Source organism: Coregonus lavaretus (assembly GCF_964263955.1).
Source record: "Coregonus lavaretus genome assembly, chromosome: 21".
Classification (NCBI taxonomy): Eukaryota; Metazoa; Chordata; class Actinopteri; order Salmoniformes; family Salmonidae; genus Coregonus; species Coregonus lavaretus.
This window is the reverse complement of record NC_140008.1, coordinates 17134514-17206602: the sequence shown is the minus strand read 5'-3', so window position 1 is coordinate 17206602 and position 72089 is coordinate 17134514. Positions and strand designations below refer to the sequence as shown.

The following is a 72089-nucleotide window of genomic DNA, read 5'->3' as shown; positions in this document are numbered from 1 at the left end:
GTATGAATACATTCATCAAAATAATGTTTTTAATGAAAATATGTCAATCATTATTTGAATACCTTGGTAACCTGTTGTATAAAAGTGATAATGCCCTCGAAGCCGGTGTCAATATATCCTCCAAACACTGGCTTCTCTGGCATTATCACTTAAGTGTGCCATCTGGCCTGGAGGTGAGAAGGTTAAAGGCAAACAAAAGGCACAATGCAAATAATGTAAATAGCCTTCTTATTGCCTTCTCTGTGACACAAGTCACTGTTTATGATCTGCCTCAGAATTATGCATGTATGTTAATGAGCAGCCATGTGGATATGTATTGTAGGTCACATCAACCTATTTTTCACAAGCCCCACACCCCCACACCCCCTCCTCTACACAACACACGTGTGCGCACACACTAGCACGCACACACTTGTGCACACACACATATACACATGCACACACTTACACAGTCAGAGGCAAACCCTTAAAACCTCTCCGTATTCCCTTGCTTCCTCTGATACCCATTTCTTTCATTTTTTTGGGGGGGGTAGATCAGCTTAATATTGCAGATAGATTGTAACTTCCATCAATGTAATTGTCTGCATCACTTCCAATCCCCCATGTTTATATATATATATATATACAGTGGGGAGAACAAGTATTTGATACACTGCCGATTTTGCAGGTTTTCCTACTTACAAAGCATGTAGAGGTCTGTCATTTTTATCATAGGTACACTTCAACTGTGAGAGACGGAATCTAAAACAAAAATCCAGAAAATCACATTGTATGATTTTTAAGTAATTAATTTGCATTTTATTGCATGACATAAGTATTTGATCACCTACCAACCAGTAAGAATTCCGGCTCTCACAGACCTGTTAGTTTTTCTTTAAGAAGCCCTCCTGTTCTCCACTCATTACCTGTATTAACTGCACCTGTTTGAACTCGTTACCTGTATAAAAGACACCTGTCCACACACTCAATCAAACAGACTCCAACCTCTCCACAATGGCCAAGACCAGAGAGCTGTGTAAGGACATCAGGGATAAAATTGTAGACCTGCACAAGGCTGGGATGGGCTACAGGACAATAGGCAAGCAGCTTGGTGAGAAGGCAACAACTGTTGGCGCAATTATTAGAAAATGGAAGAAGTTCAAGATGACGGTCAATCACCCTCGGTCTGGGGCTCCATGCAAGATCTCACCTCGTGGGGCATCAATGATCATGAGGAAGGTGAGGGATCAGCCCAGAACTACACGGCAGGACCTGGTCAATGACCTGAAGAGAGCTGGGACCACAGTCTCAAAGAAAACCATTAGTAACACACTACGCCGTCATGGATTAAAATCCTGCAGCGCACGCAAGGTCCCCCTGCTCAAGCCAGCGCATGTTTATTTTTATTTTTTATTTTTCATGTCCAGGCCCGTCTGAAGTTTGCCAATGACCATCTGGATGATCCAGAGGAGGAATGGGAGAAGGTCATGTGGTCTGATGAGACAAAAATAGAGCTTTTTGGTCTAAACTCCACTCACCGTGTTTGGAGGAAGAAGAAGGATGAGTACAACCCCAAGAACACCATCCCAACCGTGAAGCATGGAGATGGAAACATCATTCTTTGGGGATGCTTTTCTGCAAAGGGGACAGGACGACTGCACCGTATTGAGGGGAGGATGGATGGGGCCATGTATCGCGAGATCTTGGCCAACAACCTCCTTCCCTCAGTAAGAGCATTGAAGATGGGTCGTGGCTGGGTCTTCCAGCATGACAACGAGTGGCCTAGCCAGTCTCCAGACCTGAACCCAATAGAAAATCTTTGGAGGGAGCTGAAAGTCTGTATTGCCCAGCGACAGCCCCGAAACCTGAAGGATCTGGAGAAGGTCTGTATGGAGGAGTGGGCCAAAATCCCTGCTGCAGTGTGTGCAAACCTGGTCAAGACCTACAGGAAACGTATGATCTCTGTAATTGCAAACTAAGGTTTCTGTACCAAATATTAAGTTCCGCTTTTCTGATGTATCAAATACTTATGTCATGCAATAAAAATGCAAATTAATTACTTAAAAATCATACAATGTGATTTTCTGGATTTTTGTTTTAGATTCCATCTCTCACAGTTGAAGTGTACCTATGATAAAAATTACAGACCTCTACATGCTTTGTAAGTAGGAAAACCTGCAAAATCGGCAGTGTATCAAATACTTGTTCTCCCCACTGTAGATCTGAATGAATGAAATAATCTTATTAAATACTTTTTTCTTTACATAGTTGAATGTGCTGACAAAAAAATCACACAAAAATTATCAATGGAAATCAAATGTATCAACCCATGGAGGTCTGGATTTGGAGTCACCCTCAAAATTAAAGTGGAAAACCACTACAGGCTGATCCAACTTTGATGTAATGTCCTTAAAACAAGTCAAAATGAGGCTCAGTAGTGTGTGTGGCCTCCACGTGCCTGTATGACCTCCCTACAACGCCTGGGCATGCTCCTGATGAGGTGGCGGATGGTCTCCTGAGGGATCTCCTCCCAGACCTGGACTAAAGCATCCGCCAACTCCTGGACAGTCTGTGGTGCAAAGTGGCGTTGGTGGATGGAGCGAGACATGATGTCCCAGATGTGCTCAATTGGATTCAGGTCTGGGGAACGGGCGGGCCAGTCCATAGCATCAATGCCTTCCTCTTGCAGGAACTGCTGACACACTCCAGCCACATGAGGTCTAGCATTGTATTGCATTAGGAGGAACCCAGGGCCAACCGCACCAGCATATGGTCTCACAAGGGGTCTGAGGATCTCATCTCGGTACCTAATGGCAGTCAGGCTACCTCTGGCGAGCACATGGAGGGCTGTGCGGCCCCCCAAAGAAATGCCACCCCACACCATGACTGACCCACCGCCAAACATATATATACACATACATACATATACATATATATATACACATACACATACACATACATACATACATACATACATACATACATACATACATACATACATACACATACATATCCTTTAAAAATATATATATATTCCCCTTTATTACTTTCCAACCCCGCCACCCTTTCCCCACTTGGAGTAAACTAGTGAACAACAACGCCTAGGCCTCTACTTCCAGCCCATACCCACTATCTACATTTTATGGACACAGTCAATTTTACAATAATTACATTTTGTTTGTTCTTTCTCCTGAACTTCTTCTACTCTCAACCTCTCCGATCATTTTCATGATGTCCATCCGGTTTGCTTCTATATGCCATATCTTTCTAACTGTGCTCCTTCACAAAAGCTCCCAACCTACAACCCATACACTTATTATGGACACAGCGTGCCTACATTATTAGTTATCTTGTTATTGTTTGTTGTTAGATACCCATTTTTAGTTTGTGCCAGTTCCACTGATGCTGGAGCAGTGACTACCTTTCTGGCACACACCAGGATGTGTTCATGCACAGAGCAAAAAAAACACAGTAAAGCATCTTGTGAAGCCTCCAAGCCAGCATGGGGCCCAGTGCTGCTGGTCCCCAGGCTTCCCATGGTGTTATCTCAGCTTTCATTTTTTACTTTTCACATCCACACAATGAGAAAAGAGCTTATTCCTGTACCCCTACTTTTACCTCCCTGATTTATATGTTATTAATGTGAGTGTGAGAGGAATAGATTCATATGAGAGGTTGTTTCCTACAGAGTAACTAGTGTAGATACAGAAGCTGTTTTTGTCATTGGAGCACCGAGCACAGATACAGTATATCCATGCAAGATGCTAGTCTTATCCTTGAATTCTATTTTTGGACTTTATTGTATTCTTTTTTAACACACTCCACAGTCTCCACAGTCTGGATCACAATGCTCAACCGTTATCCAGTGTCTAGGTGTTTGTAAATAACTGTTGTTTACGTTAAAGAGCATTAGTCATATCACAGCTCAGACTGGATCACAGTGTTGCTTGTTTCCCTCCCAGCCTTTTATACTGTTCCTTTGTTGACCCCCGCTTTGCATAACACACTCTTTAGTCAAGTTACTCCAGTACAAGAAGCTGACAACTTCTGTACACCAAACAGCAGCTGAGAACACCCTTACAGAAAAACCAATGATTTCACATGTGAAAACATGTGTTTTTGGAACACTTCACGTGATCACTTTTTCACATGTGTAGTTTCATGTTATCACGTTGCTTACATGTTGTCAAGTTATCACATTAACTTCACATAAGATCACTTGATCACGTGAAATTCATGTGGTTTTTCTGTAAGGGCACATCCATCTTCCTCCATTGTCGTCACTACTGTTTTCATACACAAACATGTATTTTCTAAAGATTTTTCCTCAATGTCTGCTATGTGTTTATGTGTAAAAATATAGGCTACCATTCAAAAGTTTCCAAAAAATCCACCCAATAGTAGCCAAGCTTCCCCAAAATCCATACACTGTGTTTTACACATTTATTACAGTACACATACTGTACCATGAATATAATATCATAAGGCCTTGATTGGAGATGACCCCTGACTGTTTGTATGAGATGGATGTGTTACAGTATATACTGGTGAGCAGTGAGGATAAATGGTAGAGGCAGAATGACAATACAATACCAGTGCTCACTATAGGACAGTAAAGGCGTCCGCATACTTCCCATCAGCAACTGTTACGAACATTTCGTGCATATATTATGATGACATTTTGTGACGTTTTTGTTCGTTTTGGTCTTCTGCAAGGTTTTTTTTGGCTGTTGGTGCACACACATTTTTTTCCTCAAGGCAAGCCGAAGTTCGGGTACCGATCAACATTGGTCAATTAAGTGTTTGTTGTCATTCAACAATAGACGACTTGTTTTCATGCACATTTTTTTACTTGAGAAATACTGCACCAAACATCTTAGTTAGATGTAAAATTGAAGAATCCCTATTGACCAATCACTGATGAAAGGGCGTAGACTTCGGCTACCGACTTCAGCTTGCCTCAAAAAAATATTGTGTGTGCACGAACAGCTGAAAAAACCCTTGCCGAAGACCAAAACTAACAAAAACATCACAACATTTCCTTATTATATATGCACAAACTGTTTCGAACTGTTTCGGATGGGAAGCATGCGGACGCCTTAACAGACAAGAGTCTATCCTTCACTCCGTGGTGTGACAACCCCCATTACCCGTCTGGTAAAATCCAGAATCCCTTCCCCCCTCACACTCACACACACACACACACACACACACACACACACACACACACACACACACACACACACACACACACACACACACACACACACACACACACACACACACATCCCCCTCCGGGCACTCGGAGGTCATAGCACTCTACACTGGAAGCAGTGTACAGGGCGTGTGGTAGAACAGTAGAGACAGCCGTGGTGGTGGGGAAAGTATGCACCCGTTTGTGTGGGCACGCATGCTGGAAAGTGTGTTCATGTGCATGTTTTGGAAGAGAGAGGGGCAGAAACAGAGAAAGAGGTAGGGAGGGATGGAGAAGAGGGGGGTGCAGAGAGAGAAAGAATGAGGAAACTTGGCACCATTCACATCTTGTGGGATCTACAGAGGCATTTTGTATGCTGGTTGCCTTTATGCCAACGATGCAATTCACCATGCCTCTGTGCCTGCCATGCTACATGTTTTACCAGCGCTCTTTATCAAGCTCTGACTGCGGTATGGCATGGTCGTTCAGATCCGGCTTACATGCGCCTGCGCATCTCGGCAGCACAAAGCTTCTTAAAGGAACAGGCAGAGCCACAAACGCTGCCACATTCAGAGCTGCTATAGTGGTCTGCTTTCTGTGAGCATTGGGGGAACAGCCTGGAATACAGTCTAATGGTTAATGGCTTTAGAGCACGCATTGGATCACATGTGCTGTTTGTGGCCCCCATCTAACACAGGGGCAGGAAGCCACAATGGAAAACACTGGAAATTCTTTCTTCCAGATATCACAGAAAATAACAGGGGTATTTTGGCATCATTACTGCAATGTTTTTTAAGAGCAGCCAGAGTTGCTGTCCATCTGGTGCCATTCTCTCTCTCTCCAACAAACAAACCAAACTATTTCTCCCAAACCCCATCTCTCCTTTCCTCTCCTCTCCTTTTCCAGTCTCCTATAGTGAACTGATTGGAAAACAGCAGTGGAATATAGTCATCAACAACGTGAACCTCCTTCCTCTGGCTGTGAGAGGAGAGAGCCTAACACACACAGTGTGTGTGTGTGTGTGTGCATGTGCATGCCTGTGTGTGTGTGCATGTGTGTGTATGTCTGTGTGCATGCGTGCCTGCTTGTGTGTATGTCTTTGTACATGCGTGTATGCAAGTGTGTGTGTGTGCTGTGGTGGGGCTGTGGCACTTCCCACAGAAGGAGGACACATGAGAACATTACCACTGCTGCAGCTGCCTCTCTGTCCCTCTCCCCTGCCCGGCTCGCCTCTTAAAGGAACAGGCAGCCGCTTGGCGAGCGAGTGGAGGAGCTACCGTGACACCCAGCACTCTGCACCACAGTACACAGTGTGCCAAGCTGCTCCCAGGCTTCCTGTTCTAGACACCACACTGCCAATGGCTTTCACATGGAAGCGGGCGGATGGACGGAGTGATGTTTAGAGTGAAGTGCCACAACTCAATATTAGGAAGGTGTTCTTAATGTATGGTATACTCAGTGTATACTGTAGACATCTGTGGTGAAATCACCTGATAACGTTGTGAAAGGGATCTTCTGACTTCCTAATCCATTCAGCAAGAGAATGTCAATTCAGTGATAATTCAGCCCAATCTGGGTCCTACTGTACTGTGTCTGCGGTGTGAATCCACAATTGATTGATTTTTACAGTCAGTCATCATATGTAGCAAACATCAACAGTACATTCAAAACAGCATGATAATCAATACTTTTTTACATGCACTGTTTTATTTGTTTTTTGCAATGTTGCCTCAATGAACCCTGGGAGTCTTGAATATGTCACCACAGATGCGCACAAATCTTTTAAAAGTATAGTCTACAGTGGCTTCAGAAAGTATTCACACCCCTTGACTTTTTCCACATTATGTTGCGTTACAACCTGAATTTAAAATGGATTACATTTTAAAAAATTGGTCACTGGCCTACACACAATACCCCATAATGTCAAAGTGTAATTATGTTTTTCAAAATATTTACAAATTAATTAAAAACGAAAAGCTGAAATGTCTTGAGCCAATAAGTATTCCACCCCTTTGTTATGGCAAGCCTAAATAAATTCAGGAGTAAAAATGTGCTTAACAAGTCACATAATAAGTTGCACGGACTGACTCTGTTTGCAGTAATAGTGTTTAACGTGATTTTTGAATGATTACCTCACCTCTGTACCCCACACAGTTATCTGTAAGGTCCCTCAGTCGAGCAGTGAATTTCAAAGACAGATTCAACCACAAAGATCAGGGAGGTTTCACAATTCCTCGCAAAGAAGGGCACCTATTGGTAGATGGGTCTGAATAAAAAAGCAGACATTGAATATCCCTTTGAGCATGGTGAAGTTACTAATTACACTTTGGATGGTGTATCAATACACCCAGTCACTACAAAGACACAGGGGTCCTTCCTGACTCAGTTGCCGGAGAGGAAGAAAACCACTCAGGGATTTCACCATGAGGCCAATAGTGACTTTAAAACAGTTACAGAGTTGAATGGCTGTGATGGGAGAAAACTGAGGATGGATCAACAACATTGCAGTTACTCCAAAATACTAACCTAATTGACAGAGTGAATAGAAGGAAGCCTGTACAGAATACAAATATTCCAAAACATGCATCCTGTTTGCAACAAGGCACTAAAGTAATACTGCAAAAAATGTGGCAAAGCAATTAACTTTTTGTCCTAAATACAAAGTGTTATGTTTGGGGCAAATCCAATACAACATATTACTGAGTACCACTCTCCATATTTTCAAGCATAGTGGTGGCTGCATCATGTTATGGGTATGCTTGTAATTGTTAAGGACTGGGGAGTTTTTCAGGATAAAAAATAAACAGAATGGAGCTAAGCACAGGCAAAATCCTGAAAATGGTTGTCTAGCAAGGATCAACAACCAATTTGACAGAACTTGAAGAATTTTGAAAAGAATAATGGACAAATGTTGCACAATCCAGGTGTGGAAAGCTCTTAGAGACTTACCCAGAAAGACTCACAGCAGTAATCGCTACCAAAGGTGCTTCTACTAAGTATTGACTCAGGGGTGTGAATACTTATGTAAATGAGATATTTCTGTATTTAATTTTCAATACATTTGCAAGCATTTCGAAAAACATGTTTTCACTTTGTCATTATGAGGTATTTTAATCATTTTTGAATTCAGGCTGTAACACAACAAAATATTGAATATGTTAAGAGGCTTGAATACTTTCTGAAGGCACTGTACATAACCATGAGCATGTCTGACAGTATGCCTAAATATGCTGTTTAAGGTCTCAGGTTTGTAGTTTTACAAGCACAAAAAGGAGTCTGAGTCTCCAAAGTGAAAGAGAGAGAAGGATCAGGGGGCCATTTATGAGTCAGTGGTGAGCCAGAGAGGAGGTTTCAGTACTGCCTTGTGTTTAGTTGTTTTGGGATCGATTTTTATTTTATTTAACCTTTATTTTATCAGGGAGTCATACTGAGACCAAGGTCTCTTTTACAGATGAGCCCTGAATTACAGAAATTACAGAAAATACACACATCAAAATAAATACAAATTGCAAGCAGAAAGAAAAACACAGTCATAAAAAACAAACACATTAATCAGTAAAAAGGTCCTCAATCAACTTTCTGAATTGGTCTAGAGACACCAAAACATCAAATTTAAGAACATTTAGAAAATTGTTCCACAAATAAGGTTTACTCAGTAGAGGCCAAAGGAATTTCCAGAGTTAGCCATCCCTGAGACTGGGTGTGGTAACTTGTATGTCTAAAGTTTAGTAATGATGTTAGGTACAGTGGGACTTTTTGTAAAAGGGCTTTAAAAATGAAAACATAGCAATGTATCAACCTAAGTGACATCAAAGATGGCCAACCAACTTTCTGGTAGAGAATGCAGTGATGAGTACTAAAATTGTTGCCCATAATGAAACACAGTGTGCTATGATAAACTGCATCTAACGGCTTTAATGAAGTGGTAGCTGCGTTCATATAGATGATCTACTACAAAACCATGGTGCTTGCCTACGGAGCTGTGAGGGGAATGGCACCTCCTTACCTTCAGGCTCTGATCAGACCCTACACCCAAACGAGGGCACTACGTTCATCCACCTCTGGCCTGCTAGCCCCCCTACCTCTACGGAAGCACAGTTCCCGCTCAGCCCAATCAAAACTATTCGCTGCTCTGGCACCCCAATGGTGGAACAAGCTCCCCCACGACGCCAGGACAGCGGAGTCACTGACCACCTTCCGGAGACACTTGAAACCCTACCTCTTTAAGGAATACCTGGAATAGTATAAAAGTAATCCTTCTACCCCCCCCCCCCCCCCCCCCCCCACCACCAAAAACAAAAGTTGAATGCACCAATTTGTAAGTCGCTCTGGATAAGAGCGTCTGCTAAATGACGTAAATGTAAAATGATGTCGCCATAGTCTAGGACCGACAGGAACGTCGACTGAATAATCTGCTTTCTACTATTTAGCGAGAGGCAGGACCTATTTCTATAGAAGAATACAATTTTTTTCCAGCTTTTCATCTATCCAGATGTCCAGATATTTGTAAGCACGGACACGATCAATATGGACACCATCCAAAGTACATATGCTTAAATCATCAGAGTTATTTTTATGCGCTCTAGAGAACAACATACACCACATGACAATAAGTATGTGGACACCTGCTCGTCGAATATCTCATTCCAAAATCATGGGAATTAATATGGAGTTGGTTTCCCCTTTGCTTCTATAACAGCTTCCACTCTTCTGGGAAGGCGTTCCACTAGATGTTGGAACATTGCTGCGGGGACTTGCTTCCATTCAGCCACAAGAGCATTAGTGAGGTCGGGCACTGATGTTGGGCAATTAGGCCTGGCTCGCAGTCTGCGTTCCAATAAATCCCAAAGGTGTTCAATGAGGTTGAGGTCAGGGCTCTGTGCAGGCCAGTCAAGCTCTTCCACACCGATCTCGACAAACCATTTCTATATGGACCTCGCTTTGTGCACGGGGACATTGTCATGCTGAAACAGGAAAGGGCCTTCCCCAAACTGTTGCCACAAAGTTGGAAGGACAGACTCGTCTAGAATGTCAAAGGTATGCTGTAGCGTTAAGATTTCCCTTCACTGGAACTAAGGGGCCTAGCACGAACCATGAAAAACCGACCCAGACCATTGTTCCTCCTCCACCAAACTTCACAGTTGGCACTATGCATTGGGGCAGGTAGCGTTGTCCTGGCATACGCCAAACCCAGATTTGTCCGTCGGACTGCCAGATGAGGAAGCGTGATTCATCACTCCAGAGAACGCGTTTCCACTGCTCCAGAGTCCAATGGCGGCAAGCTTTACACCACTCCAGCTGACACTTGGCATTGTGCATAGTGATCTTAGCCTTGTGTGCGGCCATGGAAACCCATTTCATGGAGCTCCCGACAAACGGTTCTTGTGCTGACGTTGCTTGACGTGAGTGTTGCAACCGAGGACAGACGATTTTTACGCGCTACGCGCTTCAGCACTCGGTGGTCCCGCTCTGTGAGCTTGTGTTGCCTACCACTTCACGGCTGAGCCGTTGTTGCTCCTAGACCACTTCACAATAATAGCACTTACAGTTGACCGGGGAAGCAAGGCAGAAATTTGACGATTTGACTTGTTTGAAAGGTGGCATCCTATGACGGTGCCACTTTGAAAGTCGCTGAGCTCGTCAGTAAGGCCATTCTACTGCCAATGTTGGTCAATGGAGATTGCATGGCTGTGTGCTCGATTGTATACACCTGTCAGAAACGGGTGTGGCTGAAATAGCCGGATCCACTAATTTGAAGGGGTGTCCACATACTTTTCTATATGTATTGTGTATACTTTGTTTTGCCTTCAATAAAGTTTTTCTATAATACAATGACGGCAGACTGCAGTTGGGATAGAGCCTGGTCAACCATGCGGCCAATAGCATACACAACAGTATCATCGACATACAAGTGCAGGTTTACATTTTTTACAGACAAGTCAATATTGTTAATGTAAACAGTAAAAAGTACAGGAACCAGAATCAACAACTGCGGGACACCTTTTGTAATATCCAGGAAACCTGATTTAACACCATCAGTAAATACACATTGAGTTCTATCTGTCAAGTAATTTTTTAAACAGTTACATGCAGCTAGGTCTAGGCCAATTGAGGAAAGTTTCTGAATTAGCAGTGAGTGATCAACAGTATTGAAAGCCTTTGACAGGTCAATGAAGTGGGCAGCACAATGTTGCCTTTTATCCATACAGTTAACCACATCATTTATAACTAGGGATGCAGCAGAGATAGTGCTATGACCTGGTCTAAAAGACGACTGATGTCAATTTAGAATACATTTCAAAGATAAGAAAGATCTTAGCTGAGAATAAATCAAGGATTCTAATATTTTAGCTAGGCAAGAAAGTTTAGAAATAAGGCGATAATAATTTAGGTCACAAGGGTCACCACCTTTGTGAAGGGGGAATACATGGACTGCCTTCCAAACCTTGGAGTTGGTTCCACATATAATCATCAGGTAAAACATATGGGTTAATGATTCAGCAATTAGGGGGGCAGAGAGCTGCAGCAAAAATGGATCAAGCATATCAGCTCCAGTGGATTTTTTACATCAATATTAAGCAAGGCATCTAGCACATCAAATCAAATCAAATCAAATTGTATTTGCCACATGCGCCAAATACAACAGGTGTAGACATTACAGTGAAATGCTTACTTACAAGCCCTTAACCAACAATGCAGTTTTAAAAAATAACAAATAAAAGTGTTAAGTAAAAAACAGTGCAAATAGTCTGGGTAGCCATGATTAGCTGTTCAGGAGTCTTATGGCTTGGGGGTAGAAGCTGTTAAGAAGCCTTTTGAACCTAGACTTGGCACTCCGGTACCGCTTGCCGTGCGTTAGCAGGTGAGAACAGTCTATGACTAGGGTGGCTGGAGTCTTTGACCATTTTTAGGGCCTCCCTCTGACACCGCCTGGTATAGAGATCCTGGATGGCAGGAAGCTTGGCCCCAGTGATGTACTGGGCCGTACGCACTACCCTCTGTAGTGCCTTGCGGTTGGAGGCTGAGCAGTTGCCATACCAGGCGGTGATGCAACCAGTCAGGATGCTCTCGATGGTGCAGCTGTATAACTTTTTGAGGACCTGAGGACCCATGCCAAATCTTTTCAGTCTCCTGAGGGGGAATAGGCTTTGTCGTGTCCTCTTCACGACTGTCTTGGTGTGTTTGGACCATGATAGTTTGTTGGTGATGTGGACACCAAGGAACTTGAAGCTCTGAACCTGTTCCACTACAGCCCAGTCGATGAGAATGGGGGCGTGCTCAGTCCTCTTTCTTTTCCTGTAGCCCACAATCATCTCCTTTGTCTTGATCACGTTGAGGGAGAGGTTGTTATCCTGGCACCATACGGCCAGGTCTCTGACCTCCTCCCTATAGGCTGTCTCATCGTTGTCGGTGATCAGGCCTACCACTGTCGTCGGCAAACTTAATGATGGTGTTGGAGTCATGGGTGAACAGGGAGTACAGGAGGGCACTGAGCATGCACCCCTGAGGGGCCTCCGTGTTGAGGATCAGCATGGCAGATGTGTTGTTACCTACCCTTACCACCTGGGCGCGGCCCGTCAGGAAGTCCAGGATCCAGTTGCAGAGGGAGGTTTTTAGTCCCAGGGTCCTTAGCTTAGTGATGAGCTTTGAGGGCACTATGGTGTTGAACGCTGAGCTGTAGTCAATGAATAGCATTCTCACGTAGGTGTTCCTCTTGTCCAGGTGGGAAAGGGCAGTGTGGAGTGCAATAGAGATTGCATCATCTGTGGATCTGTTGGGGCGGTATTCAAATTGGAGTGGGTCTAGGGTTTCTGGGATAATGGTGTTGATGTGAGCCATTACCAGCCTTTCAAAGCACTTCATGGCTACAGACGTCAGTGCTACAGGTCGGTAGTCATTTAGGCAGGTTATCTTAGTGTCCTTGTGCACAGGGACTATGGTGGTCTGCTTGAAACATGTTGGTATTACAGACAGGCTTGTATGTGTTTAGCCTGAGGACTTCACGTTACGTTGTTTATTGTATGTTTATTTGAGTTAAATAAACCTGTTCGCATACCACGCTGCACCTTGGTCTGACCCGTCTCTCAACGATCGTGACAGAAGATCCCACCACCAATGGACCAAGCAGCGTGCCCAGGAGGAGCAAACACCCTGGACACAGGTGGGGAAGATGTGGTCTTGGGAGGAGATATTTGCGGGTAAAGGACCATGGGCGAAGGTAGAGGCCCAGGCAGGAGAGGGACACCAACGGCGCCGGCCGAGGAGGAAGCCCGAGAGGCAGCCCCAATAAAACATTTTGGGGGGGGCTAAAGGGGTGGTCGGGGAGCGAGAGAGAAGAGCCCCGACCACTGCACCCGGTGGGTTTCCAGTTTGAGTCCCTACGACCATGGGAACAGGAATGGGAACAATTTTATACTGAGGAGTCGGAGGATGACGACGACGATGAGTTTCTGTTCCCTAACTCGTGGGGGCTCCCGGAGGAGTCCTCACTGGAGGAGGATTGGGCGCGGAGAGTAAAGGACTGGTACAGTCGTAGACCTACAGCGCCGGTTCCCAGTCCGGAACGCCTCGTGCCTGCTTCTCGCACCAAGCCAGTGGTGCGCGCTCCCAGTCCGGTAAGATCCGTGCCTGCTCCTCACACCAAGCCAGTGGTGCGTGTCCCCAGTCCGGCTCGGCCCGTTCCTGCTTCTCACACCAGACCTGTTGTGCGTGTCCCCAGTCCGGTATGGCCCGTGCCTGCTCCTCGCACCAGACCAGTGGTGCGTGTTCCCAGTCCGGCCCGGCCAGCTCCACCGGTGCCTGATCCAGCTCCGGTCAGCTGCTCCACTCCGGAGCCAGAGCCTTGAGAGGCCAGTCATCTTTAGTTGGTTTGGTCAGGGAGTGAGAATCTATGCTAGAAATTCTATGTTTATGTTCTAGGTATTTTATTTATATGTTTGGCCGGGTGTGATTCCCAATCAGAGACAGCTGTCGCTCGTTGTCTCTGATTGGGGATCATACTTAAGTAGCCTGTTTGCCTACCTTAGTTGTGGGATCTTGTTCCGTGTTAGGCTTGTATGTTTAGCCTGAGGACTTCACGTTACGTTGTTTATTGTTTTGTTGTATGTTTATTTGAGTTAAATAAACATGTTCGCATACCACGCTGCACCTTGGTCTGACCCGTCTCTCAACGATCATGACACTGGTAGAGGGAAGTGTAGTTGCTTGACTGACCATGGTCAATTAAATCACCATTTCTCTCAAATTAAAAGCTTGCCGAGATAAAATTATCATTAAAAGCATCACTTATCCCATTCGTCTCAGTTATGATGCCTGAGTCAGACAGAACTTGCTTAAGCAGGGAAGAAGAGGAATTTGTACGCTTTAGTGCATTTACTGTTTTCTAAAATGTTGAATCATCCCCAGCAGAGTCAGAGATTGAGTTTAAAAAATAGCTTAATTGAGATCGTATATCTGTTTCTCAATTGTCTGAAAGATTGCCAGTCCACTACAGAGCCAGTTTTCCTTGCTTTGGCCCAGGCCTGATTTCTCATCTGAATGAGCTCAGATAGCTCAGAAGAAAACCAAGGGTTAGGTCTATCTTCGACTCTGAATTGTTTAAAAGGGGGCGTGTTTATCTGCCAGAGGAATAAATATGGTGGATACATTTTCTAGAGCCAACTCAGGGTCAGGAATACAGGAGACAGTGGCTAAATCAGAGTAGAACACGTCAAAACCCTTGGAACTTTTTTAAATGTATCTTCTTAATTAAACGAGGATTAGTATTTTGCTGTTTCGTATCTCTAATACATACTATGGGACAATGATCATATGCAAATTCTCCACTAGACAAATATTGATAGGGGTTATTAGCAAGAATTAAATCAATCAATGAGGAGTTAACAGGGTTTTTCATGTCGTGTGGGTTTTGAAATCAGTTGAGTCAGAGTAAAATCAATGCATATACTCTTAAATTGATTTGATGTCGGGGATAGCCAATCCAGATTCAAATCGCCAAAAATGAGGACAGAAAAGGTGTTAAACACTCAGATATAGCACCAATAGCATCCGCCATGGCAGCAGAGGGGCGGTAAATCCCAGCAACAATACATGTGTATTCTGGTTTATGGACACATCTACAACCACATTTCTTGGGAACAGAAATATTTAAAGATTGGGATGCCATGAAATTTGATTTGACATATATGGCCACTCCTCCCCCTTTCTGTAATCTGTTACATCTAAATACATAATAATAATTTACTTCAATGTCTTTATCAGAGACAGAACCATTTAACCATGTTTGAATGTCAGGACACAATTCCTGTAGCCAAATGTCAATTCTTTCCATTTTTTTAATCATACTTCGCACATTTAGGTGCATTAGCCCAAGCCCCCTACGAGATGTGCTCTGTGCTCCCGTCTCTGGCCCCAAAAGAGGCCCCAGCACCAAACATGCGCACACACACACCTCCTAAGGCAGGTGCTGAGAAAATGGGCTGAGGAAGGCATCCATTGGCTCTGCATTAAATTATTCAACCTGTGATTAATAATAATTTGGCCACCCCACAATGGAAGGAGCTGGGGGAATTCCTCTGCTGGATGGCAAGTTATAGATTTTTTTCTTCCAACAGAATATCTGGACACACTGCACTGTTGAAATGGTTGCTACACTACACATCTCCATTGTGTTTCTATTGACATTGTATAACAAAGATGTTACATGTTTGCTACAGAGGAAGGTTGCTTGGTGCAGTGTGGTGGTCTATGAGGGTTATTTTTACCATATCAAAACAATAAATAATTTAACCTGAGTAGCACCACCCCCATCCACTTAGGATCTTAACGATGGAGGTAGAATGTAGGTATTCAATTAGATCATTAGATGACATTGACAATAAGTTGAGGCAACAACTGACAATAAGGGGGGGCAGTTGACTTTTTAGGTCTCTCAGTTGAGGTTACTCGACATGCAAGGCTACAACTCTCCATACTAGCGGCCTGCTTTATATTCACTCCCCTTTAGACTCCTCTCATCATCAACCTCAGCTCTTTGATACAGGTCACGGCACCAATGTAACCAACTGGTTTACACTCTGGCTGTTGATGCTCACCGCTCCAACTAGCTTTTGGTCTGAAGACTACAATGTTTGTGGGGTCTCAGACGAGGTTCCTCATCATGTGATTCTATGAATCGCTAAGGAATTGCTACAACACTAAGCAAGAGATGACAACAACTGCTACAACACTAAGCATGCACTAAATATCTACTTTGGCTCACCAACAGGCAAACTTATGTCATTCAAAAATTTGACTCCGTTGCGAAGCACAACACTATAACTGCTATATTTTGGGGAGGCCGACTCATTAATTTGATAAGTTTTCATGCAGGCAGTAGCCTTTCACACAATGGTCAGTTTGGCTATTTGTGTAATTCAATTAGTTACCATGAAATGTATTTGTTCAACCCCTCACCTCCCTAGGACTGCTCAGTAAATTAAGTCAATGTTGGAGTGCGGATAAAATGGGCTTGAGCCTTTGGTCAATCCAGCGGAGTCCTTTTGAATGTATGATTTGAGAAATGTAAACCATCAGTTAGTGAGCACAAACCATACGCTTCTATTTCCGGGACTGAAAAATCTAAAATGAGCGCCTCCCAAACTCAGTCCTTGGGACCCCAAGATGTGCACGTTTTGTTTTTTGCCCTAGCACTACACAGCTGATTCAACTAATCATCAAGCTTTGATAATTTGAATCAGCTGTGTAGTGTTAGGGCAAAACCCAAAACGTGCACCCCTTGAGATCCCAAGGGCCGAGTTTGGGAAATGCTGGCCTAAATGGAGGGCTTTGATAGCCTGTTTTTCCTATCTCAATCGCTTACATGTTTCTGAGGTCAGTAAAGAAGAAGTGCGTGCGTTCTCCTTTAAGAAGCCCCCACTATTCCATAGCGGAGGGAGTGTGAATATATTCTCGAACAGCGGTTGAGGGGGGAAAAAAATCCACCATCGGTCTGTTTCAAGTTCCCCCAATAGAAACTGTGCCTGATTTGTGGCCAATGTTGGAGATGTGAAAAAAAAAAAAAAAGGAGGGGGGAGGAAAAAACACTAAAGGGGTAGCTATGGAGATAGAACGTTTGGCTGGCTGCTTTCTTTGACAGGTGTTGAGTAGGGTAAAAGTCTTAAAACAGAATCCAGCATGTACGCTAAAGGTAAAGGAGCTGTCGTCCCTTCCGATAGCCAAGCGAGAGAAAAGTAAGTGAATTATGCACTATTTAAGAGTTTTACCTGGTTAAAAGGAAGCTCCAACTTTCTAAACTATAGCTACCATAATGCAAAGGTGTGTACATTACTCGCTCGCTCTCCTGAGTGTTGTTTGCCCCGGCGGTGGTACGTCTCTTAACTTTTTTCTTGTTCGTTGCACTTTCTCGGTCTTTTAGATGATATTTATTTAAAAATTATCGCAACCCCACGAAGAGTTGTTCAGTGTAGTGTGTTTCATTTGGGGTTACAAATGTATCGCTGTCTAGAATTTAAAGATCAAATGTAGCGCTCATGCAGCGATTGCAAAAAGAAACATAATTGCTACTTCGAACAACGATTTTGTGCTTGAAATTCTATTTTAGAAGACATGGATTATAAGTATGTTGTCTTTCTGTAAGCAGTTACATGCAGCATGGACGCTGACTCACATATTGTTTGTGTAAAGTTTTGAGACGCGTTTCTAGGGATTTTTAAAAATGCAATCGAGCTGTACAGTAGGTCAACTAGACGTCTTATTATAGATGTCTTCTTACCCTATTCGTGTTCATGAAGAATTTGTGCTGGACATCCCACCTGAACAAATTAAGAGAAGTTGTGTCTTGTCTGTTAAATGAAACTTGTACTTTAGTTATAGATACGTAAACTTTTAAGCGTGGTATATGTAAGCAATGCAGCCTAACATCTATGTTAAGAGGAGTGTGACTGTAACATTTTTTTGTATAATGGGTTATATCGAACTGATACATGTTTTAAAAGCCTTGGACTAACACGTACGAACTAAATAACCTCAATCCTTTTGAAGAAATTATTTTTCCAAATATCAAAGTATCTAATTTATGATGCTTTGAATATTAATAACGGCTATATCATAGTACAAACTAAGCCTTTATCCTCTTTGGGGGAGGCAGAGAAACTGCTACAACAACTTTTAAAGTGTCAAATTAACGATTTTGATTATAAGTGGATGCACAGATTTTAACCAGTGCTTTACATGAAGGCAACGTATTATAGAGTAGTGACAGTAGAACAATATCCCCTCCACCCCATCACTTAAAGTTCTACCTTGCAGTAAAATAAAATAAATGCATACTGAACAAAAATATAAACCCAACAATTTCAAAGATTTAGCTGAGTTACAGTTCATATAAGGAAATCAGTCCATTGAAATACATTCATTAGGCCCTAATCTATGGATTTGACATGACTGGCAGGGGTGGGCCTGGGAGGGCATAGGCCCACCCACTGGGGAGTCCTGCACACCCACTGGGGAGCCAGGCCCAGGCAATCAGAATGAGTTTTTCCCCCACAAAAGGGCTTTATTACAGACAGAGATACTCCTCACCACACCCTTCGGCAGGCATGGTTACACGTGGTCTGCAGTTGTGAGGCCAGTTGGACATAGTGCCAAATTCTCTAAAATTACGTTGGAGGTGGCTTATGGTAGAGAAATTAACATTACATCTCTGGCAACATCTCTGGTTGACATTCCTGCAGTCTGCAGGCCAATTGCATGCTCACTCAGAACTTGAGATATCTATGGCATTGTGTTGCATGACAAAAAGGTGCATCTGTGTAATGATCATGCTGTTTAATCAGCTTCTTGATATGCCACACCTGTCAGATGGATGGATTATCTTGGCAAAGGAGAAATGCTCACTAACAGGGATGTAAACAAATGTGTGTACAACATTTGAGAGAAATATGCTTTTAGTGTGTATGGAACATTTCTGGGATCTTTTATTTCAGCTCATGAAACATGGGGACCAACACTTTACATGTTGCGTTTATATTTTTGTTCAGTATAGATAGTTGTCCCGTATGTCCTTTGTCTTGTTTTGTATATACCACTCCACAGAAGAAGTTTCCCTCACAAGGAAAATTTGGTTATTTGATTGATTGGCATCAGTTTACGCAGTGAACCCTCTGACAGACACCGCTGCATGCGTGTTGCGTGTCTGTGTGTGAGTCAGGTAAGCAACTGATGGCCAGAGTGAGGATGCAGTGCCATTATCACCTAACTAATGACTCTGCCATGCACTGTAAGGCAAACGCTTGTTCCGCTCTCTTTACGCTATTGTTAGTCAGCATGCTGTCTATGTTGTCTGAAGGCTTGTTAGATTAACTTCTACTTAATTTGGAAGTTGAAATGAAAGACCCATATGGTCTCTCTCTGTGCAGGTAGTCCAATTTCACCAACATGTTTAGAATACATGCTGGTTTCGGTACAGCGAAGGGGAGACTGTAGAGTAAAGGTGTCTAGAATAGAACCACTAGTAGAGCAGATTGAAGTTATAAAAAGTGTACCACGGATGGGAATGGTTATAATGGCTTATAAAAGCATTGGAGGAATCTAGGAGAATAGACTGAACCTGAGCTTGGTACCTTATTATTATAATTTTTGTTTTTTTAGGACAAAATTACTGACATGTTAAAATTAGGGCTGTCAAACGATTAAAATAATTAATTGAGTTAATGGCATAAAACATAAACAACATAAAAGTCATTGTAACATACAGCTAGCTATTAATGCTCCCAATGTTTCAGTAGACCTACTACTGCTTATCAATGTTCTTAAAGTTTAACACTTGCGCACACACACACTCAATGTCCCTCTCTCACCTACACACTCTCCACCCCCTCCCAGACTCTCACTTACTCCTGCTTTCACACACATCCTCTCACACACACACAATCTTACACACCCCATTCTTGCATATGCAGCCTACTTTTGAAGCATCTCTTTGAGTAGCCTATTCCTTTAAAGTTCTTCCTGTGCCATCCATATTTGTGTATAGCCTAGTCAGTGGTCACGTTCTCAGGTTGCTAGCTTGCTAGCTAGGTAACATGACTAGCTAGCTAAATAAAAATATTGGCTTAAGAGTAGTTTAAAACATGTCTGCGACATGCTCACGAATCCACGGCAGAAAGAAAAAAACATGGCTCCGGTAATATTGGGTGTGACTTTTACATGATTTTGGCTAGAGGCATACCATAGATGAGACAGATATTTCACCGGATGTATAAATGTGAAGCATCCGCTTGGCGTTTCCACTCACTACCAAATGTGGTGAGAGGAAGCCCACTGGCCAGCAGTGGGAGAAGATGGAACAAGATTAATTTTGGCCAACAAATCCTCACCGATAAAACATTTGATCTCAATACAGTTTTCTGTTCCCAAAACTAGAATCTGTTACGAGCAGAGTGGACTAAGTTTTGTAGAATTTACCCTTTGCCAAAGTTATAAAAATTGCATTGTTTCGAAGGAGTGCAAAGGCGAATTGAGTTAATGCCCACACGCATTTCACAGAGTAGGCGTTCCCTAACAGAAATATGCAAATGCATGCTAGAACGCGCCAATAGGATCTCGCTAGCTTGTGCTTGGCTCTGCCCACCTCCTTGCTTGTTCTGCCCACTATGACTAATGTGTTCCCATTGGAAACGACAGGCTGGGGTCTATCTTGGGTTAGTTATAAAAAATTGTTGGGCACTGTCTTCAGCGATGAAAAGACACAAGCATTGACTATACCTGTGTTCCGTGTGGTGTTCTGCACTTAAATGTGTCTGTGTGGAAACACGTGCACTTAAAAGGTTCCGTCCGGTGAAGAAATGGAGACGTCAAAAAACTGTATGCAGATAAACATGACGCATTGTTAACTTTGAAAGATTGAGGGATCTGATGGCTGAGGATGGTGTCATTCAAGAAATTGCTTGTGTACTTGAGGAAGTGGCCGATGCCTGTGGAAAAATTTACGACAAGAACTCTGTGCCCTTGTGACGAGAGGAATTAATTACACCTCACACTCATTCTTTCTGCATTGATTTAATTTGATTTTAACTGGGGTTGAAATAGAGGCTCCAACATTAATATGACCTGTTTGTTAATTACAACTCTATTGAAATGTGCGGAGAAATCCACCATCGCTATCACAAGGCCCTTCCATTGGATTAATAAAATGTATGTTTTTCATCATGAAAGTTGGTAGTCTATACTTCTATGCATACTCTATAGTTATAGGATAGGCCTGTAAGACATTTTGATAATATTTAGTGTAATTTAAGATGTTGAGTAAAGTCTGTCTCAAGTGTGAAGATTAATCAGTTTGATTTGAATTTGTTTCTTTACATCCACGCCTTCCCCTCAACGCCCCTATATTTGTATTTAGTTCTTGAGGTCTGAATGCATGGTTTTTGATTTGACACAGATGGTACTGCGAAGAACCACATACTCGCGTACGCAAAAACACGCCACTATTTTGTAAAGAACCTCTTATTTTCTCAGCTTTGCTTGGAATAATTATGCTCATATTCAGAGGTGTTAGCAGTCAATTAATTTAGCTTTTTGTTGGATGCTATTGATGCATCTGCACATATTTGTTACTTTTCTCACTTGAAATAAGTGAGACAGTATAAATATTGAGGCTACGTGCATTAAGTCAGTAATCGGGTTGGTCACAGCACAGACAAACTCATGAAGTGCATGTGTGTATGCTGTTGATTACACTGGCCCCCATATTATAGAAATGTTATAGAGACATCAAATCAAAATCAAATCAAATCAAATTTTATTGGTCACATGCGCCGAATACAACAGGTGCAGACATTACAGTGAAATGCTTACTTTTGATTCACTACATGACAAAAGTATGTGCTCGTCAAACATCTCATTCCAAAATAATGGGCATTAATAAGGAGTTGGTCCCCCCCTTTGCTGCTATAACAGCCTCCACTCTTCTGGGAAGGCTTTCCACTAGATGTTGGAACATTGCTGCGGGGACTTGCTTCCATTCAGCCATGAACATTAGTGAGGTTGGGCGATTAGGCCTGGCTCGCAGCCGGCGTTCCAATTCATCCCAAAGGTGTTCGATGGGATTGAGGTCAAGGCTATGTGCAGGCCAGTCAAGTTCTTCCACACCGATCTTGACAAACCATTTCTGTATGGACCTCACTTTGTGCACGATGACATTGTCATGCTGAAACAGGAAAGGGCCTTCCCCAAACTGTTGCCACAAAGTTGGAAGGACAGAATCATCTATAATGTCATTGTATGCTGTAGCATTAAGATTTCCTTTCACTGGAACTAAGGGGCCTAATCCGAACCATGAAAAACAGCCCCAGACCATTGTTCCTCCTCCACCAAACTTTACAGTTGGCACTATGCATTGGGGCAGGTAGCGTTCTCCTGGCCTCCGCCAAACCCAGATCTGTCCGTCGGACTGAGGTGAGCTTTACACCTCTCCAGCCGATGCTTGGCATTGTGCATGGTGATCTTAGGCTGCTCGGCCATGGAAACCCATTTCATGAAGCTCCCGACGAACAGTTCCTTTGCTGACGTTGCTTCCAGAGGCAGTTTGGAACTCTGTAGGGAGTGTTGCAACCGAGGACAGACTATTTTTACGTGCTACGCGCTTCAGCACTCAGCGGTCCCGTTCTGTGAGCTTGTGTGGCCTACCACTTCGCGGCTGAGCCGTTGGTATTCTTTCTCATAGCTTGGTTATTTCTTAATGTATCAATTGCCCCAAAATGAAGACTCAGGTTAGAATACAATGGCGTCCTTTCAAGCAGAGCATGTCCATAATTGTGGAGTCAGTTTAGCTGTAGGCTAGCTCCTCCTGGTAAAGAAACAGAGATGACTTTGGCAATGGGAATCCAGTTTATTAAGTGTTTGTGTGTGGATTAACCCATGAATCCAAGATGGCGTAGCAGTGCGGTCGTGTTTTCTGTAGTGTCCTTGTGTAAATAGGCAGTTTTATTTTTTGTCTATTTTGTATATATTTCTCAATTTTATTTTTTATTCTTTAACTAAATATACTCTCCTGCAACCCGCCTCACCCAACGTGGAAAGGATTATATTATTTCTTTATAACTTTTATCAAGAACCTTAAGCTGAAACTAGTCTAGCTGCAACCGAATGCCTGTGGTAGCTAGCTACTTGCTATTAGCCACCGTTAGCGTCTTCACCATTGTCCGTGGCCTGCACTACCCACCAGCCAGCACTAGCTCTAGCCTGGACAATTTGTCGGCCAGTCTGCACAGCGTGCTATCGACCCAGAGCATATCGGATTTTCTGCCAGAATCACTGGACCCTAGCGCTGGATCATCGCAGCTAGCTAGCTGCAACCGAATGGCTGTTGTCGTTGGCTAATTACCATTGCCCCTTAGCAAGCACCCGTTAGCCTTAAGCTAGCCTCGAGCCAGGCCCATCTCCCGGCTATCTACAGTGAGGGGGAAAAAAGTATTTGATCCCCTGCTGATTTTGTACGTTTGCCCACTGACGAAGAAATGATCAGTCTATAAAATGATCAGTCTATAATTTTAATGGTAGGTTTATTTGAACAGTGAGAGACAGAATAACAACAAATAAATCCAGAAAAACGCACGTCAAAAATGTTATAAATTGATTTGCATTTTAATGAGGGAAATAAGTATTTGACCCCATCTCAATCAGAAAGATTTCTGGCTCCCAGGTGTCTTTTATACAGGTAACGAGCTGAGATTAGGAGCACACTCTTAAAGGGAGTGCTCCTAATCTCAGCTCGTTACCTGTATAAAAGACACCTGTCCACAGAAGCAATCAATCAATCAGATTCCAAACTCTCCAACATGGCCAAGACCAAAGAGCTCTCCAAGGATGTCAGGGACAAGATTGTAGACCTACACAAGGCTGGAATGGGCTACAAGACCATCGCCAAGCAGCTTGGTGAGAAGGTGACAACAGTTGGTGCGATTATTTGCAAATGGAAGAAACACAAAATAACTGTCAATCTCATTCGGCCTGGGGCTCCATGCAAGATCTCACCTCGTGGAGTTGCAATGATCATGAGAACGGTGAGGAATCAGCCCAGAACTACACGCGAGGATCTTGTCAATGATCTCAAGGCACCTGGGACCATAGTCACCAAGAAAACAATTGGTAACACACTACGCTGTGAAGGACTGAAATCCTGCAGTGCCTGCAAGGTCCCCCTGCTCAAGAAAGCACATATACAGGCCTGTCTGAAGTTTGCCAATGAACATCTGAATGATTCAGAGGAGAACTGGGGGAAAGTGTTGTGGTCAGATGAGACCAAAATCGACCTCTTTGGCATCAACTCAACTCGCCGTGTTTGGAGGAGGAGGAATGCTGCCTATGACCCCAAGAACACCATCCCCACCGTCAAACATGGAGGTGGAAACATTACGCTTTGGGGGTGTTTTTCTGCTAAGGGGACAGGACAAATTCACCGCATCAAAGGGACGATGGACAGGGCCATGTACCGTCAAATCTTGGGTGAGAACCTCCTTCCCTCAGCCAGGTCATTGAAAATGGGTCGTGGATGGGTATTCTAGCATGTCAATGACCCAAAACACACGGCCAAGGCAACAAAGGAGTGGCTCAAGAAGAAGCACATTAAGGTCCTGGAGTGGCCTAGCCAGTCTCCAGACCGTAATCCCATAGAAAATCTGTGGAGGGAGCTGAAGGATCGAGTTGCCAAACATCAAGCTCGAAACCTTAATGACTTGGAGAAGATCTGCAAAGAGGAGTGGGACAAAATCCCTCCTGAGATGTGTGCAAACCTGGTGGCCAACTACAAGAAACGTCTGACCTCTGTGATTGCCAACAAGGGTTTTGCCACCAAATACTAAGTCATGTTTTGCAGAGGGGTCAAATACTTATTTCCCTCATTAAAATGCAAATCAATTTATAAAATTTTTGACATGCGTCTTTCTTTTTTTGTTGTTATTCTGTCTCTCACTGTTCAAATAAACCTACCATTAAAATTATAAACTGATCATGTCTTTGTCAGTGGGCAAACGTACAAAATCAGCAGGGGATCAAATACTTTTTTCCCTCAATGTACCTCTCTGTCAACCGGATGGGACCTCCTAGTGTTGACACGGCGCCCCGCCGATCCAACACGACTGGTCTGCCGATGAAATTGTCTGATGTGGTTTCAACAGGCTTCCCGTTACGACGTCGACCACGAAGATCCATCTGCTAGCCCCGGCCCGCTAGCACACGCAAGCCGTGCCTCTTGCTCGCCAGTGCTGTAGCAGCCCCCAAACTACCTCCAAACTCTCCTATTGCTGTACACCGGACCTTATGATAACTCAGCTATACAGCTGATGCCTGCTGGACTGTTCCTTTATACGGTACCGCATCCTGTTTTATGTTTAGCCTCAGCCCAAACTTTGTCGCCATTACCAGCTGTTGTCTTAGCTCTCTCGAATAACACCTGTGATTGCTTTATGCCTCTCTCCCATGTCAATATGCCTTGCTTATTGCTGTTTCGGTTATTTCTTATAGTACTATTTCACTGTAGAGCCCCCAGTCCAGCTCAACCTGCCTTAGATAGCTCCTTTGTCCCACCCCCCATACACGCGGAGACCGACTCAATCGGTGCCTCCAGTGATGGTATCTCTTTCATCGTTACCTAACGCTTAGGTTTACCTCCACTGTACTCCTATCCTTCCATATCCTTGTCTGTACATAATGCCCTGAATCTATTCTACAACACCCGGAAATCTGCCCCTTTTTTTCTCTGTACCCAACGCACTAGAAGACCAGTTCTTAAAGCCTTTAGCCATATCCTTATTCTACTCATCCTCTGTTCCTCTGGTGATGTATAGGTTAACCCAGGCGCTGTAGCCCCCAGTATCACTCCTCCTCCCCAGGCGTTATCATTTGTTGACTTCTATAACCGTAAAAGCCTTGGTTTCTTGCACGTTAACATCAGAAGCCTCCTCCCTCAGTTTGAGTTATTTACTGCGTTAGCACACTCCGCCAACCCTGATGTTCTAGCAGTGTCTGAATCCTGGCTTAGGAAGGCCACCAAAAATTCAGAAATGTTCATCCCCAACTACAACATTTTCCGTCTCGATAGAACTGCCAAAGGGGGTGGGGTTGCAATCTACTGTAGAGAGCCTGCAGAGCTCTATCATATTATCCAGGTCTGTGCCCAAACAGTTTGAGCTTCTACTTCAAAAAATCCACCTTTCCAGAATTAAGTCTCTCACTGTTGCCGCTTGCTACAGACCCCCCTCAGCCCCGAGCTGTGCCCTGGACACCATATGTGAACTGATTGCCCCCCATCTATCCTCAGAGTTCGTACTGCTTGGTGACCTAAACTGGGATATGCTTAACACCCCGGCCAACCTACAATCTAAACTAGATGCCCTCAATCTCACACAAATGATCAACGAACCTACCAGGTACAACCCTAAATCTGTAAACATGGGCACCCTCATAGATATCTTCCTGACAAATTTACCCTCTGAATACACCTCCGCTTTCTTCAACCAGGATCTCAGCGATCACTGCCTTATTGCCTGTGTCCGTAATGGATCCACAGTCAAACGACCACCCCTCATCACTGTCAAACGCTCCCTAAAACACTTTAGCGAGCAGGCCTTTCTAATTGACCTGGCCCGGGTATCCTGGATGGATATTGACCTCATTCCGTCAGTAGAGGATGCCTGGTTGTTCTATTTAAAATTATTTCCTCTCAATCTTAAATAAGCATGGCCCATTCAAAAAATTCAGAACTAAGAACAGATATAGCCTCTGGTTCTCCTCAGACTTGACTGCCCTTGACCAGCACAAAAACATCCTGTGGCGTACTGCATTAGCATCGAACAGCCCCCGCGATGTGCAACTTTTCAGGGAAGTCAGGAACCAATATACACAATCATTTAGGAAAGCAAAGGCTAGCTTTTTCAAACAGAAATTTGCATCCTGTAGCACTAACTCCAAAAAGTTTTGGGACACTGTAAAGTCCATGGAGAATAAGAGCACCTCCTCCCAACTGCCCACTGCACTGAGGCTAGGAAACACTGTCACCACCAATAAATCTACGATAATCGAGAATTTCAATAAGCATTTTGCTACGGCTGGCCATGCTTTCCACCTGGCTACCACTACCCCGGCCACCAGCTCTGCACCCTCCGCTGCAACTTGCCCATGCCCCCCCCCCCGCTTCTCCTTCACACAAATTCAGACAGCTGATGTTCTGAAAGAGCTGAAAAATCTGGACCCCTACAAATCAGCTGGGCTAGACAATCTGGACCCTTTCTTTCAAAAATTAGCTGCCGAAATTGTCGCAACCCCTATTACTAGCCTGTTCAACCTCTCTTTCATAACGTCTGAGATCCCCAGAGATTGGAAAGCTGCCGCGGTCATCCCCCTCTTTAAAGGGGGTGACACTTTAGATCCAAACTGTTACAGACCTATATCCATCCTGCCCTGCCTTTCGAAAGTATTTGAAAGCCAAGTTAACAAACAGATCACCGACCATTTCGGATCCCACCGTACCTTCTCCGCTATGCAATCCGGTTTCGATGCTGATCATGGGTGCACCTCAGCCACGCTCAAGGTCCTAAACGATATTATAACCGCGATCGATTAAAAGACAGTACTGCGTAGCCGTCTTCCTCGACCTGGCCAAGGCTTTCGACTCTGTCAACCACTGCATTCTTATTGGCAGACTAAATAGCCTTGGTTTCTCAAATGACTGCCTCGCCTGGTTCACCAACTACTTCTCAGATAGAGTTCAATGTGTCAAATCGGAGGGCCTGTTGTCTGGACCTCTGGCAGTCTCTATGGGGGTGCCACAGGGTTCAATTCTCGGGCCGACTCCATTCTCTGTGTATATCAATGATGTCGCTCTTGCTACTGGTGACGCTCGGATCCACCACTATGCGGACGACACCATTTTGTATACATCTGGCCCTTCATTGGACACTGTGTTAACAAAACCTCCAAACGAGCTTCAACGCCATACAACACTCCTTCTGTAGCCTCCAACTGCTCTTAAACACTAGTAAAACTAAATGCATGCTCTTCAACCGAACGCTGCTTGCACCCGCCCACCCGACTAGAATCACTACTCTCGGCGGGTCTGACTTAGAATATGTGGACAACTACAAATACCTAGGTGTCTGGTTAGACCGTAAACTCTCCTTCCAGACTCACATTAAGCATCTCCAATCAAAAGTTAGATCTAGAATCGGCTTCCTGTTTCGCAACAAAGCCTCCTTCACTCATGCTGCCAAACATGCCCTCGTAAAACTGACTATCCTACCGATCCTTGACTTCGGCGATGTAATTGACAAAATAGCTTCCAACACTCTACTCAGCTAATTGGATGTAGTCTATCACAGTGCCATCCGTTTTGTCACCAAAGCCCCATATACTACCCACCATTGTGACCTGTACGCTCTTGTTGGCTGGCCCTCACTACATATTCGTCGCCAAACCCACTGGCTCCAGGTCATCTATAAATCACTGCTAGGCAAATCCCAGTATAATCTTAGCTCACTGGTCACAATAGCAACACCCACCCGTAGTCCGCGCTCCAGCAGGTATATCTCACTGGTCATCCCCAAAGCCAACACCTCCTTTGGCCGCCATTCCTTACAGTTCTCTGCTGCCAATGACTGGAACGAACTGCAAAAATCTCTGAAGCTGGAGACACATATCTCCCTCACTAACTTTAAGCATCAGTTGTCAGAGCAGTTTACCGATCACTGCACCTGTACACAGATATTCTGAAATTAGCCCAACCAACTACCTCATCCCCATATTGTTATTTATTTTGCTAATTTGCACCCCAGTATCTCTATTTGCACATCATCTTTTGCACATCTATCATTCCAGTGTTAATACAAAATTGTAACTATTTTGCACTATGGCCTATTTATTGCCTTACCTCCATAATTTACTACATTCGCACACAGTGTATACAGTGGGGAAAACAAGTATTTAGTCAGCCACCAATTGTGCAAGTTCTCCCACTTAAAAATATGAGAAAGGCCTGTAATTTTCATCATAGGTACACGTCAACTATGACAGACAAAATGAGAAAAAAAACAACAGAAAATCACATTGTAGGATTTTTTATGAATTTATTTGCAAATTATGGTGGAAAATAAGTATTTGGTCAATAACAAAAGTTTCTCAATACTTTGTTATATACCCTTTGTTGGCAATGACACAGGTCAAACGTTTTCTGTAAGTCTTCACAAGGTTTTCACACACTGTTGCTGGTATTTTGGCCCATTCCTCCATGCAGATCTCCTCTAGAGCAGTGATGTTTTGGGGCTGTCGCTGGGCAACACGGACTTTCAACTCCCTCCAAAGATTTTCTATGGGGTTGAGATCTGGAGACTGGCTAGGCCACTCCAGGACCTTGAAATGCTTCTTACGAAGCCACTCCTTCGTTGCCCGGGCGGTGTGTTTGGGATCATTGTCATGCTGAAAGACCCAGCCACGTTTCATCTTTAATGACCTTGCTGATGGAAGGAGGTTTTCACTCAAAATCTCACGATACATGGCCCCATTCATTCTTTCCTTTACACGGATCAGTCGTCCTGGTCCCTTTGCAGAAAAACAGCCCCAAAGCATGATGTTTCCACCCCCATGCTTCACAGTAGGTATGGTGTTCTTTGGATGCAACTCAGCATTCTTTGTCCTCCAAACACGACGAGTTGAGTTTTTACCAAAAAGTTCTATTTTGGTTTCATCTGACCATATGACATTCTCCCAATCCTCTTCTGGATCATCCAAATGCACTCTAGCAAACTTCAGACGGGCCTGGACATGTACTGGCTTAAGCAGGGGGACACGTCTGGCACTGCAGGATTTGAGTCCCTGGCGGCGTAGTGTGTTACTGATGGTAGGCTTTGTTACTTTGGTCCCAGCTCTCTCCAGGTACCCCCGTGTGGTTCTGGGATTTTTGCTCACCGTTCTTGTGATCATTTTGACCCCACGGGGTGAGATCCTGCGTGGAGCCCCAGATCGAGGGAGATTATCAGTGGTCTTGTATGTCTTCCATTTCCTAATAATTGCTCCCACAGTTGATTTCTTCAAACCAAGCTGCTTACCTATTGCAGATTCAGTCTTCCCAGCCTGGTGCAGGTCTACAATTTTGTTTCTGGTGTCCTTTGACAGCTCTTTGGTCTTGGCCATAGTGGAGTTTGGAGTGTGACTGTTTGAGGTTGTGGACAGGTGTCTTTTATACTGATAACAAGTTCAAACAGGTGCCATTAATACAGGAAACGAGTGGAGGACAGAGGAGCCTCTTAAAGAAGAAGTTACAGGTCTGTGAGAGCCAGAAATCTTGCTTGTTTGTAGGTGACCAAATACTTATTTTCCACCATAATTTGCAAATAAATTCATTAAAAATCCTACAATGTGATTTTCTGGAAAAAAAATTCTCAATTTGTCTGTCATAGTTGACGTGTACCTATGATGAAAATTACAGGCCTCTCTCATCTTTTTAAGTGGGAGAACTTGCACAATTGGTGGCTGACTAAATACTTTTTTTCCCCACTGTATATATTTTCTGTTGTTTTTTTGACTTTATGTTTTGTTTACCCCATATGTAACTCGGTGTTGTTTTTATCGCACTGCTTTGCTTTATCTTGGCCAGGTCGCAGTTGTAAATGAGAACTGGTTTACCTGGTTAAATAAAATAAATAAATAAAAATGCTGAATTAATCCATGCGTGTTTACAGCCTTTTGACACTGTTTTGTGACGGAAGAAAATGACTACAAATGTAGGAAATGTTAGTTCTTAGTTTCATCCCATAAACAGATAGCCTAACATTTGGGGAATGAAGTGCCTCCTCCTTTGCTTACAAAACATGTTATTACACATCAACTTGCCAACACAATTTTAATTACTGTAGGCTTTTGTGAAATTACTTTCTTGCATTTACACTGACTCCCTTCTCCATCACTTCTCCTGCGTACCTTATCTAATCAAGCCCATGCTGTTACTGCTGAATTATTGAAATCAAGACAGGAAAGTTAATTTGCTAACAGTCTGGCTAAACTTGGCGGAGGTGCTTTCATGTCTAGCGGGACCGTAGTCTGGGAGCCTGGGGCGAAATGTCAGTAGAGGTGTGTTCCTGGGATGAGGTGGGAGATCTCCCCTTGAAGTGTGGACACAGTGCAAAGCTCAGAGCTTACTTGGGGGGCTGCTGTCTGCCTCCCTGGCCCTGCCTCTAATATTAAGGCTAGCACACATCACACCGAATATGGATCTGGTGTTCGTCTGCAGATCGTTCAGCCCGCTGTGTTTTAGGGACCACCCACTGTAGATATCTGACTGCCATCATTTTCCATGATTTTCTACATGTAAAATCGGTGCACACTCGGTTTGCAAATTGCGTTCAGAGGTGCTAAGTACTCTTTGCCAGCAACCACTACTGCTGTGTCTGAGACCTTAGTCATTACAGGGGATCAAACTCAACCACCCAGTGAATAGTCATTCTCTGACCTGAGAGAAGTCTTCTGGCCTATGGTTTCCTCATCTTTCCGCAGCATGTCATTTGTATGAACATTATCCATGATGATGGGGTTTCAGTGGCCTCTGACCTCTTTACCTGGAGTGGCACGGCAGAGAGCATTAGGTGAGAGGGGTAGAGGGGTGGATGAGACCAGCTGAGCAATCAACTAGGATGTTGAGATCATTTTCTATGCACCTGAGATGACACTGACAGAGAGGAGAAGAACTAGCAACACACTTGAAACTCTGGGGTTGTAAATCTATTATTCTGGAGATGTTCCCATTGGGAGGTCAGAGGACATGGTGTGTGCACTAGACGTTTCTAGTTTCAGAGAAGGCTTTTGTATGAACATATGCCTTGTGTTTGGTGTCGTGGCTCTGTCATCTCTGGCCCTGTGGTTTCCACTACGGTCGTTAGCGTGTGGATTTCCCTTTTGTCGTCACACCATCACACAGTAGTCTTAACGCCCTCTCCTCAACTGACTCCTCTACCTGCACAGGAAGAGTCTCCACAACCCTCTTCCCTCGGCGGAGTTACACTCAGTGCTTCTGACAGTGCAACAAAAGGTGTCCTCCAAAGCCAGGATTGAATTAGTGTTTTTATATAATGCATTACAGAAGGGGCAGGTGCCCATCACCAGGACACAGAACCCAAGATCACACAAGTCTAGCCATGAACATTTCATCAGCTCATGGGAATCTCTGTTCGATCCAGTTCAGCGTGGACCAGCTTATATATGCCAAAGCATGCCGCTGTGTATTACACACAGCCAAGAGGTAGTCTTCTTACATTTTACACCAACTGCCTCCACTCTTTACCAGGAACCAGGGGAGTTTAAACAGCCTCACTATCACTCTGAGGGAGAGCACAGGTGCTTCCTGGTTAAAGGAGCGCCTCATTTTTGACTGGTTGCATTAAGCTAATTCAGAGCACACTCCCTGCGTTCAGTTCTCACTGGCTGGTTTGAATTAAACTCAGGTGAGACCTGATTACTAAACGTCACCAAACACTTTCTGTTTTACCAGGAACAGTAGTGTAGTGAGACAGTTGCATCTAAGATGAGATAAGTATGAAAATATTCCAGCCAGCAATTTGCTCCATCGCGTCATTCATTTGTATATCATGCCATTACCCATAATCCATTGCTCTGCGACCATCACCCTTGACCTACCCTCTAAGCAGTCGCTCCACCGTAACAAATACACAGCCATAAAACAGAGACCGAGAAGCAGATAAAACGCTCCGGACATAATTGCGTTCATTGCTTCCAGAACCATTTGTTTACAGTAGATTACTGGAATTAAAGTTGAAATGCATCTCTGATGTAACACTGAGAAATAATTAAAGGTGCAGTATGCAGAAATCGCTCCGCCATTTCCTGGTTGCCAAAATTCCAATAGTTCACCTAATTTCAGTTTGTGACAAAACAAGCAATGTAGAGAATCATTGTTCCATCTAAACCACTGTGAAATATATTTTAAATAACCACAACTATTGTATTTACAGCTGTTTTGAAACTGGTGTACAAAACTGAAAGTAAAAGACGCAAAATAAAACTTAAGAACGGGAAGCATAGAAATTTCGCACATAGTACAGATCTACCACTTCTTAGACTTGCTTTCAATGAGAATGACCGATGTATCTCACATTTCTATGCGAATTTGGTCTGGTCCCCCAAAAATATACATATTGCAGCTTTAAGAAGTTATGGCCCCCTTTTAACTAATGTCTAATGTTAGTTAGAACTGGCTTTTGGCAGACGGTGGAAGAAGTCTCCCAAAATAAAATGTTATTGGTCACATACACGTTTAGCAGATGTTACTGCGGGTGTAGCGAAATGCTTGTGTTTCTAGCTCCGACAGTGCAGTAATATCGAACAATTTCACAACATATACCCAATACACAAAAATCTAAGTACAGCAACGGAATTAAGAATATATAAATAAATATATGGACGAACAATGTCAGAGCGGCATAGACTAAGATACAGTAGAATAGTATAGAATACAGTATATTACAAATGAGATGAGTAATGCAAGATATGTAAACATTATTAAAGTGACTAGTGTTCCATTTATTAAAGTGGCCAGTGATTTCTAATCTATCTATATAGGCGGCAGCCTCTAATGTGCTAGTGAAGGCTATGTAACAGTCTGATGGCCTTGAGATAGAAGCTGTTTTTCAGTCTCTCGGTCCCAGCTTTGATGCACTTGTACTGACCTCGCCTTCTGGATGATAGCGGGGTGAACAGGCAGTGGCTCGGGTGGTTGTTGTCCTTGACAATCTTTTTGGCCTTCCTGTGACATCAGGTGCTGTAGGTGTCCTGGAGGGCTGGTAGTTTACCCCCGGTGATGTGCTGGGCAGACCGCACCACCCTCTGGAGAGCCCTGCGGTTGCGGGTGGTGCAGTTGCCGTACAAGGCGACGATACAGCCCGACAGGATGCTCTCAATTGTGCATCTGTAAAAGTTTGAGGGTTTTAGGTGCCAAGCCAAATTTCTTCAGCCTCCTGAGGTTGAAGAGGCGCTGTTGCGCATTCTTCGCCACACTGTCTGTGTGGGTGGACCATTTCAGTTTGGCAGTGATGTGTACGCCGAGGAACTTGAAGCTTTCCACCTTCTCCACTGTGGTCCCGTCGATGTGGATAGGGGGGTGCTCCCTCTGCTGTTTCCTGAAGTCCACGATCATCTCCTTATCGAAGGAATGATTACTTCGAGACAGTGATGTCCCTGGTGCTTGGTTCAACACAATTCAATATCATCAGCCCAAGTGTTTCTAAGCCTCTGCTCCCTCAGTGGACTTAACCTGATGTGACCAGACTGACAGCGGTCCCTGTCCTCTCTAAAACCACACTGTTACTGAGCTGCCTGGTTGTCCCTCTGTTCAGTCTAGCTGGGGAGAACAGGGGATGTTTTCCCCTCCTAGCAGAGTGTGGGTTCAGCGTTAGTCCAGGAGCACTGGGAGCACAGTAATTGCCAGCACAGGCGGCTAAATGACAGTTGTAATGGATACCAAAAATGCATGCAGCAGTGTGGCTCCGAGCCTCACTTAGCTGTCTCTGCTTGCCTCTTGTTTTCATCAGCCTTCATGTTAAAGGAGGAGCTCCTTAAACCACAGAGTTGTGGCATCGTGCAATAAAGGTTTTTTATTTTCTAGAGCCTCCCAATGGCTGCTCCTTAATCAGCAATGTTATCTGTCTATCCTCATAGTGAAACAGTCTCTGGTTCCTACTGTACATGTCAATACTGTGTGCATCAGGGTTCCCCAACTGGCGGCCCACGGGCCGAATTTGGCCCACAGGTGGTTTTATTTGGCCCCCCAAGTTTTCTGAGCAAGAAAATAATATATACACTACCGTTCAGAAGTTTGGGGTCACTTAGAAATGTCCTTGTTTTCGAAAGAAAATCAAATTTTTTGTCCATTTAAAATAACATCAAATTGATCAGAAATACAGTGTAGACATTGTTAATGTTTTAAATGGCTATTGTAGCTGGAAACGGCTGATTTTTAATGGAATATCTACATAGGTGTACAGAGGCCCATTATCAGCAACCATCAGTCCTGTGTTCCAATGGCACGTTGTGTTTGCTAATCCAAGTTTACCATTTTAAAAGGCTAATTGATCATTAGAAAACCCTTTTGCAATTATGTTATCACAGCTGAAAACTGTTGTGCTGATTTTAAAGAAGCAATAAAACTGGCCTTCTTGAGACCAGTTGAGTATCTGGAGCATCAGCAATTGTGGGTTCAATTACAGGATCAAAATGGCCAGAAACAAATAACTTTCTTCTGAAACTCGTCAGTCTATTCTTGTTCTGAGAAATGAAGGCTATTCCATGCGAGAAATTGCCAAGAAACTGAAGATCTCATACAACGCTGTGTACTACTCCCTTCACAGTACAGCGCAAACTGTCTCTAACCAGAATAGAAAGAGGAGTGGGAGGCCCCAGTGCACTACTGAGCAAGAGGACAAATACATTAGTGTCTAGTTTGAGAAACAGATGCCTCACAGGTCCTCAACTGGCAGCTTCATTAAATGGTACCCGCAAAACACCAGTCTCAACGTCAACAGTGAAGAGGCGACTCCGGGATCCTGACCTTCTAGGCAGAGTTGCAAAGAAAAAGCCATATCTCAGACTGCCCATCTTAATCTTTTATTTTTATTGGCCAGTCTGAGATATGGCTTTTTCTTTGCAACTCTGCCTAGAAGGTCAGCATGAACGGATGATCGCTGCATGTGTAGTTCCCACCGTAAAGCATATAGGAGGAGGTGTTATGGTGTGAGGGTGCTTTGCTGGTGACACTGTCTGTGATCTATTTAGAATTCAAGGCACACTTAACCAGCATGGCTACCACAGCATTCTGCAGCGATACGCCATCCCATCTGGTTTGGGCTTAGTAGGACTATCATTTGTTTTTCAACAGGACAATGGAGGAGGTGCGAGATGGAGCCTCAATGCTGACCCTTTCCTCTTTTGTTTTACAGGTTAGCTTTATATGTGTACGAGTATTTGCTGCATGTCGGTGCACAGAAATCAGCACAGACCTTCCTCTCAGAGGTAAGAAATCGCTTTAGAATAACTTTCTGAGGTGAATGGGATTTTTCTCCATTGTATAGTGAGGGATGGGATTTACATTTAGCGGTAGCCCTGGCGTCAAGGAACAGTTTGGTAATCTCTGCTTTGTAACACAAGTCATTGAATCCCAAAATGTTGTATACAGTGATTTAAATGTAATGGGCCAAGACTAAGCTATAAGCTGATGAATAACAGCAGTATTAGTCTTAAGATTTCTATAAGGACAATACAAAATGGCAGCCGTTCTAGTTGCGTTCCATAACAACACCTAGGCAACGCCCTGCCCCTATTAGTCTGATAGCCCCTAAACTGTCAGTGAGGTAAAGCCCTTCTAATGTGTTGCATCATCTTCCTTATTAATGGACATCCTTCCTCATAATGGCCTAGTATTCAGGCCTTCCCCTCTATAACACCTCCACGCCTTAAGCAGCTCATTTAATATTGTACCATTATAGCTGTGGAAGAACTTTACTGGCACGCAAATCACTGTGGACTATATTATTCATGTTAAAGACAAACTTTATATTTCTATTATGTGTCCGCTGTTCTCTTTCCCTAGGGACAGGAGTATTCCTGACCACTTCACCTCTGCAGGAAGCCATAAGTAGGGCCATGAGTTTTTCCTTCCCAGGTTACTTGGTCAGGACAAATTCATGTCCCTACTTATACCACTCTATGTGCCTCTGAAACTTTTAGCAGTTAGGTTAAACTCCAGTATCCTTAATCAGTGATACCCTGGATGCTCATACTAGTCTATTTAGCTTCTATATTCTTTACCATTAATTTAGCCAGCAGTGAGAGCTCTACACCTCTAGAGTGGCGTTGATGCCTCTCTGCTCATTTGGTTCATAACTGTTCTTAAACACTTGCTTGGCTACCCAAACTACTTGTTCCGGCCAAATGCCAAGCCATGCCCACAGATGTTCTTCTCCACAATGAGTCTGGATCTGAGTACCTTCTTGACGATTTCTAGAATGCAAACACATTCTAACTGTTCTGATTGGTCCCAGACACCGATGGGTTGGGCCAGAACCAGAACACACGTGGGTAAAGCAGCGTTTTGAAAATGTGTCATTGGCTTTGATACTCTGATTGGTTAGAAATGATCCAATTGCTGATGACTTTGTTTTGTACAACACCCCTCATTTTGACATCACCACAAACGACTTCAATGATGAGTCTTCGACTGAAGTATGCGATCATAGAGCAGCGGAAGAATTCAGTGAGTCGTCAGGCAATTTAAACACTCCCATGTTAGTCAGATTAAATATGTGCAGTTAGATGGGTTAATGGGTACACTTGGTTAATAATAGTGTTCTTAACCCACGGACCTGCTAAAGTGATCCCTTTCATGTGCAATGAAAGGTTGTAGTCCCGTGTAGCTCAGTTGGTAGAGCATGGCGTTTGCAACGCCAGGGTTGTGGGTTCGATTCCCACGGGGGGCCAGTATGAAAATGTATGTACTCACTAACTGTATGTCGCTCTGGATAAGAGCGTCTGCTAAATGACTAAAATGTAAAATGTTGTGTTTTTCTCATTTATTTCATATAAAACACTCTGGCCTGTGTTCAAGCACATAACTATTTCAGTGGTGTGATTCACCCAGCTCACATTTCCACATTTCTCCTCCCTGTATTATAATCTGTTCAGCTGTTATCATGTATTACAGCATTGATGTTCCACCACTGTTCATGACTGTACCTATGTGTCATTGTGTTCAAACATGCTTTGAAGTACAGTGAGGGGGAAAAAATAGTATTTGATCCCCTGCTGATTTTGTACATTTGCCCACTGACAAAGAAAGGATCAGTCTATAATTTTAATGGTAGGTTTATTTGAACAGTGAGAGACAGAATAACAACAACAAAATCCAGAAAAAACGCATGTCAAAAATGTTATAAATTTATTTGCATTTTAATGAGGGATATAAGTATTTGACCCCCTCTCAATCAGAAAGATTTCTGGCTCCCAGGTGTTTAAACAGGTAACGAGCTGAGATTAGGAGCATACTCTTAAAGGGAGTGCTCCTAATCTCAGTTTGTTACCTGTATAAAATAAATCTGTCCACAGAAGCAATCAATCAATCAATCAGATTCCAAACTCTCCACCATGGCCAAGACCAAAGAGCTCTCCAAGGATGTCAGGGACAAGATTGTAGACCTACACAAGGCTGGAATGGGCTACAAGACCATCGCCAAGCAGATTGGTGAGAAGGTGACAACAGTTGGTGCGATTATTCGCAAATGGAAGAAACACAAAATAACTGTCAATCTCCCTCGGCCTGGGGCTCCATGCAAGATCTCACCTCGTGGAGTTGCAATGATCATGAGAACGGTGAGGAATCAGCCCAGAACTACACGGGAGGATCTTGTCAATGATCTCAAGGCAGCTGGGACCATAGTCACCAAGAAAACGATTGGTAACACACTACGCCGTGAAGGACTGAAATCCTGCAGCGCCCGCAAGGTCCTCCTGCTCAAGAAAGCACATATACAGGCCCATCTGAAGTTTGCCAATGAACATCTGAATGATTCAGAGGAGAACTTGGTGAAAGTGTTGTGGTCAGATGAGACCAAAATCGAGCTCTTTGGCATCAACTCAACTCGCCGTGTTTGGAAGAGGAGGAATTCTGCGTATGACCCCAAGAACACCATCCCCACCGTCAAACATGGAGGTGGAAACATTATGCTTTGGGGGTGTTTTTCTGCTAAGGGGACAGGACAACTTCACCGCATCAAAGGGACGATGGACGGGGCCATGTACCGTCAAATCTTGGGTGAGAACCCCCTTCCCTCAGCCAGGGCATTGAAAAATAGGTCGTGGATGGGTATTCCAGCATGACAATGACCCAAAACACACGGCCAAAGGCAACAAAGGAGTGGCTCAAGAAATAGCACATTAAGGTCCTGTAGTGGCCTAGCCAGTCTCCAGACCTTAATCCCATAGAAAATCTGTGGAGGGAGCTGAACATTCGAGTTGCCAAACGTCAGGCTCGAAACCTTAATGACTTGGAGAAGATCTGCAAAGAGGAGTGGGACAAAATCCCTCCTGAGATGTGTGCAAACCTGGTGGCCAACTACAAGAAACGTCTGACCTCTGTGATTGCCAACAAGGGTTTTGCCACCAAGTACAAAGTCATGTTTTGCAGAGGGGTCAAATACTTATTTCCCTCATAAAAATGCAAATCAATTTATAAAATTTTTGACATGCGTTTTTCTGGATTTTGTTGTTGTTATTCTCTCTCACTGTTCAAATAAACCTACCATAAAAATTATAGACTGATCATGTCTTTGTCAGTGGGCAAACGTATAAAATCAGCAGGGGATCAAATACTTTTTTCCCTCACTGTACATGAATGGAGCATGTCCCAGGCTTACATGATATATTTGGAAAGATACAGACAGAACATTTTTTGCCTCAGCTGGGTTTCCCTTATCAACCACACAGGAGGAGGAACGTTAGACGACGGTGTTCTAAAACGGCCTCATTTTCTTTGAGATACTCTAAAGACCTGGAATAACTGGCACAACATTATACACAGTATGCTATATATATATTATTTATTTATTAATTCCCCCTCGAGCCTAAAAAGGGTAGGTAGCATAAACATAACAACATGTAACATATGGATTTGCATTGGTATCCACATCAAAAGTCCCAATGCAAAGTTACCTCACTTTTTCTATTTTTCGAGTTATTACATAAAACCGATCAGAATGACAAAGTCATGTCGGGTGTGATGTAATATGTAGGACCCGGCAAGCCAGCCTATATTCTATAATGTAAACTCCAACATAAATAACTTTAAATGTATAACTTGTTTGCAATGATGTATAACAAATGTATAACAAATTGTTTGCAATGATTCCTAGTTTCAATTAAATGTTCAGCCAACTTACATGCAAATACCTAATAAATGTATTGTTACAAATCAACTTGCAAAGTTGCTAGCCAACTGGCCCGCTAACATTAGCCCTACCAGCCTGCCTACATTATGTTAGCAGTGCATGAGTCAGCCATTTGCTATCAACACCTAGCTTACAGCTACATTAAAAGTAAACCAAAGTTTTGAAACTACATAACACCATCTAAGCAGTTATGAAAGAATATTAGCTATATGCAGTTAGCTATTTAGCCAACTAGCTAGTAGCCTAGCCAGCCTAGCCAACCACCACAGTTATGATCGGCAAGCTAGAGCCCAACTACGGGAGAGCTCGAACACAACCAAAACATGACCGCAGATTGAAAGCAAAGAGATATTGATGGCTGGGGCCCATCCGATTGTAAAACCTTTAAGAGTGCATGCTGAGTGTGCTACCAAAGTGAGGGGGAGGGGGGAGTCAGCGAAATCTAAAATGGATAGATTCGAGATGTCCGTCAGCAAATGCGCTACACATTTAGAGCAAGCAGGTATGATTTTGTCTTTCGTTTTGAACCCACGGCAAGAAGGTACCAGAGCCTGCCGTGCTAACGCATTCCCACTAGATAACACAGCCACAAAGTCCGTGAAGAGCATGCTGCATGGCTGCACATGCCCCATCTGCACCTTGTTTACATCACACTTCCTTGTGATTGGTGGATTGTAACTCACCACCGCCAACACTTGGTCTGGAATGTAATTACATGCTAGCATGGCTAATGGTTAATAGCTACCAAGCTAGCATACAAACTCTGTAGCACAGAGTAGATCCTCCATATGACGTTGACAAATAGTGCATTGTGGGTAGTTTAGAAAATATCCGGAAATAAGTTAATAAATATGTAATTACTCAAACATAACTGTTGTAATTACTCAAACATAACTGTTTGTACTTATAGGTAACCAGATCGTGACTACAACTAAGTTACAAAGTCTTTGACCCACACTGTTTTATTACATTGGTGAGTAAAACCTTTTAAACTTAAATTGTTGCTCGTAATCTTTCACAATTAATCATAAATTCCATATGTTCCCGTCCATTTATGTGGAAGTCTTATAGAAACATAACTGACCTGTTATAAGAGAGCAGCCTTCAATGGGCCTGAAATAATCTGTCACTCTCAGGTAAATTGTCATATTATAAAAGGGTGGATACCAAGGTGTTATGTGTGTTTGCAATGCTATCACAATGCTGAGAAATCAAACGCCTAACCTGCCCAAACGCTTTTGCCTCCCTCTGCCCTAAACCTTTCAGTGCAGGCAGCAGGGTTTGACTAAGTGCCAACAAGGCACAGAAGTGAACTAAAATATTAAGTACAGATCTGGGACCAGCTCAGAGAGATTATAGGTCCAATGCAGCTGTTTTTATCTCAATATCAAATCATTTCTGGGTAACATTTAAGTACCTGACAGTGAATTTTTTAATTTTTTTTATTTTTGAATGTCAAAAATAGCTTCTTAGCAAAGACCAATTTCTCAAGCAATAATTATTCTACCACTGTCTGGGAGTGAAGCGAGAATTTTTCTAGGACTGTCTGGGAGTGGCGCAGTGGTCTAAGGCACTGCATCGCAGTGCTAGCTGTGCCACTAGAGATCCTGGCTCGAATCCAGGCTCTGTCGTAGCCGGCCGCGACCGGGAGACCCATGGGGCGGCGCACAATTGGCCCAGCGTCATCCAGGATAGGGGAGGGAATGGCCGGCAGGGATGTAGCTCAGTTGGTAGAGCATGGCGTTTGCAACGCCAGGGTTGTGGGTTCGATTCCCACGGGGGGCCAGTATAAAAAATGATGTATGCACTCACTAACTGTAAGTCGCTCTGGATAAGAGCGTCTGTTAAATTACTAAAATGTAAATGTAATGTTTGAGTGGGGAGGGGAAAACTAGCTGTTGTTGGCAGAGGTTTGGAACGCTTTCTTATTGGTCTATTAACTACACTGAACAAAAATATGAACGCAACATGCAACAATGTCAAAGATTTTACTGAGTTACAGTTCATAAAAGGAAATCCGTCAATTGAAATAAATTCATTAGGCCCTAATGTATTGATATCACATGACTGGGAATACAGCTATGCATCTGTTGGTCACAGATACCTTTTATAAAAAGGTAGGGGCGTGAATCAGAAAACCAGTCGGTATATAGTGTGGCCACCATTTGCCTCATGCAGCGCGAGACATGTCCTTCGTATAAAGTTGATCAGGCTGTTGATTGTGGCCTGTGCAAAGTTGCTGGATATTGGCGGAACTGGAACACGCTGTCATACATGTCGATCCAGAGCATCCCAAACATGCTCAATGGGTGACATGTTTGAGTATGCAGGCCATGGAAGAACTGGGACATTTTCAGCTTCCAGGAATTGTGTACAGATCCTTGCGATATGGGGCCATGCATTATCATGCTGAAACATGAGGTGATGGCAGCAGATGAATGGCAATCAATGGGCCTCAGGATCTCGGCACGGTATCTCTGTGCAGTCAAATTGCCATCGATAAAATGCAATAGTGTTTGTTGGCCATAGCTTATGCATTTTTACTTATGCCTGTCCATACCATAACCCCACCACCACCATGGGGGTCTCTGTCCACAACGTTGACATCTGCAAACTGCTCGCCCGTCTGCCCGGTACAGTTGAAACTGGGATTCATCCGTGAAGAGCACACTTCTCCAGTGTTCCAGTGGCCATCGAAGGTGAGAATTTGCCCACTGAAGTCAGTTACGATGCTGAACTGCAGTCAGGTCAAGACCCTTATGAGGACGACGAGCACGCAGATGAGCTTCCCTGAGACGGTTTCTGACTGTGTGCAGAAATTATTTGGTTGTGCAAACCCACAGTTTCATGAGCTGTCTGGGTGGCTGGTCTCAGATGATCCCGCAGGTGAAGAAGCCGGATGTGAAGGTTCTGGGCTGGCATGGTTACACGTGGTCTGCGGTTGTGAGGCTGGTTGGACGTACTGGCAAATTCTCTAAAACGACGGTGGCTTATGGTAGAGAAATGAACATTGAATTCTCTGGCAACAGCTCTGGTGGACATTCCTGCAGTCAGCATGCCAATTTCACGCTCCCTCAACTTGAGACACCTGTGAAATTGTTGTGTGTGTGTGACGACTTCACATTTTAGAGTGCCCTTTTATTGTCACCAGCACAAGGTGCGTCTGTGTAATGATCATGCTGTTTAATCAGCTTCTTGATATGCCACACCTGTCAGGTGGATGGATTATCTTGGCAAAGGATAAATGCCTACTAACAGGGATGTTAACAAATGTGTGTACAAAATCTGAGAGAAATAAGCTTTTTGTGCGTATGTAAAATGTATTTCATCTCATAATACATGGAATCCTCACCAATCGACACACTATATACCCCAGGGTTTTTGAAATTTGGGCAAATTTAGTTAAGTATTCAGATCCTTTGCTATGAGACTCAAAATTGAGCTCAGGTGCATCCTGTTTCCATTTATCATCCTTGAGACGTTTCTACAACTTGATTGGACATTATTTGGAAGGGCACACACTTGACAGTGTATGTCGCAGTTGACAGTGCATGTCAGAGCAAAAACCAAGCCATGAGGTCGAAGGAATTGTCCGTAGAGCTCCGAGACAGGATTGTGTCAAGGCACAGATCTGGGGAAGGATACCAAAAAATGTCTACAGCATTGAAGGTCCCCAAGAACACAATGGCCTCCATCATACTTGAAATGGAAGACGCTTGGAACCTCCAAGACTCTTCCTAGAGCTGGCCGCCCGGCCAAACTGAGCAATTGGGGGAGAAGGGTCTTGGTCAGGGAGGTGACCAAGAACCCAATGGTCACTGACAGAGCTCCAGAGTTCCTCTGTGGAGATGGGAGAACCTTCCAGAAGGACAACCATCTCTGCAGCACTCCACCAATCAGGCCTTTATGGTGGAGTGGCCAGGCGGAAGCCACTCCTCAGTAAAAGGCACATGACAGCCCACTTGGAATTTACCAAAAGGCACCTAAAGGACTCTGACCATGAGAAACAAGATTCTCTGGTCTGATGAAACCAAGATTGAACTCTTTGGCCTGAATGCCAAGTGTCACGTCTGGAGAAACCCTGGCACCATCCCTACGTTGAAGCATGGTGGTGGCAGCATCATGCTGTGGTGATGTTTTTCAGCGGCAGGAACTGGGGGACTAGTCAGGATCAAGGCAAAGATGAACGGAGCAAAGTACAGATTGATCCTTGATGAAAACCTGCTCCAAAGCACTCAGGACCTGACTGGGGTGAAGGTTCACCTTCCAACAGAACAACGTCCCTAGGCACACAGCCAAGACAATGTAAGAGTGGCTTCGGGACAAGTCTCTGAATGTCCTTGAGTGGCCGAGCCTGAGCATGGACTTGAACCCAATCGAACATCTCTGGAGAGACCTGACAATAGCTGTGCAGCGTCGCTCCCCATCCAACCTGACAGAGCTTAAGAGGATCTGCAGAGAAGAATGGGAGAAACTCCCCAAATACAGGTGTGCCAAGCTTGTAGCATCATACCCAAGAAGGTGCTTCAACAAAGTACTGAGTAAAGGGTCTGAGTACTTATGTAAATGTGAAGCCACTCTTGCAATTTCCAAAAACCTGTTTTTCCTTTTGTCATTATGGGGTATTTTGTGTAGATTGATGAGGGGGGGAAAAAACCCAGAATGTAATCAATTTTAGAATAAGGCTGTAATGTAACAAAATGTGGAATAAGTCAAGAGGTGGGGGGTGTCCGAAGTCAGCTTGCAGGCGCCCGGCCCGCCACAAGGAGTCGCTAGAGCGCGATGGGACAAGGAAATCCCGGCCGGCCAAACCCTCCCCTAACCCAGACGACGCTGGCCCAATTGTGCGCTGCCTTATGGGTCTCCCGGTCACGGCCGGCTGTGACACAGCCTGGGATCGAACCTGGTGCTGTAGTGACGCCTCAAGCACTGCGATGCAGTGCCTTAGACCGCTGCGCCACTCGGGAAGCCCGTCGTTACAGCCTTATTCTATTTTTCTCATCAATCTACACACAATACCCCATAATGACAAAGCGAAAGTTTTTTAAAGAAAAAAACCAAGTACCTTATTTGCATAAGTATTCAGACCTTTTGCTATGAGACTTGAAACGTAACAAAGTGGAAAAAGTCGTGGTCTGAATACTTTCCGTGTATGTGTGTAAACCACAGGAAAATGAAGTTTTTGACTGCACTGGGTTTTTGGTTGCAGTTGAATGTGGAACTGACAGGATTTTAACTACATTGCAGATATGAAACAAAAATACAATAATATCAGTCAGATATCACATTCCCAGTTTATGCTGTCCTCTGTAGCTCAGCTGGTAGAGCACGGCGCTTGTAACGCCAAGGTAGTGGGTTCGATCCCCGGGACCACCCATACACAAAAATAATAATAATATGCACGCATGACTGTAAGTCGCTTTGGATAAAAGCGTCTGCTAAATGGCATATTATATTATTATGCTACAAAACCAACTTCATAAGAGGTTTTAAAAATACGTTCTATTTGACTCAACGTTCCATGACGTACACTAAAGCATTGTTGACAGAGTATATTGATGCAGTTCAATGCATGATTTTGGTAGCCCCAAAATATATTGCTATCAGGTTGTAAATCACAGCTGGCCTGGTATATTGTTTGCAGTTTCAATTACTCAATATTTTTGACTGTAATTAAGGCTGGGAATGTCAATACAATCAAACTAGCAAGGGCAATGATCACAAGTCCATCATAACGTGGCTAATATGCTACTGTATCTATTTATGTAGCAAGCTAAAAAATGTTAGCTAGATAGCTAGCTGCTAGAAGGACATCATGTCATTGGAGGAGTGGGTGAGTGACTGACTTTCCCCCCGTATTGTTTGTCGGTGGCTACACATCTAGAGATGCACGTGTCATTTGTTAGCTAGCAAGAAATGTGAATCTCTTTGCTAGCTAGCTAGTTAGCTAGCTATGCTGAACGACTGTTATCCAGTTAGCATATCTCTTGCGTTCGCAATTTCACTCTGGCTAGCTATCTACTCCAATTTCAACTAATTTTGATTGGCTGGGCCTGGCTCCCCAGTGGGTGGGCCTATGCCCTCCCAGGCCCACCCATGGCTGCCCCCTGCCCAGTCATGAGAAATCCATAAATTAGGGCCTAATGAATTTATTTCAATTGACTGATTTCCTTAAATGAACTGTAACTCAGTAAAATCGTTGAAATTGTTGCATGTCACATTTATATTTTTGTTCAGTATACCTGAAAAAGTTTGAGAGGGTTTATCTAATGTTTCTTCATTAGATTTTAGCTCCACTTGCTCTGGCTAGCATTAGTTGTTGATCTTGTTTTTGTTGATGTGTATATAGCGAAATATAGCCTACCTTCTTATGGTTGTTTGATCAATAGGATTGTAAAGGTCTCAAATGAAAGAGGACTCCTGTGGTACTTAGCTACATGTTTGCAGAAATCCATTCAAGTTTATTTTGTGGCTTTTGCTAAATGCGTTCTAATGATCTAAAGTCGCGCTGTTGCAACTGCCTATAAACACACAGTCCAGTTCAAAGTGAGTGATGGCAGGCCCTTGTGGCAAATGGCTTGTTTGCATATACAGTAGGCCTACTGAACCTCTGATTGGCTATGGAGCACCGGTTTGCGTAGACTCCGGTCCTGACGAGACAGATGTTTTTATTCGGTTTTATTTCCTGCAGTGTCTAATAATTGTCCAAACGCACGGCCACTTTCCCAATATATATTGCTATAGAATTTTCACAAATGCATTAGTAAACGTCATTCCCAAACATTATACGAATTTATGAAAATGACCATATCTAAGTGCTCGCGTGTCAAAAAAATGTAAACTAAAAATGTGTTCCTGGGGGTGTATATGAACAGATTTTAATGTTGCTAGAATGCTGTCAGTTCCACTTTAAGTAGCAGGGCTGAAGTGAGGCTTGCTGATAGCAGAACCCTCCTGGGTGAATCTCCTCCCTGAGATGGAGTGTTAATGGTGTGCTGCTGGATAGGGGTTAAGTTATGGGTCACAGGCAATGGGAGGGAGACGCCGCTCCTCACACAGTCCATGTCCATGAGGCGTGCGTGCGGAGGCCAGGGTCGAGGTAATTTGCTTGTACTGTAGTTGTCTTGAATGTATGAAATCTCATACACAGTATAATGCAGAGATGCTGATCAGTGATGTTTTCAAACCATTATTTCCTGGTTTTCTGGTACTCTCTGCTTGCCCTTCATAGGCTATGATTGAAGAGTAAGTACACTATTCAAAATAAAATGCTTTTATAACCCATCCTGTTAACATTACTCCCAACAGTTCTACAGTCAGCCACATCACTCCAATTCAATTACTACATTAATATAGGCCTGTCAGTCTCAGGACCTCTCCAAAGCATGTTCATCCCATTCCAGCCCTCCTCCTCTCCTGCCTCCCTCCCTGAGCAGATAAGGAAATTCAGTCCCCACAGGTATGCTGAAGCAAAACACACCTGCTCAGTGCACCTAATGAGAGCTATCGCCTGGCCTCTCCTACTGCCTCTGCCTCTCAATTAACCCCCCGTCCGCCCCCTGCACACAGCCCTGTCCCCCGGGAACACAGTCAGTCCCCACAGCCCGCTCACCTGCACAGCAGAACACCTCTTAAACAGCCTCTACTGGCCCACACACAACTCCACCAGCCGTGGGGTTTATAGGAGAGGATCCACCTACAATATAGTGGAGATCACAAGCCATATGCCTTCCAACTACAGTGCATTGCAGGTAGCCTCGATTACATGCCTCGTTTCAAGGCTCACTTGGCCCAAGTTTCATTAACTTCATTAACCTGGTCAAGTCACAAAGTCAGAAAAACCCTGGGTCCTACTTATAAGATGAGAAGCGGAAAAACCTTGGCACGCAAGGGAGGTTACGTACAGTACCTGCAATATACTGAAGCTCACACAGCGGCCACAGACAGTGATAGTAGGAGTTAGCAGCTAGGGCTGAGTGTGGTAGCTAGCTATCTCTGGGTTGATGTTATCTCGGTGGCCAGATATGGGGAGTAGGTGTATGAAGCGTGAGGAGCTGCTCCTAAGATGGTTTTTAGTGTCAGATCCACACTCTCTGCACTCCATTCTCACTGCATGTCTGTCTGAAGGGAGAAGTGGAGTGAGACGTGGTGTGTATGCAATATGGATGCAAATGCGGTGGAGTCTAACTCTCTCTCACTCTTTGTCTCTCTCTCTCTCCACTCTATCTCTTCCTCCTCTCTTCCAGATCCGATGGGAGAAAAATATTACACTGGGGGAGCCCCCTGGATTCCTACACTCATGGTGGTGGTACGTGCACTGTCTATGTACATTTACACTTGAGTCATTTAGCAGACGTTCTAATCCAGAGCGATTTACAAAGATGCCTATTTAACACCACACACTGTAAACACACACTCTCAGCTGCAATTCATTCACGACTTGAAAGCACACATGATGACATGAAAGAATGTGTAGGAGTGAGGAGGTCATTTCTGAGCAACGCTAAGTGCAAAGTCTTCTGATGTCAGTGCTGTGTGTGTGTGTGTGTGTGTGTGTGTGTGTGTGTGTGTGTGTGTGTGTATGCACTGTACTCTCTTCACTGGATGATGAACTTAACTTGTCCTGATAATAAAATGGAACCCAATTCAAATAAATTCCCTTTACCTCAAATTGGAGCATAGTCAGTATTACTTTAAAAGTGAAGTTATGCTTACTACATATTTGTACCTGTTATACTGTAAATAGCCATTATGGTCTCTATCCATGATATTCGTAGAACCAGCTTGTGCTGTATTTGTTTTAGCGGACCTGTCAGACGTATTAATGCCAGAAAAAAGACTTCAGTGTATTTGCTATCTGGAAGCAGTCTGCCTCTGGACTGACAGGCTGACACGTATTTCACTCTGTCTCACTGGATGAGAAGGAAACGCACATGCCTGGGTTCCCCTCCAGTTGACAGAGGGAGAGATGGAGAGACTGAGAGAGATCGAAGGAAAGAGAGAGAGGGAGTGAGTTCACAGTCAGCCTTTGTTTGTCCTGCGCTGCTCATCCTGAAAAGCCCCTCTACCCTCAATCTCTGAACAGGGTTCTTTCAGCTGCATTCTTCTCCCTGAATCGCCAACATGCTTTAATTGTGAATCGTGTTTACACAGCTCATAATGGCCCTTAAGAGAGCCTGTGCTCCCTCCGTCTGACAGATTTCAGACAGATTGACATACACAAACATACCGTTTTTAGACAGTTTACTTTGATGTTGCCTAACCCTCGAGAGAAGTTGTAAAGTCTCAAGGTTTGTTGATGTGCTGAGACATGGTTTGAGGGAGCCCTGTGTGTGTGTGAGTGGTTGGAGAGTAGGCAGGTTATTAGCTGAGCAGGGCCCCAGTGTGGGGTGACCCAGTGGAGGGTTCCCAGCTAGCAAATTTGGTTCCTTGGAAGATGTGGGAACATATGTTTTTGGGTTTCACATTGGTTGTGGTAACGAAGCCATACACTTTCTGACTGTTTAAAAACGTTCAGTTAACAAGAGCTGAAATTAAATATCCTAGAAATCGTCCATACGCATGAAAAGCGTATTTCTCTCAAATGTTGTGCACAAATTTGTTTACATCCCTTTTAGTGAGCATTTTTCCTTTGCCAAGATAATCCATCCACCTGACAGGTGTGGCATATCAAGAAGCTGATTAAAGAACATGATCATTACCCAGGTGCACCTTGTGCAAGGGTCAATAAAAGGCCACTCTAAAATGTGTAGTTTTGTCACACAACACAATGCCACAGATGTCTCAAGTTTTGAGGGAGTGTGTAATTGGAATTCTGACTGCAGGAATGTCCACCAGAGCTGTTGCCAGATCATTTAATGTTAAATTCTCCACCATAAGAGAATTTATTGCGATGTGTTGCGCTGCATGAGGAAAATTGTGGTCACACCAGATACTGACTGGTTTTCTGATCCACGCCCCTACCTATTTTTTAAGGTATCTATGACCAACAGATTCATATCTGTATTCTCAGTAATGTGAAATTTATAGATTAGGGCCTAATTTATTTATTTCAATTGACTGATTTCCTTATAGGAACTTGAACTCAGTAAAATCTTTGAAATTGTTTTATGTTGCATAATTTTTTTTTGTTCAGTGTATATTTATACGTTACAAAAGTTTCATTGTGATTTTTATGGAACGTTTTCATAACATCCTCTGAACAATTTGACCATGACTTTAAATAGAACCACGAGGAAACCTGTAGGAAATGTTATGCTGAAGTACTGAAATTCCCACAGAAGTGAGTGGCGCAGTGGTCTAAGCCACTAGAGATCCTGGTTCGAATCCAGGCTCGGTCGTAGCCGGCCGCGACCGGGAGACCCATGGGGCGGCGCACAATTGGCCCAGCGTCATCCAGGATAGGGGAGGGAATGGCCGGCAGGGATGTAGCTCAGTTGGTAGAGAATGGCGTTTGCAACGCCAGGGTTGTGGGTTCGATTCCCACGGGGGGCCACATTGTTTCTTAACGTTCTCTGAACTATTTGAGAACATTACCAATGTCAAATGAGTTGTAGAACGTTCCTAGAACATTACCAACATTTAAATTAAATGTAACCTTGTTTTAACTTTTAGCAAACGTTCTGTAAAAGTAATGAAATACCAAGAAAATCATGTATTTTTGTCAAGTGCCTTAAATGTGCTGAGAATGTTCCAAAGGCAAGCAATTATCCTGCACCATTCCCAGAAAGTTGTGGGAAGGTTGTATGCAAAATAACCATAGGACAACCACGTTCTAAGAAACATATGGTTCTCAGAACATTATGTGCTAGCTGGGTTGTCTGTCTGGGGCTGCAGCACTGGATGGGGAGGCTCACTGGACCCCTCCCCCTTCACCAGGACCCCTCCCCTTTCACCAACCACCTCCCCCAAACAAAGGGTCCAGATGGTAAAGGAAAGCCAACCCCTCCCCCTCTGCTCCCCCTCCCTCAACCTTTGTCTGGAGGCCTGTCCTTTGTTTGCAGAAGAGACCCCTAACGGATTAACTCCTTGCATTCCAGTCTCCTTTGTGTTAAATAGCCAAATCCCCCACCCTGGGTTTTCTTCCCTGATTCTGTCTCAAGCAGTTTCCTGTTGGGCCGTGCGGGCCTGAATGGGCTGTGGGGGGGGGGCTACAGGTTGCGGTGGGTTGGAGGTGGGGGTCAGTCATCCACATCTGTTGTTATGGACGCAGGGATAAAGCCAGGGCTCCGAGAGGGGTGCAGGTGTTGATCGTTTCATTTGCCCTCTTCATTTGTCGACCAAATCGATTGTTTTAACCCGTTTTCACTGGACATCCACGCTGTTACCCACTCAGAACCTCACCACAATACTATGTACACGGATCATCCCTCAAATTGCTTCCAGATCAGGTATGGGCAACTTCGATGGGGGTTGGGGCCACAAAAAAATCTAAACTCATGAGGGGCTGCAGTGACTTGCGGGTCTGCATACCCACATCCATAACCACACATTCAGAAAGTATTCAGACCCCTTGACTTTTTCAACATTGTTACGTTACAGCCTTATTTTAAAATTTATTAAATAAATGTTCCCCTCATCAATCTACACACAATACCCCATAATAACAAAGCAAAAACAGATTTTTATAAATCTTTGCTAATGGTTAAAAAATAAACTGAAATACCTTACTTATGTAAGTATTCAGACCCATTGCTATGAGACTCGAAATTGAGCTCAGGTGCATCCTGTTTCCATTGATCACCCTTGATGTTTCTACAACTTGATTGGAGTCCACCTGTGGTAAATTCAATTGATTGGACATGATTTGGAAAGGCACACACCTGTGTGTGTGTTTTGTGTTGTGTGTGAGGTCCCACAGTTGACAGTGCATGTCAGAGCAAAAACCAAGCAATGAGGTCGAAGGAATTGTCCTAGAGCTCCGAGACAGGATTGTGTCGAGGAACAGATCTGGGGAAGGGTACCAAAACATTTCTGCAGTATTGACGGTCCCCAAGAACACAGTGGCCTCCATCACTTTTAAATGGAAGAAGTTTGGGACCCCCAAGACTCTTCCTAGAGCTGGCCGCCCAGCCAAACTGATAAATCGGGGGAGAAGGGCCTTGGTCAGGGAGGTGACCAAGAACCCGATGGTCACTCTGACAGAGCTCCAGAGTTCCTCTGTGGAGATGGGAGAACCTTCCAGAAAGACAACCATCTCTGCAGCACTCCACCAATCAGGCCTTTATGGTAGAGAGACAGAAGCGACTCCTCAGTAAAAGGCACATGACAGCCCGCTTGGAGTTTGCCAAAAGGAACCTAAAGGACTCTCAGACCATGAGAAACAAGATTCTCTGGTCTGATGAAACCAAGATTGAACTCTTTGGCCTGAATGCCAAGCGTAACTTCTGGAGGAAACCTGGCACCATCCCTACGGTGAAGCATGGTGGTGGCAGCATCATGCTGTGGGGATGTTTTTCAGCGGCAGGGACTCGGAGACTAGTCAGGATCGAGGCAAAGATGAACGGAGCAAAGTACAGAGAGATCCTTGATGAAAAGCTGCTCCAGAGCATTCAGGACGTCAGACTGGGGTGAAGGTTCACCTTCCAATAGGACAAACACCCAAAGCACACAGCCAAGACAACGCAGGAGTGGCTTCAGGACAAGTTTCTGAATGTCCTTGAGTGGCCCAGCCAGAGCCCGGACTTGAACCTGATCGAACATCTCTGGAGAGACCTGAAAATCGCTGTGCAGCGGCGCTCCCCATCGAACCTGACAGAGAGAAGAATGGGAGAAACTCCCCAAATACAGGTGTGCCAAGCTTGTAGCGTCATACCCAAGAAGACTTGGCTGTAATTGCTGCCAAAGGTGCTTCAACAAAGTACTGAGTAAAGGGTTTCAGTGACGTGTACAAAGCCGATCAGATTGCGTCTCTCTCTTCCTACTCCCCGCCTACAAGCAGCAACTCAAGAGAGCCACCAACACAGAGAATATTGAGGTGCTGGACAGAGGAGGCAGACTCGATGCTGCAGGATTGTTTTGAGAATACTGATTGGAACATGTTCAAAGATTCACCCAGGACTCATCCATCAACATTGGGGAATATACATCGTCAGTCACAGGCCTCATTAGGAAAAGTGTTGATGTTGTACCCACAATAACAATCCGGACATACCCCAACCAAAAACCCTGGATGAACGTAGATATCCGTACAATGCTGAAAGCCCGTACTGCAGCATTCAATGTCAGCAGAACAAACCTAGATGACACGGTGGTGCGCGACTCATTCAAGGCAAGCAGGTACGAGCTCCACAAATCCATTAGGGATGCTAAAATACAATACAGACAAAGTCAAATCCAGCTGTGCGTTGCCCACCGACGCCTCCCTGCCAGACGTGCTTAACACATTCTATGCTTCCTTCAAGGCAGACAATACCAAGCCATCCAGGAAGACTCTCGCTTCTCCGGACCACCAGGTGCTTTCGCACAGAGGGTGACATGAGTAAAACTCTCAAAAGCGGGAATAATCACAAAGCCGCCGGCCCAGATGGCATCCCTGGCCGCGTCCTCTGAGTGGGTGCTAACCAGATGGCGGGTGTCTTCTCAGACATCTTCATCTTGTCCCCATCCCAGTCTGTAGTCCCCACCTGCTGTAAGGAGACCGCCATTGTCCCAGTGCCCGAAAAAACAAGGTGACATGCCAAAATGACTATCGTCCCCGTCGCTCTCACTTTTGTCATGAAGTGCTCTTTGTGGCACCTGACCACACTACTGAACAGTGGTCCAGGTGTGACAAAACTAGGGCCTGTAGGACCTGCCTTGTTGATAGTGTTGTTAAAAAGGCCAAGCAGCGCTTTATTATGGACAGACTTCTCCCCATCTTAGCTACTGTTGTATCAACATATTGTGACCATGACAGTTTACAATCCAGGGTACTCCAAGCAGTTTAGTCACCTCAACTTGCTCAATTTCCATATTATTTATTACAAGATTTAGTTGAGGTTTAGGGTTTAGTGAATGATTTGTACCAAATACAATGTATATATATTTTTTTTATGTAGGACTAACTTATTCCTTTCCACCCATTCTGAAACTAACTGCAGCTCTTTAAGTGTTGCAGTGATTTCACTCGCTGTAGTAGCTGACGTGTATAGTGTTGAGTCATCCGCATACATGGACTTTACTCAAAGCCAGTGGCATGTCATTAATAAATATTTTAAAAAGTAAGGGGCCTAGACAGCCGCCCTGGGGAATTCCATATTCTACCTGGATTATGTTGGAGAGGCTTCCATTAAAGAACACCCTCTGTGTTCTGTTAGACAGGTAACTCTTTATCCACAATGTAGCAGTGTAAATCCATAACACATGTTTTTCCATCAGCAGACTATGATTGATAATGCCTAAAGCTGCACTAGTCTAACAAAACAGCTCCCCCAATATTGTTATCATCAATTTCTCTCAGCCATTCTTCAGTCATTTGTGTAAGTGCCGTGCTTGTTGAATGGCCTTCCCTATAAGCGTGCTGAAAGTCAATTTGCGTAAAGTAAAATAGCATTGTATCTGGGCAAACACAATTATTTCCAAACCTTTACTAAGGGTTGGTAACAGGCTGATTGGTCGGCTATTTGAGCCAGTAAAGGGGGCTTTACTGTTCTTGGGTTGTGGAATTACTTTTGCTTCCCTCCAGGCCTGAGGGCACAAACTTTCTAATAGGCTTAGATTGAAGATATGACAAATAGGCGTGGCATTATCTTCCGCTATTATCCTCAGTCATTTTCCATCCAAGTTGTCAGACCCCGGTTGCTTGTCATTGTTGATAGAAAACCATTTCTTCCTCTTCCACACTCACTTTACGGAATTCAAAATTACAATGCTTGTCTTTCATAATTTGATCAGTTATACTTGGATGTCAGCGTTTGCTAATCTTGCCAATGAACAAAATCATTAAAATAATTGCCAATATCAGTGGGTTTTATGATGAATGAGCCATCTGATTCAATGAATGATGGAGCTGAGTTTGCCTTTTTGGCCAAAATTTCATTTAAGGTGCTTTTTACTATCATTCTTTATTATTTATGTTTGTTTCATAGTATAGTTTCTTATTTTTATTCAGTTTAGTCACATGATTTCTCAGTTTGCTGTACGTTTGCCAATCAGTTGTGCAGCCAGTCATATATTCTCCATTCCTTTTGCCTCATCCCTCTCCCATAACATTTTTCAATTCCTCATCAGTCCACAGTGATTTAACAGTTTTTACAGTAATTTTCTTAATGGGTGCAGTGCATGCTTATTAGTAACTGGAATAAGCAATTTCATAAATGTGTCAAGTGCAGTGTCTGGTTGCTCCTCATTACACACCACAGACCAACAAATATTATTTACATCAACAACATAGGAATCACTACAAAACTTATTGTATGACCTCTTATACACTATATTAGAGCCAGTCTTTGGAACTGTGATTTTCCTAGATATGGCTACAATATTGTGATCACTACATCTGATGGATTTAGATACTGCTTTAAAGCAAATTTTGTAGAGATGTGATCAATACATGTTGATTATTTCATTCCTGTGGTGGTTGTAACTACCCTGGTAGGTTGACTGATAACCTGAACCAGGTTGCAGGTGCTGGTTACAGTTTTGAAGCTTTTTCTTGAGTGGGCAGCTTGATGAAGCCAATCGATATTTAAATCACCCAGAAAATATACACCTCTGTTGATATCACATACATTATCAAGCATTTCACACATTATCCAGATACTGACTGTTAGCACTTGGTGGTCTATAGCAGCTTCCCACAAGAATGGGCTTTAGGCTTTGTGGTCCTCTGTAGCTCAATTGGTAGAGCATGGCGCTTGTAAAGCCAGGGTAGTGGGTTCGATCCCCGGGACCACCCATACGTACAAATGTATGCACACATGACTAAGTCGCTTTGGATAAAAGCGTCTGCTAAATGGCATATTTAGGTGAGGCAGATTAACCTGTAGCCATATTACTTCAACAGTATTTAACATGAGATCCTCTCAAAGCTTTACAGGAATGTGGTTCTGAATACAAATAGCAACACCTCCACCATTGGTATTTCTGTATTTTCTGTAGATGTTATAACCATGTATTGCTACCAATATCATCAAAGGTATTTTTCTAAGTGAGTTTCAGAGATATTCAGAATATGAATGTCATCTGTTACTAGCAAATGATTGATTTCATGAACCTTGTTTCTTAAGCTACATAAATTCACGTGGGCTGTTTTTAGCACTTTTCTGGGATGCTTGATTGTTTTCATTGCTTTACTGGGAAGCTTAGAATTAGACATGCTCATGTTATTTATGTTAGTGCAGGGTGAGCTGCACACAGTGGACTTCCGACTAGGGCATACCGCCTCAGTGCTAACAGTATAACTCTTGTTCATAGGCACATGATTACTGCATACAATAGCTGTAGGATCAGCAGAGGCATTCAGGGCAGTTAGAGGGACATAAATTAGGTTACTTACATTGTGTCCACCAACGCCCATGAGATAATGTACATTTGCTGAAGCATAATGACAACTCAGCGACTTAATGGTAGGGATTAACAGGGCCAGATATTATGGGGTGTTTATTGGTGTCAAGCAGAGACTCAATCAGTTCTTTAAAATCCATCTTCAGCTGTTCTGAGCTGCCCTTCATAATGTCATTGAATCCCACATTAACTATGATAGACACAATTTCCTGATGCAGGTTTAAAATGTTTGGGAGCAGCTTATTGGTGTCCTGTACTCGTTCTCCTGGATAGCACAAAATTTTTACTCCAGGGACTGAGAAATGTATCACCATTGAACGGCCCAATACAGCGGCCCGAGAAGGGGATGGAGAAATACGCTCATTCCTACCCCTCACATAATTCGTGGAACCTTTCACGGGCCCACGAGGAGCTAGATAACGTACGCCCGCAGCTCACGGCGATAGGTTCAGACCTCCACCAGCTGGCAAAGCCCCGTCAGATCCAGAGAGAGGGAAAAGAGCCGAACTCTATGACGAAGCAGCTGTTGGAGTCCGCACAGCTGTCGCAGACACGGGCAGTTCCACCGATGAAGGCGCAGGTAGATCAGGCACCAGGGCGGCGAAGCTATTCATGTCGATCTGCTCCGGACCTCTCGCAGACCCTCTAGTACGTTTAGCAGCGTGCCGCTGCCTTCGGTTTATACAACTTGTGACATGGGACCAGCGCTGATTGGAACAATCCTCTTGCTGTTCTCCGTCTACTCCACTACAAGATGGAGGAGGAGGAGAAGCAGATGATGACTTCCTTGGCAGGCAAGTTCCAGGTAGCATATACCATTTGAATAGGGACAGATGACAAGGAATGCATTTCCCCATAAATTCGCGCAGAATTGAAATTTGCTTGCAAAGGATAGCCACCTGATTCCTGTAATCGTCCGCAAGCAAACAATTGCCGCATTGGAACTCCGGATAGTCAATATTGTCCCAGACGAGCGTAATAAAGACAGCTTCTACATCGCTGGAAATGTTTAACTATTCCAGGCGAAGTGGGCTCCATTGCAACCTAACTGGCTGGCTAGCTAGCTGGCTAGTTGGTAAACATCCAGTCCAAAGCAGCAGGTTTTAACACTTATGTACAAAACAAAACTTTGGAAAAAATAGGCCCAAACAACAGGTAGAGGCGCAGGTGTCATGACAACAACCTCTCCCTCAACGTCAGCAAAACATAGGAGTTGATTGTTGACTTCAGGAAGCAGAGTAGGGAATTCTACAGCCATTTACTTTGAAACTTGTATTGTTTGTTGTTACATTGTTGTGAAGGAACCTGCAAGTAAGCGTTTCATTGGACGATGTATACCATGTGTGTCCCGTACATACGACTAATAAAACTTGTAACTTGAAATTCTAACTCTCAACAGTAAGTTGAAGCCCTGACTGAGTTCCAAAATAATAATAATACATACTTTTATGGGGTGGGTGGGGGGTTAGGGGAGGGATTGATCCGGGGTCCGCCTGTTGCCCATCGCTGCACTAGATCATCTGGCCTGAGCATTGAGCCTCCCCCATGTTAGATAAATAAAGGAGGAATATGTTATTCTATTTTATCTCATCTTTTAACAATATGCACACAACATAAAGTACCTTTTTTTTTCTCGCTTTCTTTACCCCTTGTCAGATGTTGAATTTATTAGCAAAGTCCGATGGGAGTGTTCCCGTTGAATTATAGAACAGCTGATTTACATGGTGTGCTGTTTTAAGAGCTACAGAGTGCCTGTTTCTCTTGTTGCCTCACAATGCAAGCATTGGTACCAGGAGAATAGCAAACTTCAGTGGGGTAATAAACACTCTGAAAGGTTTTGTTTTCTTCTGCCTTTCTTCTTTGATTGCAGCATTTTGTCCCATTAAGAGCAGCTCAGGCTGATAAGAGTAGTAGCAGCCATAGTAAACCTGGCTTCCCCTCCTCTCTTCTCCTTAGCATGGCTTTTCTGTTGCCTGACAGGAACTCACCCCAGCCTAGAGTGTGTGGATTAATGCCCAGGCCCCTTCAACCACGTGTCTCTGTTTACTTTGCCCATTATGGCGGAAGGCACATTGTTACCTCCAGGTATTGTCAGACTACAGTTAATTGCAATAATTATCATGATGGCATTTAATTGTTGTAATTGTCTTGTGGATGCTAATCCGTCGTTCGGGACACAAAGAAGTGGAAAGTGTGTGTGTCCTGTTTATGCTGCCAGTCCACATTCCCACATTGTTTCGACTGGCATTTAATTTGGAAATGGCAGAATTTGCATGCCCTCTAAACTGGACTCTGAATCTCACACCCAGATTAATCTTAGGGATTCCACACAGCCAAGTTAATTTATTTAAAGGAGTCTGAGAGAGTGCATCCACAGTATGAAAATCTTCCGTTGACAAAAATAAACTGCTGGGCTTCTCAACCTGTAGCTAGCTAGTCTTAACTAGTCGTAGTGTACCTTTTTAGCCATGCTCCAGTGTTGCATGAGCAGTCCCACCCAGACATGATCTACTTAAGCAATAAGGCCCGAGGGGGTGTGGTATATGGCCAATATACCACAGCTAAGGGCTGTTCTTAGGTACGACGCAACGTGGTATATTGGCCATATACCACAAGGTGCCTTATTGCTATTATAAACTGGTTACCAATGTAATTAGAGCAGTACAAATAAATGTTTTGTCATATACGATCTGATATACCATGGCTGTCAGCCAATCAGCATTCAGGGCTCAAACCACCCAGTTTATAATTTACTATTTGAAACTTTGGAGGGTGTCAGGTTATGATTACCCTGCTCCCCAGTCCACATTCCCTGTTTGCACCTAGTTGTGGCTTTTCAGTAACAAACTCTAACGTGCGTCTTATTTCATATCCCAGAGAGCTGATTGGATTTGAGATGGTCCCGCTGTCTCCCTCCGGCAGGCAGGCACGGCTCTGACAAAGCTGCAATCTCTTTAACGGCAGCTGATAGATATGATGATGCAGCCTGGCTTTATTGTCAAGTGACTGAAGGGCAGGCTTCATGACCCCCTCAATACACACACACACACGCCTCTGTTCTCGATATCTCTCTCTCTCTCTCTCTCTCTCCTCTCTGTTTCTCTGTGCTGTGCATCAGCCTGTCCAGCTGACCCAGACAGTGCACACCTAAGAGCAAAGGCCAGGGGCTTTTCTTCAGCAGATGTGCTTTGTTATTATATAAAACAGGGTAGTTGTATCTTCACTATACCTTACTTTGCTTACACAGTAATAAGACAGTACATGCAAATGTACCTTCCATGTGCAGTAAATTAATATGTTTAGCATCACTCCATATGAATTGTAACAAAATATCTTACACACAGTTATGGGTGATCAGCTAATATTTTCTGCTCAATTTTGCAGTCATATCAAGTGCTCGGCGTTTCACACGTTAGAAGCATGGTTTCGACTGCCTCAGCAGAAAGCATGCATATCGTGGAATATTAGTCTTTGAATGGTTAGGTTAAAGCGTAACATTTCTCTTGAGCCCCAGTCAGATTAGTAGCTTTTATGTGCTATCCATTAAATCAATATCTTAGGTGAAAGAACAATTTAATGTGGACCAGTTAAACAGGTGCTTAATTAAGTAATTAAGAGTGCATTTGGATTGGAACCTGGTGCCCCCTGCAGCCCGTAAGGGCTGGATTTGACTTCATTAACAAATATCATGCCTAATAGATCATTAGCCTGCAGCTCTGGCCAAGCAGAACGAGAGCTATGTGAGATGGTTCGATTAGATGACCTCACTTTTCTGACGCAAGTGCTGGACTAGAATTGTTATTTTGAAAGTTATAACTGCAGCTTGATCAAGTTTCACTTCATCATTACATATACATTTTAGTCATTTAGCAGACGCTCTTATCCAGAGCGACTTACAGTTAGTGAGTGCATACATCATTCTTTTTTTATATATTTTTAATATTTTTATTTTTTCCTGGCCCCCCGTGGGAATTGAACCCACAACCCTGGCGTTGCAAACGCCATGCTCAACAAACTGAGCTACATCCCTGCCGGCCATTCCCTCCCCTATCCTGGACGACGCTGGGCCAATTGTGCGCCGCCCCATGGGTCTCCCAGTCACGGCCGGCTACGACAGAGCCTGGATTCGAACCAGGATCTCTAGTGGCACAGCTAGCACTGCAATACAGTGCCTTAGACCACTGCGCCACTCGGGAGACCAAGTGTGGACCATAGATGTGGTCTCCATGGATAGATGGTATTTTAGCGTTACGGTTCACACATACACATATACATATACATTCAGTATGTGTCCTATGAGGGAATCAAACCCACAACCACAAAATGTTGCCAGCACCATGCTCTAACCAACTGTCATGTGAACCATCCCCGACTGTTGTTAGTATTAACTGAAACTATCTGCATGTTTGCTGTACTCTGACGTCTATGTCCAACCATGTTCTCTGTCTCTCTCCTCCTCTCCCCACAGTGTATTCTGGGATCTGTACTGCGCTGCTCCGGACCGGAGGGAGACATGCGAACATTCCAGCGAGGCCAAGGCTTTCCACGATTATGTGAGTCAACCTGTCACTGGTGTTGTCAGTGGCACGGGTGGCTGTCGTCACGTGTGTGTGTGTGTGTGTGCTATCTGCTATCTACGTTCATTTCTCAATATCGAATTAATACGTTTGCATACATGATTGTTTTGGTCACGATTTGAATGTATTTTTATTTGGTCTCTGTAGTGTCTCTTACTGCAATAGATTCTATCCTCCTAGGCTCAGTGAAACAGTGTCCTGGCTACCTCCCTCACTTCCTCCCTGTGACCCCTTAGAGCTTTACCTAAACTGTCGGCTGAAGGTGAAATGTCAGGTCGCTGCAAGGCTGTTATTGGCCTTCTCATGTTTTCAATAAAGGTCGGAGCAAATAAAGCAGCTGGGTGAGCTGTTGGCCTGGATTAAGTGTAATGCTGGGGCCGATGGATGGGGGCCGATTGGGGGTGGCCTGGGGGTCATGGGCTTGCCCTCCCTGACCCTCTCATCTGTAGAAGAGCTGGAGCTTCCACTGCCGCTAGCATTGATGTGCTGCCTGAACATGTGTGGAGGGCCTCAGAGTGGCCAGCTCACAAAAGGAGGCTCTTTGTTGACACAGCCCTTGGACTGCAAATGACCATGTTAATGAGCCCACTAATTGTGACCTCTAGCTCATTGGCAGGACCTGAATGATTGAAGGTTAAGCTGCAGTCCTCTCAGACTTCATCTGCCTCACTCGAGGCAAATCAGTTTTATTTGTTATCACCGCTATACCTTAGCATGTAATTATCATTTTCTGGTGTTTTGGCTATGCTAAATAGTGGTATTACATACATACCCTTTAATACATTTAAAGTAAGGATTATGCAGCTAATAGGATATATTGGTCAGACTGTATTACTGCTAGCTTATCATTCACCTGGGCAGTTAGGGAAGGAGCTCTGAAACTGGAAATGGATTATGATGGTTCTATTCCTGCACTGGACATTTAATTTAGCCGGTTTCTCAGTTCTGTGCAGTTCCTCACTCCCATGTAGTCTGACAAGTATGAACAGACCAGACCTCGTCAGAACAGACTCATTTGTTGTGAGTGTGTATTACACCAGCATAAGATTAATTACATGGTTAATTAAACCCCATGGTTAATTAAAGCTGACAAGTGTCCCCAATTAATCTATATGCCTAATCATTCCCAACACCTAGCCTATCTCCCGAGGTAGCTAGCTACCTGGGTGTCTCAACCGTCAGCTCCCCTGCATGCTAACTCTGACCACCCACTAACTGGGTTGGTAGCAGGACTGGTGGTTAGGATGCCTTAGAAAAGAGTACTTACACACATCTAAATGTGACGTAGGCACTGAACAAATAAATAAAGCAATGTCAGCTCACAAGCTTTTAGTGATGTGCGCACACACAACGTTTCTCATCCGACATGGTCTTCATTTGGCACCTAACCCACACGAGCCACACACCTAAAGACACACATGTCCTTGAGACTAACTCCCTCCGCTCCATTGTCCAGATGTGGGGCTCCAGTCCAAGGTCCTCTGAGGGGGTCTGTCCTACCCAGTGGTCAACCCAGGGTGGTCAATCAGTGTGGACGCTGTGGGGCTTTGGGGAATGCCACTGGGGCTTAGATGTCCTGCTCTTTTGTTCAAGGATTAATGTCCAGTTTCCCTTGACCTCTGACCTGGCTGAAGTTTAAAGGGTCAGAGTGTATCCGTCCGTCCGGCGACCTCCAGATTGATGGACTGAGAGGGCTCTGTGTGTGTGTGAAAGGAGTACATCAATATCACTGGTCATCAATATCATTTGACTGGAAATGATTGTAATTCAAGATGTATATTTCTTTTTTTGTATATTACCCCCATTTTTCTCCACAATTTCATGATATCCAATTGCAATCCAATTACGATCTTGTCTCATCGCTGCAACTCTCCAACGGGCTTATAAGAGGCGACGGTCGAGTCATGGGTCCTCCGAAACATGACCCGCCTAACCGCACTTCTTAACACCCGCCCGCTTAACCAGGAACCCAGCCCACCAATGTGTCGGAGGAAACACTGTTCAACTGATGACCGAAGTCAGCCTGCAGGGGCCCAGCCCGCCACAAGGAGTCGCTAGCGCGTGATGAGCCAAATAAAGCGCCCCCAGCCAAACCCTCCCCTAACCCGGACGACGCTGGGCCAATTGTGCGCCACCCTTTGGGACTCTCGGTCATAGCCGGTTATGACACAGCCTGGGATTGAACTCGGTCTGTAGTGACACCTAAGGCTCTGCAATGCAGTGCCTTAGACCGCTGCACCACTCGGGGGGGCCCCAAGATGTATATTTCTATTGGATAGATTGAGCAGGTTATTGAGAAGGTTGGACTGTATGAAAATGCATAACCCTGAAACGTTTCAATAAGTTTCTCTATAGTCAAATCTTCCCCATCCCTCAGTCATGTTCATTTCCATAACTCTGTCTGTGTTGCTGGTGAACCTGGTCTGTCTGTGTGTATTGGGGTTATGGACAGACAGACACAGGGCTAATGTTGTGTGAAGAACCTTATCTGGGGCAGTGACGCGGCTGTGGCGTGGGGACCGGGGTGTGGGGTGGAGGCGTGAATCCCCTGGGTCGCTGCGCTGCGGCCTGTCTCTGTCTGATTAACTCCAGCCCCTCCGATCCCTCTGGACCAGCAACCTGATCAAGTCGCTATCGTGGCCCGGCTGATAACAGCCCTATTCCCCCGCCGTGTCTCCCAGGACAAAAACAACACGACTCCAGTAAGTCACTTTTACAGGAAAAACAGAAGACCTTCTCTCTTGTGTTAGACTGGATATGTATGGGTCCACACGTTTAGATGCCATCTCTGACTGACTGGTTCAGTGTCAGGGTATTGTTGAGGAGTGGGGATGTTGTCCAAAGACATGATGGTGGCCCTGGCTGGGTTAGAAGGAATCCACCATGACCCAAATTATCTCCTGGTTCGGTCGCCAGGGGCCAGGGAGGAAGACTTTGTAGGCCCTCCAGTTTGGAGAAGATAATGGAATATAATGTGCTAATCCTGAAATTTGAGGGATGGTTCATGGCTAATCCCTGGATTTTGGTGGGATTGTGACTCTGGCTGGGCTCCCGGAACTGGAGGACTCTTCACCTCTGGATGGGAGAACCAACGTGGTACAAACCTGCACACACACACACCACACTGTTATACTGAACATGGAAGTGAAACACAGCCTTAGTAGGTTTGTTTAAGTGGTTCACTCATGTTTACTTACTGAGAGAAAATCCACACTCATAAATCGTTCCTACTTGAATTTGGATGTTCCTCAAAAGAGGAGTGGTTTGTGGAGGAAATGTTTTTTTATTAAGATAATGAGACATCTTTTGGTAATTCAGACTGAAAGATGAAAGTAATAGAGGCATAAATGATGAAGAAAGTCAGAAACACATGACACACAAACAAACCAACACGCTAGCAGGAAATTAAAATGCTGGCAGCCCCCGTCGTTACAGACTTTGTTCTTTGCACAAGCTAGAGGTCATGACCCCACACATCTGTGGTTCTTGCTACTGTGACATCAGCGCCTTCGGAGTGTCACTGATTTAGTGACAGTAGTGCGTCATTCAAAAAGCAATGACTTAGTGCTCCTCTCTGGATAAAGCTCCATGCTTGTCTATATGATTTGTGGATTGACTGATCATTCAGACCGCTATGATGGAGACTCCTGTCAATGGAGGTGGGGAACCTTTCAATGGAAGTAAAGGCAGATGATCAAGTCAATTTCTTGTTTTGTTTCTGATAATTATCAATATATTATGAGAAAGTAGCAACTGCTTATCATTGGGACCTGAACTCTCCAAGTTTTCATTTTAAGCATTGATTTGGCCTCTCCCTGAGCTGTTGAGTTGTGACCAGAACTCCTCAGCCACACAAAGAACTCCAGACCTCTCCTCTGTCTGCAGTGAGCCTCAAAACAGGCCCTCTTGCATCAGGTAGTAATGACATTCATGATATTGGTCTGTGTGACAGGATTTTCTATTGTAAGATGTCACTTTGACAGCTGCGCTGACTTGAATACCTAAGTGTGATAACCTCTTGTCAGAGGAATAGAGGCAAGGAATACAGTAGAGGATGGTATAATGTAAGGATTTGCCTGGGTGTCAGGGCAGGCAAATGGCGTGGGATGTGTCTCGAATGACACTCGTCTATTCCCTTTTATGGTTCGGTCAGAAGTGCACTTGATAGGGAATAGGGTGTCATTTGAGATGTAGCCAAGCTGTGGCAGACTGGAGTCTCCAGCAGGACTGAAACAGGTGGCCGGGGGGGGGGGGGATCGCTTCTCTGTAAACAACAACCATTGAGAGGCCACCCTTTTCTCTCATCTACAACAGGTGCTCACTTTCCCATTTCAGTTCAATAAACCATTCTCTTTGCCTCTGTATTCCCTCCGTCTCACCTTCTGTCCTTAAAACAAAATTTCTCTCTCATCCTACGCCTTTCTCTTGCCTCGATTTCTCTTAGGTGTGGTGCACGGTCCCCTTTTCACTCTGCTAACACACCCCTCCACTCCTCGTCTCTGCCCCCTCCTTATTCCTCCCCCTCTCGTCTCCCTCCCTCTCTCTGTGGAGATTGATTGGGTAATCTGGCTCGCTCGGGGGGAGGAGAGAAGCAGAATGACGACATGGGGGGGGGGGGGGGGGGGGGGTGAGAGACATATCTTATTCATACATATTCCCCTGCATTATGGTGATATGTACACACTGTAACGGCATGCCGTCTCTCTCTCGTCATCTCTCTCTCTCTCTCTCTCTCTCTCGTCATCTCTCTGGCAGGTTCCTTCTCCTCATCTCTTTCTGTCCTCTGTTTTCCCTAGCTATCAAACAGTTTGTCTCTTGGCTGTGGGCTGACACCCGTGAATGTGCAGGGTTGTCTTTCTACTCTGTGTTTACTGTTGTCTCTCTTCTCTCTGCCTGGAATGAAAGGGCCAGTCCACTTCTCATGTCTCTGTATGCATCTGTGTAGACGTTTCCTAGCTGAACCTCAGAATTAACGGTTGTGCCCCCGAGCTGTGTGGTCGACTGTAGGTCTGGGAGTGACAGAATTCTGGATTGCTTTTGTTTCTATCATTTGCAGGATAATTGCTGGGCAACACTTAACCATGTGGTTGGTTGGTGGTATTTCATCTCAATAGTTCTAGGAATGAGAGGTGCTAAAGGAGGTTTTCACTCTGCAGATAACATATTTGAATGCATACCACACAATTACTTATTTGGGTCATTGTCAGCTGGGTCTCAATAGTCCTCTAAGAAGCTGCACAGATTCATTCCTAAATGATTGGTGTCCCATTTTGGAGGAGTTTAGTAGTGTTACTCAAACTGTCTATGGGCATGCTGTTGAGAAATTGTCTAGTAGAGAAATTGTGTTGAGTTTCTGGTGTGGTGTTGATTCTATAGCAGGAAGCTCCATCAGTGCCCTGTGAGGAGGAAGGGGAGTGGAGGGCACAGATTGGCGAGGGACAGGGTTGCCCCTGAGTCAGAGACGTGTGTGTGTAGCCGTGCCATCCTGTCTGGAGCATCCCAGTCACAACTCCACTCCTCTCCTCCTGGCACTGTTTGATCTACAGTTACACAATGCTTTGAAGTCCAGGGGCTGGCCACACTCCAACCACGTCCACACACACCATTGTGAAAAAATACCCTGCCTGCAGAAATTGGCATTAATTCCTGCCATTACACAAATAATGCTGCTGCGTCTGCTTTTGGGAAGCCTAACATTTCCGTAGGCAACGTTCCGCCACAGGCCTCCTGTTATCACGGTGCACTTTCCCCTCTCACTGACAGGGGAGATGAGAAGAGAGGGCAACCTCTTTTAGATGGTAATGAGTGCCCACTCCAGCTCTTATGTAGAAGACCCATGGTCAACCTGGTAATGCCATATAGTCACTCCAACACCTGTAGAGCTCTTGTGTCTCATCTCAAAGCGAGTCTGGGAAGAAACACAGTGGCGATGCCATCCCTCATTAGAGAGCTAACACTGATGGTGATATGGATCTTCAAACATACATGTTTGTTATTGTTGTTGTAGAGGGAAAGCTTTTTTTTTTCTCCCACACAAATCCCCAATCGAATCTACTCATGTTTGAGCTACTGCCTCGGTTAATATAACACAAGTTTGATTGCGTTTTATGGTCCAAGAGTACACATCACAATCCAGCTAGGTGTTTGATAACTTTAAAATGATGAGCGGGGGAGTATCTAGGTGTATGAAGTGTATGCAGAGTAGCTGCTGATTTAGTGAACGAGCTAACAAGCGTCTTTGATATTATCTTTGCTTTTTCACTCACCTCATTTTCCCACTGACCCCTTATACACTTCCTCTCCTTCACTGTCATCATATGTTTTTTTCTTTTTCAACTGCACTCTGTTCATGGTTCTCTGCTCATCGTTCTTGTACAATCTCCTTCTCTCGCTCTCACTCACACAGAGAGAGAGGAGTCAGTGGGCAGCCGTGTAGTTGGCAGGGCTGGCAGTGCTGCTGCCACTCTGTGGGTCTGTTCTGTTGCTGTAGTGCTGCCTAGCTGTGCCACCCAAGGCCTACCAATGTACCAGTCTCAAATAACAGCTGGGCACCCCAACTCGTAATAAAAATAAACCTGCCTCTTTTAATATCTATGTGTGTGTCAGTTGTACACCATGCTTATTAAGTCTCATTGAGTCAAGTAGCGAGACAAACCTACTCCTGAGAATGAATGGCTGAGACGTGCAACTGACTCAACTTTACATTACACTGACGCCCTCCCTGCTAGGATTAAAGACAAAAACAATTACACAGTCTTTGCAATTTAAATTCTCATAAATGCAGACTTAATCCCCATATTTTGAACAGGCAGAGTAAACACCGAGATCCAATTCAAGCCTCTGTCTGGATTTTATTTTGTTGCTATAATACCATTTAGAAGTTATAGTGGGTAATGAAGGTGCTTTTGGTTAGGTTTGGCTATATTTGTAAAACTAAATGTTTTTTGTTAAAGCGTTTTGTCAAAATGATGGAAAGAATGCAAAGAATCAGAATGAAAAGTGAGTACCTCATCCCTCACGGCTTCGCACTCCATTCACAAAAAATGCTAGTGTGCACACACACACACACAGAGCCTTGAGGAGAACCTGGGGGTGTTGGCGAGGCGTCTCTCCAGTAGGTAAAGGGGGGAGCCAGGAGGAGGCCGGCGGGGGGAGCCAGGTGCTTTGGCAGCCACAGAGGTAATCACCAGGTCAGTGGGGAGCCGTTACGCTCTCAGTGAAAGGCTGGGGAAGTACATGGTATAACAATAATCATTACTTTGCATTAAAGTCACTGTCCGTAAATATTCCCAGGATGGCAGTAAAAGGATGCATGTGCGCCGGGGCAGAGCTTCTATCAGCACCTCATCCCCACGCAGACACATACCATGTGGGAGCCACTGGGCCCGGTGTGTTTGTGTACTCTCGAGAGTGGGTGTGTGAGCAAGCAAGCACCTTTTGAGGAGCTTTGGCTCCAATTCATGCCGACTCAGCCAAAATACAGCAAAAACATATTTTTTTATTTTATTTTAATCCAGCTCTCTCCTTGTTCAGTAAGAACCAGTACTCCATATCAACATAAGTGTGTCTTCATCTATGTGGTGTGACAAAGCCGTGTGTTTCAAGTTTTATTAGTCGTATGTACAGGATACACGTGATATACATCGTCCAACGAAATGCTTACTTGCAGATTCCTTCTCGACAATGCAACAACAATAAGAAATAATAAAAGATAAGAATACGAACAGAAAGTAAATGTCTCAATAGAATAAACATTTTAGCTTAAGTATAATACAGGAAGGAACAATTTATAGTGCAATATTTACACATGTTTTGGGGAAGGGAGGAATGGGGGGCAAGTGAAATCCCTTCCTATGTAGTTAACGTGTCGTTAACCTGGACCTCGGACAGAGGTGTAGGAGATGAGGGGGCGACACATCTGACACAGTATGGAGGGTCTTTCTCTGGGTCTCTGCCATGGCCGCCCAGCACTCCTCTCCCCCTAGACAGCAGATCACATAGAATCAGGCTGGGCTCATGTAAGACTAGCAGGACACACACACACAGAGCGAGAGAGTGAGAGCACTGCCCCAGCATGGTACTGTTGTCTACAGGCCTAGTGGCACAGCACCGCACAATACAGCACAGACATATATCTTTCTTCAATTAGAATCTCTGATGGAAGGCTGCTTAGATCTCAAACAAACAGCAATGTACCAGTCATATACTCTGCATATATTGTAGTATTATCAATACAACACTATCATTGCTGGTTTTCTCACAGCTGTTCTAGATGTGTTTACATAGCACTGTGTAAAGAGTCATCTGTCAATCTGTGCAGTCAGTCCCGGTTTGTGTGTTTTCATGTGGCTTTTGCTGCTGTTGTGTTGTGTTGGTCAGGCAGGCCAGGGGTTATCCAGGGGTCAGAGCAGAGCTGTCCCGTTGTTAATCTTAGTTCTTCTAATTGTGAGAGGACCGGAATCCAAAATTAAAATCACACATTGCTTTAACTCTGCCATGTCCTCTGGTACATTGCCTGAGCTTCCAGGTCGCAGTTGTAAATGAGAACTTGTTCTCAACTGGTTTACCTGGTTAAATAAAGGTGAAATTAAAAAAAATAAAAAAAATAAAAACCTTTGTAGTTAAGTTGCTGAGTGAAAGCTTTAGATCAGATAATGTTCTTTACATTTTGGTCATTTAGCAGACGCTCTTATCCAGAGCGACTTAGTTAGTGCATACATTCTTTTTTATTTTTCATCTGGTCCCCCGTGGGAATCGAACCCACAACCCTGGCGTTGCGAACGCCATGCTCTACCAACTGAGCTACATCCCTGCCGGCCATTCCCTCCTCTACCCTGGACGACGCTGGGCCAATTGTGCGCCGCCCCATGGGTCTCCCGGTCGCGGCCGGCTACGACAGAGCCTGGATTCGAACCAGGATCTCTAGTGGCACAGCTAGCACTGTGATGCAGTGCCTTAGACCACTGCGCCACTCTGGAGGTTATATATAGGATGCTGCCGTTATACAGAAGGACATGGCATTCTTGCATGCTATTGACTAAGCTGGTTTTAACCGATCTCCATCTGGGCTCGTCTATGCTGGCCTTTGCCCCACACTGGGCTGGCCTGGTTTGGGGGCTGCTGTGCTGATCTAGGCTGGGTTAGTCTTTACTCTGTGCTAGGCTGGGACTAGTCTGACCTGGTTTGGGGGCTGCTGTGCTGATCTAGGCTGGGTTAGACTTTACTCTGTGCCAGGCTGGGACTAGTCTGACCTGGTTTGGGGGCTGTTGTGCTGTGCTATACTGTACTTACTGGACTGGGTTAGTCTGGACCGAGACTAGCTGGTCTGACCTGGTTTAGGGGCTGATGTACTGTATGGGGCTATGCTGTGCTGTGCTGTGCTGTACAGGGGTTTGCTTTGCTGTGGAGGCTCTGTGCTACGCTGGGACTAGCCTGACCTGGTTTGGGGGCTGCTATGCTGTGCTGTGCTGTGGAGGCTCTAATCCCCTCAGTGCATGGCCAGATTACTGTCTGCTCCATATTGTCTGGGGGCGGGAGGAGGCTGCGCTAAAAGGCTCAGCACAGATCTGCCCTCCGCCAGGGAAGATGGCTCTTTATTTATTTATCCTGCTAGCCAGTTATTTTATTATTTGTTTATTTATGCACATGTTGACTTCACAACATCACATATTCAAAAATAATATAGAGTATATGGTCTATAGGTCCCGTGTAGCTCAGTTGGTAGAGCAGGGTTGTGGGTTCGATTCCCACGGGGGGTCAGTATGAAAATGTATACACTCGCTAACTGTAAGTCGCTCTGGATAAGAGCGTCTGCTAAATGACTAAAATGTAAATGTATAGTAGAAGAATATAGCTTACCCCCTGGTCCCATATTCAGTGTTTCCGTGATATTAAATATTGCCTTGACTTTCTCCCTCGTTTAGTCTAATCAATAGTAGTGGATGTACAGTAAGTGTATGAACAGTGTTAACGTGTAGCTGTGACTGCTACACTAATGAAGTAACAATAGAATATTCACATGTACATTTCAATGACAAAGGTGATAATGTGTTTTCATGGCCAAAGTTATACCGATGATGATGTACTACATGTGACACTAGATGTGAAAATCTTTCAAACCTCAAACTGAGGTTGGGTGTTCATATTTCTGACCTCAATCCAGGAATAATTCAGTGTTATGTTTTACAATGTATCATTTAAATTATCATGGTAATCATAATGCAATCTAAAGTCCTTCCAGAAATTGCCATATGAATTTGTAATACGTCATATACTCTGCACTTCACTAAATCTATATTTTTCTTTTTCAGTACTTTTATATTATACCAAAGTATTATAGCAAAATCTAGATTGATTACACCACCTTCTATCAACCAATTAACACTGACAACTGTAAACTAATTGTACGTAGATCTAGAGCGTAGACTGCTACCCGAATAACCACCTTTCCACTCCTTATGATAATATACTGACAATCTCAATGCCATGAATGTGTTGACTTTTTTTCAATAAGCAAAAATAAAGACATTTTGGTATTCCTCATGCCTCTCTCTCTCTCGTGCACTCTTCCTCTCCGTCGCTCTCATCTCCTGTGCACTCCATGCAGAAATGATTTCCATTTCAGAATTAATGAGGTTCTGCTGAACTGAAAAACGGCAAGCAACACACACAGCTTTTAAAGACCAGTACGTGCACACTTTTATATGCAATCTCCTACACATCCAAATCCACATTCCCATATGCACATGCAAACAGACTCTTACTGACGCTTGAATGCTCAATACAATTTATATTCACATATATTATTATTTATCCTAAAAAGTTGGTATTAGTAAATGTACACATTGGTGTTAGTAAATGTAC

At 44.2% G+C, this 72089-nt stretch overlaps 1 protein-coding gene across 1 annotated transcript; it reads left to right on the top strand.

The window, feature by feature from the left end:
- Positions 1-17267: 17267 nt before the first annotated feature.
- Positions 17268-66680, top strand: LOC311149106 (single-stranded DNA-binding protein 3-like; the record flags this gene model as incomplete). Its single annotated transcript, XM_084186214.1, has 5 exons — positions 17268-17403; positions 36166-36238; positions 48411-48472; positions 61118-61202; positions 66603-66680. The coding sequence occupies exons 1-5, from the start codon at positions 17348-17350 to the stop codon at positions 66678-66680; spliced, it is 354 nt and encodes a 117-aa protein (XP_084042340.1). The 5' UTR covers positions 17268-17347.
- Between the last annotated feature and the right edge of the window lie 5409 nt (positions 66681-72089).